The 72,089-nt window shown below is 36.1% G+C and overlaps 3 protein-coding genes across 6 annotated transcripts in view; 1 reads left to right on the top strand and 2 right to left on the bottom strand.

Moving 5' to 3' along the window:
* LOC129880659 (voltage-dependent chloride channel 1, chloroplastic-like) overlaps positions 1-3,583 on the bottom strand; it is a 3,628-nt gene extending 45 nt beyond the window's left edge. Inside the window, exons 1-5 of one of the 3 annotated variants that reach the window (XM_055954788.1) lie at positions 3,145-3,582; positions 2,763-2,931; positions 1,184-1,351; positions 710-916; positions 1-308 (exon numbers count right to left, since the gene is read on the bottom strand). The exon at positions 1-308 is cut by the window's left edge and continues 45 nt beyond it. In XM_055954788.1, coding sequence (XP_055810763.1) covers positions 132-308; positions 710-916; positions 1,184-1,351; positions 2,763-2,931; positions 3,145-3,464 — 1,041 coding nt within the window. In that variant the 5' untranslated portion in view covers positions 3,465-3,582 and the 3' untranslated portion in view covers positions 1-131. Of the gene's footprint in view, positions 309-709; positions 917-1,183; positions 1,352-2,762 lie in introns of all 3 variants that reach the window. The other 2 variants (XM_055954787.1, XM_055954786.1) reach the window with 2 other exon arrangements.
* Positions 3,584-23,794: 20,211 nt separating this feature from the next.
* On the top strand, positions 23,795-45,881 carry LOC129880660 (uncharacterized). Of its 2 annotated transcripts, none has more exons than XM_055954790.1 (3): positions 23,795-24,058; positions 44,469-44,523; positions 45,247-45,881. In XM_055954790.1, the coding sequence occupies exons 1-3, from the start codon at positions 23,900-23,902 to the stop codon at positions 45,600-45,602; spliced, it is 570 nt and encodes a 189-aa protein (XP_055810765.1). In that variant the 5' UTR covers positions 23,795-23,899; the 3' UTR covers positions 45,603-45,881. The 2 variants fall into 2 exon arrangements, with proteins under 2 accessions (XP_055810765.1, XP_055810766.1); XM_055954791.1 differs by lacking the exon at positions 23,795-24,058 and adding an exon at positions 40,248-40,422.
* Positions 45,882-48,962: 3,081 nt separating this feature from the next.
* LOC129872567 (LIM domain-containing protein PLIM2c) lies at positions 48,963-51,042 on the bottom strand. The gene is made up of 5 exons (XM_055947527.1): positions 50,908-51,042; positions 50,070-50,172; positions 49,960-49,985; positions 49,500-49,589; positions 48,963-49,277 (listed from the first exon to the last, which is right to left on the bottom strand). The coding sequence occupies exons 1-5, from the start codon at positions 51,040-51,042 to the stop codon at positions 48,963-48,965; spliced, it is 669 nt and encodes a 222-aa protein (XP_055803502.1).
* Between the last annotated feature and the right edge of the window lie 21,047 nt (positions 51,043-72,089).

The raw sequence follows: 72,089 nt of genomic DNA on the forward strand, positions 1-72,089 counted from the left end.
TGTATAGAAATAGAAATAAGTCTGTCCCTTGTCAACATTCATATATGGGACATTCCTTCTTTATGTACAGTTGCTGAAGTCATGATAGAGAAGACTTCAGTCTTTAGTTTAAGGCGTATTTCCTAATCATCCTATGAGGTTGGCCAACCATTTGGAGAGTGTTCACTAAAACGTCTCTTTCTTTTGCTGTTTAATATTTCTTGAATCTGCTTTTCGTTTGCCATTGCTTCTTGGATGTTGTCGTGAACACGTTGACATAGCTCATCAAGTGCAAGCATTGGAAATGGCTCCTCAATAAGGACACCAACCTGCAAAAATGAACATCCTCTTTTGGTCAAATATGAATTACGGGACTGATATTATTAGTCATCCTCGACACTCCTCATCATCAACAACAACAAAATACACATTGCAATCCAACAAGTGGGATTTGGGAAGGTTAGAGAGTATGCAAACCTTGTCCCTAACTTGGGAGGTAGAGAGACTCTTTTCGATAGACCATCCGCTCAAGGAAAAGCATATCAAAGCAAATCGAAAAAGAAATAATGGAAGTAAAGAAATCACGGAAAAATACTACAAGAATCATGAAAATAAATTGATCTCTACTGCATGAAAATAAATAAAACATGAAGTGTTTGTTCTTCTGGAGTTCTGGTTAGAGTATAGACGGAAAGCTTGGCAAAATGAGGAGAAGAAAATGAAATCTGACCTCTTCAATGCAGAATAAGGAAGCAGCACTTATGAAAGTAGCTGGAACCACAATCCAGTGGCAATCATCCCAAAGTATTATAGGAAGAGTTAGATGCCAAAGCACCAAGAACCTTGATGTCAACCGAGTATATGAAAGGGGAATAGGTATGCCCAAGAGTTGTTCACATATACCAATACCTTCATGGAAACAAGAAATCTTTGATTCCTGCACTTTTTTAAAATCATAAGTCATCGGAAACTATTCATACGGTTTAAATCTTAAGAGAAATATAGAAACCACAGAATATCTTTCTTCCACAATCCATCAAGAAAAGAAATTTTGACGACAACAAAGATTTCTATGGTTTGTTACTTCCATTAATCTTCTAATACGCCAAAAGGAAAAAAGTTTGAAACAGAAATAAAAGATGCAGCCACTGGGAGACTTTTCTACTTCATTTAAAAGTAGTACAACTTTTTGAAGAATAATTACCAGCTGACTCAGTATCGCCCCCTCCAAGTTTAACGACTGAAGGCTCTGAGAAATGAATCCAATGATGCAACGAGGTCGATGCTTGGAACTGAGAATTACTGCTAGATCATCAGCCTCAACTAAGTTTTTGAGATCACTTGCTATATCCGAGTCATATACTATGTGGCACTGCACAGAAGTACTGCAATCTTAGTGGTAATTACTATGCAAGAGGCAAGGAGCTTTATCCCTTTGCTTATCATAGAAAATGTAGTTTGCTTTTAAGTAAATCGTGCATGCACAATACAACTTATTATTGAATCAATATGCAATGAGATCAAAGTACCATATGTTCCATGTTTAAAATATAAAATAAGGATTCAAAGCTTCTATGATTTTAAAGTCATTTCAGTTGAACCTCAACAACAATACTGTAATAGCAGGCCTATTGATGCAGTTTTGAGAAACTTCCTTCTAATTTATGATCGAAAAATGGACAGAAAAGGTTAGATCGTTTATCTAAGCTTCAACAAGATAAAATATACATGGCCATTGCACCCAAGGGTGTGGCATAGTGGTCAATGAAGTGAGTTGAGAACCATGAGGTCTCGGGTTCAAATCTCAATAGAGACAAAAACACTAGGTGATTTCTTCCCATATGTCCTAGCCTTGATAGATAGAGTTACCTGATACCTGTTGCTGGAGGGAGGGAGTAGGTATCCCGTGGAATTAGTCAAGGTGCGCGCAAGCTGGCCTGACACCACGTTTATAAAATATATATATAAATATATATATATATACACACACACACACACATGACCATTGAAATTTTGAAAATAACTCAAAAGTGACTGACTGTATTCATTATTTATAGCTACATTTCGTGTGTGAATTTCCAGAGACATTCTAGAAATTTACTGCATTTTCAGCCTCAACTACCTGATCATTGCATTAGCAAGTAGATAGCAGATTATTCCTTACTTTCCCTTGTAAATAGTGATTTATTGAAATTTTGTCATCTTGTCCTTTTCCTCCGATGTCATTACAGAACTAGTTGCAGATATAGCATATCAATAACTATGACTTATGATTTTCTCTCCTACATGGAGTACAGGCAGGGGCGGATGCAGCTTGTTGCTACCGGGTTTATATGAACAAATACTTCTAGTGCAAAATATAAATTTATGCGTAAAAATTCACTCAAATTGCAATAAATAGTATACATGAACCCATAACTTTAAAAATATAATGGGTTCAATACTAAAAGCTTGAACCCGTAGATCTTAAATCCTAAATCCGCCTCTGAGTGCAGGTACCAATTGTAACCCCATAGCAAGAATGATTGAGTATAATCTAAGACAGTGGCGAAGCTAAAATTTTTACTAAAGAGGTTCAAAATATGAGAAGTAAACACACAAAGTAGCCAAAGGGAATTCATTATCTTCTATTTATACATAAAAAGATAACTTAAATCATGTATAAATAGTGTAATTTTCTCCCCTTAGCCCTACCTGGCTCCGCCCCTGAGGAAAGGCCACAAATAAAGATGTATGGTATACATACAAAGACTATAGTGAGCCAAAATGATTTAACTATATACCTTCAAGGCAATTGGAAATGCCATGATATAATGCAAAAGTGCCTCTTTGAGCATATCATCCCTCTTATCAACACAAGCAATGACCTGCCTAGCAAAATCATTAGTTCCAGCAATCACTTTAGTCCAAGCCTTTTTCCCTGCTTCGAACCTCGAGTACGATGCTTCTGTCCTAAACACCAATAGAAGTGCCAGAGCTGGAGCTGTTAACTGATATGGCTGTGGACTGGCTCTCAAGATAGGGAAAAACTCAGGCAACCAATGCAATGAAACTGCTGAATTATAAGTAGCAATCACAAAAGCAAATGAAGTAAAAACTATAACAGGAGGAATCAAAGACAAAACAACCCGCGAATTGAAGCTCGAAAACAAGTGTCTAACATGCCTTAAAGAACTTCTATGCTGCACCCAAGTTTCATGTTTGTATAAAGATCTCTTTTTTCTCATACCCCCTTCTTGAATTTTGTCAGCCCAATCCGGTACTACGCGTAGAATCTTGATAAGGGTAGAAATTAGATTTGAATTCTGTGGGGTTCTTGAAGGTTGGGAGGAACAGTGGACTCTAAAAGTGAGCTTCCTGTAGCTGACTAATTTGGGAGGGAATGGTTGTTTGTGTGATTTTGAAGGATTCTTGAGGGTAAAATGGGAAGAAAAAGATGCATTGGTTGGAGATTGAATGGTGAAGAGGCTTCTCGGATTTGACATTGATGAGAGTTAGGGTTAGGGTTTGGAGGAAGGTGACAACATGGGAGATGTTTGAAGCAAGTGAAGTGAAGAACACAGTGGACACTAAGATTAGGTGGTTGGTAACGGTTAATTTGTGAATCTCCTTTTTTCACTTAGGAATAAAATAAATAAAAAAGGAAATGCTAGTGTCACAATAAGGTGACTCATGATTAGTACTCAACTTAAGACCATATTCTAAATAATGCTCATCTACTTTCATGTTTACTTTGTTTAAAAAAATTGACCACTTTTCCTTTTCAATAATATTTTAATTTTAATTTTTCACGTGTCATATTTAAAGTTATAAGATTAAAGAATATTTTGGTACATTTGATACAACTTTAATTTAGAACCACAACTTTAATAAATATTTGAAAGTGGTCGAACTATTAACAACATGGTTTAAGAACTCACTGTACAAATATCTCAAAGCGTCAAAGTATTAGTAATATGGTTTTAGAACTCACTTTGTTCTTAGTTAGTAACTGTGTGTTCAGTAAGAAAGGAAAATATTTTCTAGAAAAATAAGTGAGTTTTTGACTTATTTTCTTGTGTTCAGTACGTAAGAAAAAAAATGTTATCTCAAAAAAATTGTACTCCACATAATCTAGACAAACTCCCTCCATTTATAAAAAGAACGATCTACTTTCACTGATACTCTATTTAAAAAAGAATGACCATTTTTCTTTTTGAGCAATACTTTGATTTTATTTTTCTACGTGACATATTTAAAGCCACAAAATTAAATGACATTTTGGTACATTTGAAAAAATTTAATTTAGGACCACAGAATTAAAAAGTTTTTTTTTATTTTTTTAAACTTCATGTCAAGTCAAACTAGGTTATTCTTTTTAAAACGGAAGAAGTATAAATTAGAGAAAATTTCATAAACCGCTATAATTTAGTTGCTAATTATCAAATGACATTTAGAAATTACCATTCGTAACAAATCTTGGGTTTATGCTGTTTCTTTTGCTTAAACTAGGTGGCTATTTTTGTTATATATTGTTCTTATAAAAATTCTGAGAGATGCAACCTTAACTAGTTTGCTACTATTTAAGCTAATGTTGAACACTCATAAGTAGTTGTTGACCGCATGGATCGAAACGATGAAGCATTGCCATGATATTTTTTTTTTCCATCGTGTCTATTATATTTAGTAATAAACTTGTAGTTCTATCTTGAATAATTAGTTATTTGAATGTGAAGAGAATTCTATATTGTTGAGTATCGAAATGAAACAGGTGCAAATACAGCAATATGGATATCACAGATTCATATAATTGACTCCAACTTGTACACAAAGAATGTTAAGAAGAAACCTTGTAGATTGTACAAGTCGGAATCAGTTATATGAATCTGCGATATCCATGTTGCTTCATTTGCACCTGTTTCATATCGATACACAATATTATAGGATTCTCTTCACATTCAAATATCTAATTATTAAAGATGGAACTACAAATCAGATACTAAATACAACAGACATGGTGGAGAAAGAAAAAAAATCATGACAATGCTTCATCGTTTCGATCCATGCAGTTAGCAACTACTTGTGAGTGTTCAACATTAGCTTCAATAGTACAAAACAAGTTTGCATCTCTCAATTTTTTTTGTAAGAACAGTGTATAGCACTACAACAATAGCCATCTTGTTCAAGCAAAACCAACAATCTAGATGCCAGAGAATCATTTTTTCTCAATGTAAATGCACGACAAGACAAGATTTGAAGAAAATAGTGATAGGTGAGTGATATTGTTGTTTTGAATGAAACAAAAATGATATTTAAAGGCAATTTCTAAAACTGAGTTACCATTTAGGAAATTAACTCTAGAAAGAAAAGTGAGGGATAAAAAGGGCAATTCTCAACTAGATCATCTTTGTCACGATCCAAAATCATATAAGTTATGATGACATCTACCCCACGAAATGATAGGCGAAGCCAAGTTTGTTGTTTTTTTTTTTGACAATTTTCGTTATTAAATGATAGAAGGTAAATATTTGAAAGTGGTCAACGTATTAGCAACATGATTTTCAAACTCACCGTATAAATATCTCAAAGCGTCAAAGTATTAGCCACATGGTTTTAGAACTCACTTTTCCTTTATTTTGTTCTTACTTAGTATCTAAGGGTGTGTTCGGTAGTGAGGAAAATATTTTTTAGAAAAAATAAGTGAGTTTTTTATTTATTTTCTTATGTTCGGTATGTAAGAAAAAAAATACTATTCTAATTTTTTATATATATAATCTTGACAAATAATACGAAAGGTGGGTGGAGTGGTGGGGATGGGGGCTATGAGGGTAGGGTGAAGATGATGTGTGTTGGAGGTTGAAAATGACACAATCAATATAGCATGACACTTATAGAACTTGTTTTCCTTACTTCTATTAGAAAAGTTATTTTCCTCATTTTTAATAAACTTATCTTTCTAGATAAATGGTTTTAAAAAAATTGATCAATTGGGTCTCCATGTCGAACACAAACTAAGTGTTATTTTAGATACTAGTATAGGATTCAAAGATCTTCAAATTAGATACCAGTATTTGCTTTATATAAGTTAAAAATGTACATAAAGCAAAACTGAATTTTATTTTCTCTAAGACTAGAATAGTTACTGGTTCTAGGGGCTGAGTATTTTTTCTTGTTTGAAATATTTGACTCTATTGCATGATTGGTGATTTTTCCTTTGTTTCATTTTAATTCGATCGTTATTTAAAACTAACTTTCAATATTAGACTATATGTATGAATAATTATTTGGTTTGATTTAGAAAAACGACTTAAAAAGTTTAAAATTCACATTTGAGAATTATACTAATTATTTAGTTTAAGTCCTAACCCGGATAAAAGCATTCTAAGTTAAAATCTATTTGAACTTAGGGTGTGTTTGGTATTAAGGAAAATGTTTTTCGGAAAATATTTTCCTATTTTCTCATGTTTGATTGGCTTAAATATTTTGGAAAATGTTTTTCAAATCAATTTTTTTCCCCTCAAATTTAAGGAAATGACTTTCCTCCAAAAATTAAGGAAATGATTTTCCAAAACTCTCCTCCAACCTCAAATTATAATTTTTTTCCTTATCCCACCCGTACCCCGACCCTACCCACCCAACCCCTACCCCCATCCCCCAAAAATATTCAAAAAAACTCTAATTTTTTTTTTTAAAAAAAAAAATTGTCCATCCTACCCCCATCCACCCCCGGGACATCCCTCCACCCCCATCCCACACTCAAATTTTTTTTACAAAAAATACATTAAAATTTTTTAATTTTTTTTATCCCCAGAATACCACACATCCACCCCACCCCTAATTTTTTATTTTTATTTTCAAAAACAAATAGTGTAATTAGATATTTTTATTATAAGTGGATGATATATGGGTATATATGATTTTTCATGTTTTATCAATGTTGTCCATATTTGTATGAGCTTAAATAGGTTGAACCTTATATTTACCCATTTAAAAAAATATAAGTTATCCACTCAAGGTATACACCATATGTAAGTCTCTTTTCTTTTTTTGATTCTTCTACATTAGTCTCCTCGCAATATGGATGACTTCTATGGTTGATCATCCGGTATGAATCCAAACTGATTCTTGGAAATAGACATATTGCTTCTCATCCCCGTCTCTACCACTCTTTTCCAAATTTTCGTAGTATGGCTTAACAACTTAATACCCATGTAGTTGTTGCAATTTTGATTACCATCCTTGTTCTTGTACAATGGAATTGTTGTACTCCACCATCATTCCTTAGTTATCGTAGCCGTCTTAAAATTGACATTGAACAAGCTAGTCAACCACTCCAAATCTATTCTATCAGTGCTCTTCCAAAACTCTATTGGAATTTTATTTAATCATGTCATTTTTTTCTTACTCATCTTACTAATAGTACGCTTCACCTCCTCAAACTTAATACACCTACCATACTTAAAATCTCGATGTTTCTCTGAGTGATCTAACTCACCTAACACCATATCTCTGTCCCCCTCTTCGTTTAATAGTTTACGGAAGTACGCTTGCTATCTTTGCTTAATAAGGGTCTCTTACACCAATACCTTACCTTCTTCATATTTGATGCACTTCACTTGATCCAAGTCTTGGGCCTTCCTCTCTCTTGACGGCTCGGTGGGTTGGGTCATGACAATTTGATATTAGAGCATAGGTTACCAGTCTCTCAATACAAAAAAAAGTGTGGAATAGACTCATGTGGATTGGTGTGTTGACGTCCACATCTAATCTTCATGAAGCTATGAAATATTTTAAGAAGTAGTTCCATTCTTTCTCTCTTAGTCAAGCGGTCTGTCGCTCATGGTATGAAATAAGACTAATTGATATCTCTGGATTTCAATTGGTATCGCAATGAAGTAGACTGGATGTCGTTGTCACGGATGAAGGGACACAAGTAAAGGAAATTGGAACCAAGAAGGTTCCAATTGGTATCTTGCCTTAGAGGCGGTGAGAATGCATAGATGATCAACTAATGGTCATCCATGAAGCGGACTTAATTAGTAGTTTTGAACTTGCTTGAGTGTGTAATTGAATTTGTGATTATATACATAGTAATTCCTGATTTAATGTGTGAAATACCCTTGCTTGCGTGTTAAAATTATGTGATATATGTTTGCTGGTAATTTTGTGAGCCAGGTGTCAGGAAAGAGTCATAACTGGATTATGTGCATTAGTCTTTTGTAAGACACAAGGTGATTAAAGAATGGGTTCTGATATGTTAAATGAAACACTCATATCAAGGAATGCAGTCTGTAAATGGTGCATGGACTTACCATTGATAAAATTGGTAAGGGAAAAGAACAAATTTGGATTGTAGAGAAATTCTGATTTCGGGGAAGTCGAAATTTGGATAGGAATCATGTGAGGAAAAGAACTATTGTGGCTCTTCGCATAAAGATAGCTATGAAGACTCCCTTAATATATTCGTAATTGAGTAGAAACAAGGTGCTGCTAACTTGTGTTATCTAATTTAATAATGACAGTTGCGAGAAACAAATTGATAAGAACTCAATGTTACTAGTTGTTTTAAACTGTGCTTTTATTATCTTGATGACCTTAGTTTAATGTGGATGTTGGATGGATCCTTGTGGGGGGGCATGCTTGTTAAACTAAGGTAGATGAGGACAAGAGATTTCCTAATGTGTAGTGTTGGGTTTGACTCTGAGACATACCACACAATTTCTCGTTAAAAGGGAGTCAAATGGGCTAAGTTTCGACTCTGAGATTCCTAAGGGAGATATGGGTCAGGAAAATATACCTATAAAAATTTATTGAGATTACTGTCTCGGCAATTTCCGCACCAGCGAGAATATCCCACCAGAGCGGGATCACGCAAGATAGAAACTCCAAAGGAATTCCCCTGTTTTCCCCTGCTTTTGCAATGAACTCATAAGCCCAAATGACTAACTCTAAGGTCAATATAGTGCTCAACAGAGACTGAATAGCCATAAAATGATGGTAATATATAAACATGTGCAGTGATGTGAGGAATTAAAAAGCATGCGGGTGATTAAAAAAATAAAAAAAACGGTAAAGAAAGTAGTAAATTATTTGTTACATACCCAAACAGGGTAAACCAACTGATAACAATGACTAATGGGAAGGATGGGGAGTGTCTTCGTCCGAGCCAACTTCTTTGAAAAGTACTCTCCTGCCCAGGCCTCGTTTAGGAAGTTAAATTCGTGAAAGCCTTTGGGCTGCTGGGTGGGAAGCTCCGTCTGGGGAGAGACGCAAGAGAAGATAACCTTAATCATCTTCCACATCCTCATGATGAGGCGGTCTCTCTCTATTCTCCCTTTTATCTCCCACCACAACTGATGATGGAGTATCTCCACTTCCATAGCAGTAGCTGGTGGCATTAGAGTAGGAGTCTGGGCAAAGTGTCCTCCTAGTCACCTCTGAACTGCAGCTAAATCATCCTCCAAGCGAGGGTCGACTGGTGGTTGTGACTGAGTGGGACAGGCAACATCCTCGTCCTCGTCCTTTTCCTCAACCTCAACCTCGTCCTCTACTGCTACTGCCTGGATGCTCTCAGGCCCGTCTTTCTTTCGTTTCTTTAGCCTCAGGAAAGAGGTCTGGCTAATCAGTAAGGGGTGAAAAGGAGGGTCCATAGGGAGTACCTCGTCAGAATCCAAAAGCGAAACTCCAGCTATTTTGCATATGGCAGAAATCAGACCCGGTAGGAAGAACTCTTTTTTGTTGCCCCGGTAGAATATCTTCCACTTTGACACAATCTGGGCACCACATTCAGTCCTACCCCTGAATGGCGCAAACCACCACTAGAGCTTGTGGAAAAGTCACATCTGTGTGGTTGCTGGGAGGGTGGATCCTCCTGGCTACCAAGTATAACCACCTCTTAGCATCATCAGACCAGTCAACGCTAGAAATTCCCTCTATGCTGGGATAATAGACCCTGTTCTGGCGCTTTGGAGACACTAGAGTATCCCGTAGCCACTCCAGATCCATCTTCCTTAATTTGGCCTCGTAGTCAGTATTAGAGGTGTTAGGGACATCTATTACAACATCTATGAAGTGGGGACTTAATGAGATGTCCACCCCTCTAATATAGATGGTGGGGTTAGGGTCGTCCAAGTGTACCGTAAGGATTATAACATAGAACTCCCTTACCCAACCAGTGCGTCCGGAGGGAGGGGATTCAGTCAAAGGCCCCCAACCAAACTCCTCCAGCCTAGCATGAAAAGTGGGTAGCTTGTCCACCACCCCCAACATATAAAGCCTCTCTCGGGTAGGAACTTATTGTTTCTGAAGTCGAGATGCATCTCCCGAATAGCGGCATCGGGGAATCGAACGAAGGGAAGTTGGCATCGTCGTTATGAGCCATAGTGCTTTATTTACAAGTTTCACAAAATTTCAGTTAGAACTCAATATTATAAGTCTAAAAACAGAGGTCGGGGGAAAGGACCTCAAATGCGAGGCCACTGCCTAGCGAAATCCCGCTAGAGCATCCCAACCAGAGCGAGATTCATTTAGGAAGAACACCAGGCACGTTCATGGCGCCTCCCTACCCCCAAATCACTTATTTCTTCAAAATTTTTACAGATTAGTGCTCCTAAGTGTCCTAACAACCTTATTTACAAAAGAAATTGGTTCAAAAATTCCAAATAGATAACATAATCAAGGTGGTTTGAACTTTCAATGCAAGCAATGTATTTCCAAAAAAGGTTGAAAACTACCCTATCGGCCTTTGATTTTATTGATTCTTAGCATGTTATCATTAGAATGTAAATAGTAGCATTAATTTAAAGTTATGGATAAGATTCTTACCATAGAGTAGACGATCAAAGTGAAGAGTTTGAGAGAGTTTTTGCATAGTTTGAGTAAGGGAATATGAAGAATGGGGAGAAACCATTCTTCTCCCCACTCTTTGTTGATCGTGTCGTCCCGCTAGAGCAGCAGGATCCCTACTCCAATGGTGCTGCTCCACCGAAAAGAATCCCGCTAGAGCGGGATGAGGCGAGATAGTGAGGTTTGAATGTGGGTCAATTTCTCTTTAAGTAATCCTTGTCAGACGTGTATTAAATGTATTTCCATTCGCACTGTAATTCAGATTACGTGAATTTTTCCTTAGAATATGGACAGTGGTCGTTCCTTCAAGTGCCCTAACTGGTTTGTGTCTTTTCTTATGTGTCGTTTGGGGATGAACGAACGAAGGGTAAATTAGTATTTATTGTAATGATCCAAATCATTGTTAGTTAAGATTAGAAGAAAATACAAGAAATTTACTCAAGTGGGTTCCATCATCCCATCAAAGCGGGATGGTCCCGCCTTAGCGGCGCCGCATGAGCGGGAATGTGGCCGCCAGAGTGGGATAACTTCAGACAGAACTTAAGTCACAATTTTCTTATTTTTCTCACTTCTTCTAAGGATAGGTTAGAGTTAAGGGTTATTGCAAAAACCCTCCCAAAAACTGCTCTTGACTTGGAAAGAAGAGGGGAAAGAATCTCAGCATTGGAAGGCTTTCAACCGGTGGAATTCAGTCTGGCCTTGACCGTAGAACATTTAGAACCAAGGATTTCATCCGCATTATCTCTCCATTATTGTTTGGCGCCCATGTAAGGTAGGTTTCTTTCTTTATGAGTAGTAAATCTATACCCTTTGTGTTGTATAAAAGAGAATTTAGTGAGAACTCATATAACTAAGCTGTGGGTCATGGGTCACGGGCAGAAATTTATGTTGTATTAGTGTTTAATTTGAATATGACCTAGGTAAAAAGGCGTTGTAATGATTGGGGAAGTTTATTTATTTGTGATATTATTGCATATAGACGATTAAGTTGTAATGGTCATAGTAGTGTGTACAGAAATATAAAATAAGTAGATATTGGAGATAAACCTTAAGGGTTTGGTAGTGTAGGCGATGGTTTGTTTCCCGAAAATGCTTTATGTACTTGTTGAGTTACTTATGATATGCATAGATGGGTATGAATAGGGGGGAAAATGATATACTTTATGCAAATGATCACTTGCTGGCTTGTTTTGTAATGACACCATTCTTGTGCTACAATTTGGTTTATTGTTGATAGTTTGTGATTGGTTTGCATAATTGGATCGGGTGTCATGTTCTGACACATAATTTGATTCGGTGTCACGTTCTGATACATATTTGGATCGGGTATCATATTTTGACATATTTTTTAATCGGGTGTCACATTCTGACACATATATGACTAGATTGATCCCCCTGAGAGGGACGAGTATGTGTGTGTGGATGGTCCCATGAGAGGACCTGATGATATTGTATTTTTATGTGATAATAAGGTTAGTGGTAAATGAGCCATGAAATAAGGACCTATAAAGGAACCTCTGAGTTAAGGTGTATTAGTTATAAAGAACAGTGAGGATGTATAAGCTTATTCATGGGTAAGAGGATAGGTCGTATTTGTCCTTGATGTGACATATGTGTTATATGAAGTATTCTATATTTATAGGCTTAGAGGTGGAGGTTGCTTGTTGACAGAGAGTGTTATCATTGAAGTTTCTACGAGTAACTGTGGTAGTAGTAGTGGTTATCTAGAACTGAGTTTAGTTAGCAAGTGTAGTTATAGAATGGCGAGGCCCCTATGTTGTGAGACAATTGGATCAAGATCAGTGGTGGCTGGGTGAAATCATTAAGTGGCTAAGGTTATTGGGTTGTGACTATTAGAGTTAATGAACAGTAGTATGGTGGGCCTAAAACCCACAGGTCTTAAGTTTGTAATTAGAGCAGGTAGTGGAACTCTGGAGAGTAGAGTAGTGAAGACCTTAAGGGTGAAAGTAAGGAGTGCACATGTTTGGTTGGGGTGGATAGGTTTATAAAGTTTAATTATTATGCTCTATCTTATTTTCTATTGATCTATTATGCGGTGGGTATCAGATTGATAAGCATATCAGTATATGTTGTTTGTACTGATATTACTCTTGCTATGCCACTTTGCATAGTCTGGTTGCAGGATCAGTTATGTCTCTTAGGTGAAGACGAAGGCGATCCTCCGGCAGCTTCTATTTTTCCTTCTTTATGGTGGAAGTTGTGTCATTGTTCTTTTATTATGCTACAATTCTTAGAAGCTCTTGTACCTGTTTTAGACTAGTATCCATGAGATTTTTTGTGTTATTTTTGTACACGTATATTTCTACAGATTTCTATAAATTTCTGGCTTAATTACTCAAGTTTTGATATAAATTTCATATTGCTTTTCATGCAAGGGGTTAAGGATTCTCCACTTAGGTCTTAAAGTGGGTGCCCACACGGCTCAATGGGTTGGATTGTGACAGTAGACATACTGCACAATTTATTTTTGATTTTATATCAATGATTGCAAAATATTATGGTCTTGAACATAAAATTCGATGTATTTTTTTTATAATGCATCTAACACCGCTGCTATTAATTCTTTGAAAATTGAGCTTTCTCCTACTTTAGCGAATATTTTTCATATTAGATGTGCTTGTTATAAATATAATTTAATTGTAAAAGATGGTCTTTATTTTTCGGAGACAATAATCAAAAAAGTTAGGCATGTAGTTAGTTTTATTCAAGGAAATAATAGAAAAGTTAGACTTAAAGAATTTAAAAGAAAATATGAGGAAAATTATCTTAGACCATGATTAATGTCTGAAGAAATTGAGACTAGGTAGAATTCTACTTATGATTTTTTTAAAGACTTGCAATATTTATATAGCCCCTATAACTACAACTTTTAATCAATATGCATATAAATTTCCCAAAGTCATATTGCAAAAATCTGATTGGATTAAAATTAATTATGTTGTTATTTTTTTAGAAAAATTTTATGCGACTACTGTTAAATTTTTCAGTACTTATTATCCTACTGTTTAAAATATTTTAGCTTATATAGCCGATCTTTCTTTATTACTTATGGAATATAAACTTAAAGAAGATTACAAAGAAGTTGTAATTGAAATAATTGAAAAAAATTTAAAATATTTTTTTTCTATTTCTCCTATTTATTTTATTGCTACTATATTAAATTCGTGTATGAAATTTGCTACTATGTCTGAATTTGTTCGCATTATATATAGTTTTTTAGAAATTAAAAATGAAGAAAAATCTAGTATGTTTAAGACAATGAGTGATATAAATGATCATATTCAAGCATTATATAATCATTATGTCACTTTACTTAATAATGTTATCTCTACTCATATTGTTCTTCTATCTCGTCCTTCTGATGAATCATCATCTTTTAAAAGACAGACACAAGGTATGTCTGCCCATTGCGTTACTAATTTATCTGTTTGGAATAGAATACAACTTACATCACAAATGAGCATAAATCGAGACAAGCTTACTTATTATTTGAGGCAGACCCCAGAGTCCTATCAAAATAATATTAGCACACTGGAATGGTAGAAGAACAACTAAAAATAATATCTAGTAGTATTAACCATGGTTAGGAATGTGCTAAATGTTCTAATATCAACTGTTGCATCTGAGAGCGCATTTAGTCAAGAAAAGCAGCAGATCGGAGATAATCAATACTCATTGAAAAGCAATGCCATGAATGTTTTAGTTTACCTCAGAGATTGGATTAGATCAGAGCGAATAAATAAAGGAAGACCACAAGATACGAAAGAAGAAGAAGAACTTAAAAAAATAATGTCAATTGGAGATACTTCGGCACAAGCTAGTCCAAATTACAGATTAGTTGATTTTGAAAATTATGAGCCAAATCTTGTTAATGTTAATATAAATGAATTAGAGATACTAATTCGAAATATGTAGAAATTATAATTTATTATATACAACTAATTGTAAGTTTGTAACTTTGTATGTTTTGAATTTTATCAATCTATTAATAAAGTCAAAGACTCATTGAATCTTTGTATTTCTTAATTTTTTCCCATAAATTTTGTATGATTCAATTAAATAATTTTATTTACTTTACATAATCATATATTGAAAATTAAATTTGTAGTCACCATAAAATTTCAATACTTGAAAAAATATCATTATGATAGATAATATATTGTAAGTATATTTGATATACATTATAAGTATGTATAATATAATATAAGTATATCATTATAATAGAATTGTGAGTATATTTGGTATACATTGTAAGTATATATAATATAATGTAAGTACTTCATTATAATATATAGTATATTGTGAGTATATTTGACATACATAATAGATAGTATATTGTGAGTATATTTGATATACATTGTACGTATATATAATTTAGTGTAAGTATATCATTATAATAGATAGTATATTGTGAGTATATTATTGTAAGTATATATATAATATAATGTAAATATATTATTATATATTTTAAGTATATAAATTGTTATAATTACTTCTAAATTAAACAGATAACGATATTAAATAGATAACGATATACTATATTGATAATTGACTCAAACTTTCGAATACATAAACATTGATAAGAAAATTAAAAAAATAATCAGTCAGCCCAATGGATTGAAACCCAGCCCGAACTGATAAACTCGATTACTATACCTTTAATGGGTCGTGAACTAAATCGTCCAACATTTTAATATTATTAAACTCAAACCAAACCAATAAAAAGAAGACCAACCCAATCCGATAGGCTTAACCTTTAATGGACTGATCTAATCCGAACCACCCCACTCAACAACTTTAATAGGTAGAACCAACGAGGGACTCGTGAAGTCCATGTAAGATACAATGCAATGATGATGAATAGTTATTCTAGTACACATCTGTTACCACCTCTAACCTATATAGAGAAGTTTTTTGGTGGGTAATAGTGAAAGTCAACAATGACTGCAAATTGGGAAATGAAGTACTTGTTCCCATTCGATTTTGACATTATTTTCCATTTATGTCCTTTCCCCTAAAAGAATTTTTGAATCAAGAATTAATATGTATAATATAATTATCTTTCGCTTGAGATTGATCTAAGATGATGTAAAGTATTATTGTGCAATGATCACAACAAATAACTTTTTGCAATTACGAAATTTTGAAGCATAACTATATCGAATATTAGAACATAATGATGAGTTTAGACTATGAATTGATATAATATAAAGAGTGAAATGGTCTTAAGCTCATTTGAAATTGTCCTCAAATTAGAAAAACTAATATTTCTACGGATTAATTCCATGTTTTGGTGTTAACAACTTTCTTTTGATATTATAAAATTGTGACTATTTTAATTAGAACAAAACAAATTTTAAAATAAAAGAGAAAAAGAAAATTGAATTATCCAAAAAAAAATTCATTTATAATAAGTTGTAAATTTATGATAAGTTGAATTATCTAGTCACAAATTTGATAAAATAAGGATTACACAAAATTTATTTAATTGTTTGTTTCAATTTATTTGGAAGTGTTTGGTTGAGAATTTTAAAGAATGAAAAGATTTTTTGAAGTTTGTGGTCCAAAATAAGTTAGTGTTAGGTCATAAATTTCTAAATATTTTTGAAAAATCAATTTTGAATGAATTTATTGGTGGAGTTTCAACATGTGTTTGACCTTAGTTTTTGAGAAACATATTTCACTCTCTTTTTTTTATTTTAAAAAATAATACATGATTTATACCCATAAGTTCTAAAAACTATTACTTATAAGCTTGACACAAAATTATCATTTTTTTTATAATGAACTAGATAATACATGAGTCAAAAATTATAACATGATATTTTAATAAAATTATTAATAATATAATTACCAGCGATTACAATTAGTTACGAAGATCTATCGATGCAAAAAGAAAATAATAACAACATCAGTAACTAACTATAATTTAATATAATATTCTCGTATTTTATTATCAATCTCTTTAATAAGAATGCGTTTAATGCTAAATTGAGTAGATAGAATTATAGTTTAAGTCATAATTGCTACTGTTTTTAAAGAAAATTTATTTTTTAATAAAATATAAAAAATTGAGGTCCTTTTAAAGTTATTAAAAACCCCAAAACTAGATTTTGGCCCCAAATCCATTTTTTCTAGATTTTGGAATCTTGAAATTTTTGCCAATTTTTTTCTTTGTCAAAACTTGACAAATTAAATGGCCAAATAAAATTTTCCAAATTTTCTCCACAAAACTACTTGCAATATCTATGGGCAAATATATCCTAAGTCATACATATTTTCACAATGTTTTCAAAAAAATACATATTTTCACAATTAAAATTTTTCTCATTAAGAACATACTAATAAATTTAAAGTTAAACTATTTTCAAATATAGAAAGATATTTATTTTAAGGGAAATTGATTAAAAATATATATTCATAGATAAATTTTAATTTGGCCTTAATCGACAACTGAACAATACAACTGTGTCAGTTGAACATTCTAATATTACAAATTAGTCATTTAAATACCTTCAAAATTTATATATCACATAAATATCGAATGATTAAAAATAAATTAAGATGTCTGAATAAATTAAAATGTTATTATCAATTAACATAAACTAAAGATGTCCAAGTATAAATGTTGAGGGAGAGAGTAGTGACATTTGCTCAAGAAGAAAAGACCAACACTGCCCAGCGCCAAATTTCACTGTATTTGGGGTTCTTCCATCAGTAGAGAGTAGAAGGGAAAAGGAAATCCATGGAAGCCCCCAAAACTGCGGCACCCCAAAGTCAAAATCTTCCTCCTTTTCAGCCACCCATGAACAGAAAGAGGCCACTTGACATTTCCAAGTCCCAAAACTCCCCTTACAACAAGATGAGACTCATTGTTAAAGATCTTCGACCCCATGTTATCGAGGTTTTATTTGAAATAACCTCCTAACGATAAAGACGTTTTATGCCTTTCCATATCTTAACCATAACGCTTAACGTATTAATATAGGTATGAGGCAGCATATACATTTTGTATGTGGATAAACACTAAAGGTATGTAAAGCTAACCTTTCTTTTTTTGGCATGATCCATATGAAACAAACGGACGACGCATGCTTAAATTCCAAAGAAACTCTTATTCTTAGATACATTCGGATGGCTAACGTTCTTTGATTCCAGAAATTATATTGTTATGTCTTGTCTCATGAGTATGATTTCAGCCATTCTAGTTGGTATAATTTATATTTTGATACAATACATATTTCGGTATAATTCATGTTTGGCATAATGCCTAACGACAATCCAAGAGTACTTGAAATGACTACCATCCTAGTTTTCAAATAATGGGTTATTTTAATCATTCCATTAAGTCCCATAATATATTTTGAAATAAGACTATTTTGACATAGACTATCATGACATTATAAAGATTTGTACTATTATTATTATTCAAGTTCTTTTATATGATTTGTTATCGAAATTATGCTATCGAGTCTGTATAAATATTTTGTATTTTAAATTGCATTTAGTTTCTCACTACTCTACTCGTACATACTGTAACCACTCTTTCACTGAGCCTGAGCCAGGATATGTTATCAAACGTACTTCTCTGCATTTTTCGCTGTGCCCCGACGTGAGGGGGCAGGTATGACATGTACATGGGTTGTGGTGTATGTTATGCCACGGAGTTATGCTGTGCCATGTACACATATGCTTATGATATGATTTGATATGATTTGATATGACCATCTGATATGATATGATCTGTTACGGAGATATTCCCTACTCTGGTGTTATGATGTGCTGTGGCGCCAATGACGGGAGGGCGATCACATTTTGTTCACCGAGTCCCATGACATGGGGCCGGATATGGCATATGTCTTTGCATATATGATTTGTGATTATGATAAGCATTTTAAAATTCTGAACATTTATTTTGTTTTCTGCACCTACTATTCAGATTATGATTTTACTTATTACAGTTCATGCTTTACATATTCGGTATATTTTTCGTACTGACCCCCTTTTTTCGGGGGCTGCGTTACATGCCCGCAGGTACCGAAGTTCGATTTGCTGATCCACCTGTTTAGGATATTTGTTGTGTTATTGACAGTGCTCCCTTGTTCGGAGCTTGTATTTTGGTACTGACTTTATCTCTGTATATTTGGATATTTTGTTTAGGGGTACGACGGGGCCCTGTCCTATCATATGACTATGCTATCATCTGTAGAGGTCTGTAGACAGAGTTATGTTGTGGGTTTCGTATATATGGTTTGAGTTTTGTGTGTTTGTGACGGCCTATCAGCCCTCGTACCTATATCTACTTTTATGATTTGTTTAACAATTTCTTATAATCACTACCTATGTTTATTTGGTTAAAATGGCTAATTTGGGATAAGGATACATTTGGGTGCTCAATTAGGGCACCAGTCGCGGCCTACGGAGTTGGATCGTGACAATTGGGGTGTGACTATTAGAGTTAATGAACAGTAGTATGGTGGGCCTAAAACCCAGAGGTCTTAAGTTTGTAATTGGAGTAGGTAGTGGAACTCTGGAGAGTAGAATGGTGAATATCTTAAGGGTGAGAGTAAGGAGTGTATTTATTTGGTTGGGGTGGATAGGTTTATAAAGTTTAATTATTATGGTTTCTCTTATTTTATGTTCATATATTATGCGGTGGATATCAAATTGATTGATGATGTCTACCAGTACATGTTGTTTGTACTGATACTACTCTTGCTATGCCACTTAGCATAATCTGGTTGCGGGATCAGTTATGTTTCTTAGGTGAAGACGAAGGCGATCCTCCGGCAGCTTCTATTTTTCCTTCTTTATGGTGGAAGATGTGTCATTGTTCTTTTATTATGTTACCATTCTTAGAAGCTCTTGTACTTGTTTTAGATTAGTATTCATGGGATTTTTTGTGTTATTTTTGTACACGTATATTTCTACAGATTTCTATAAACTTCTGGCTTAATTACTCAAGTTTTGATATAAATTCCATATTGCTTTTCATGCAAGGGGTTAAGGGTTCTCCTCTTAGGTCTTACAATGGGCGCCCGCACGGCTCAATGGGTTGGATCATGAGAGTAGACATACTGCATAATTTATTTTTGATTCTATATCAATGATTGCAAAATATTATGGTCTTGAACATAAAGTTTTATGTATTTTTTTTGATAATGCATCTAACACCGCTGCTATTAGTTCTTTGAAAACTAAGTTTTCTCCTACTTTAGCGAATATTTTTTATATTAGACGTGCTTTCATAAATATAATTTAATTATAAAAGATGGTCTTTATTTTTTTAGCCAATAATTGAAAATTTTAGGCATGTAGTTGATCAGTTATGTCTCATCCTTCTAACGAACCGTCATCTTTTAAAAGACAGGCACAAGGTATGTCTACCCATTGCGTTACTAATTTATCTGTTTGGAATAAAATACAACTTACATCACAAATGAGCGTAAATCGAGACAAACTTAATTATTATTTGAGACAGACCCCAGAGTCCTATCAAAATAATATTAGCACACTGGAATGGTAGAAGAACAACTAAAAATAATATCTAGTACTATTAAATATGGTTAGGAATGTGCTAAATGTTCTAATATCAATTGTTGCATCTGATAGCACATTTAGTCAAGAAAAATAGCAAATCGGAGATAATCAATACTCATTGAAAAGCAATGTCATGAATGTTTTAGTTTACCTTAGAGATTGGATTAGATCAGAGCGAATAAATAAAGGAAGACCACAAGATATGAAAGAAGTAGAAGAACTTAAAAAAATAATGTCAATTGGAGATATTTCGGCACAAACTAGTCCAAATTACGGATTAGTTGATTTTGAAAATTATGAGCCAAATCTTATTAATGTAACTTTGTATGTTTTGAATTTTATCAATCTATTAATAAAGTCAAAGACTCATTGAATCTTTGCATTTCTTAATTTTTTTTCCATAAATTTTGTATGATTCAATTAAATAATTTTATTTACTTTACATAATCATATATTGAAAATTAAATTTGTAGTCACCATAAAATTTCAATACTTGAAAAAATATCATTATGATAGATAATATATTGTGAGTATATTTGATATACATTATAAGTATATATAATATAATATAAGTATATCATTATAATAGAATCATGAGTATATTTGGTATACATTGTAAGTATATATAATATAATGTAAGTATTTCATTATAATAGATAGTATATTGTGAGTATATTTGACATACATAATAGATAGTATATTGTGAGTATATTTGATATACACTGTACGTATATATAATTTAATGTAAGTATATCATTATAATAGATAGTATATTGTGAGTATATTATTGTAAGTATATATGTAATATAATGTAAATATATTATTATATATTTTAAGTATATAAATTGTTATAATTACTTCTAAATTAAACAGATAACGATATTAAATAGATAACAATACACTATATTGATAATTGACTCAAACTTTCGAATATATAAACGTTGGTAAAAAAATAATCAGTCAGCCCAATGGATTGAAACCCGACCCAAACTGATAGACTCGATCACTATACCTTTAATTGGTCGTGGACTCAATCGTCCGATATTTTATTATTATTGAGCTCGAACCAAACCAATAAAGAGAAGACCAACCCAGTCCAATTTGACACACCGATAGACTTAACCTTTAATGGACTGATCTAATCCGACCCAACCCATTTAACAACTTTAATAGGTAGAACCAACGAGTGACTCATGAAGATTGAAGTCCATGTAAGATACAATGCAATGATGATGAATAGTTATTCTAGTACATAACTGTTACCACCTCTAACTTGCAGGGAGGTCCATATAGAGAAGTTTTTTGCTGGGTAATAGTGTAAGTCAACAATGACTGCAAATTGGGAAATGAAGTACTTGTTCCCATTCGATTTTGACATTATTTTCCATTGAATGATCATTTATGTCCTTTCCCCTAAAAGAATTTTTGAATCAAGAATTAATATGTATAATATAATTATCTTTCGATTGAGATTGATCTAAGATGATGTAAAGTATTATTGCGGAATGATCACATCAAATAATTTTTTGCAATTACGAAATTTTGAAGCATAACTATATCGAATATTAGAACATAATGATGAGTTTAGACTATGAATTGATATAATATAAAGAGTGAAATGGTCTTAAGCTCATTTGAAATTGTCCTCAAATTAGAAAAACTAATATTTCTACGGATTAATTCCATGTTTTGGTGTTAACAACTTTCTTTTGATATTATAAAATTGTGACTATTTTAATTAGAACAAAACAAATTTTAAAATAAAAGACAAAAAGAAAATTGAATTATCCAAAAAAAAATTCATTTATAATAAGTGTAAATTTATGATAAGTTGAATTATCTAGTCACAAATTTGATAAAATAAGGATTACACAAAATTTATTTAATTGTTTGTTTCAATTTATGTGGAAGTGTTTGATTGAGAATTTTAAAGAATGAAAAGATTTTTTGAAGTTTGTGGTCCAAAATAAGTTAGTGTTAGGTCATAAATTTCTAAATATTTTTGAAAAATCAATTTTGAATGAATTTATGGGTGGAGTTTCAACATGTGTTTGACCTTAGTTTTTGAGAAACATATTTCACTCTCTTTTTTTTTTATTTTAAAAAATAATACATGATTTATACCCATAAGTTCTAAAAACTATTACTTATAAGCTTGACACAAAATTATCATTTTTTTTATAATGAACTAGATAATACATGAGTCAAAAATTATAACATGATATTTTAATAAAATTATTAATAATATAATTACCAGCGATTACAATTAGTTACGAAGATCTATCAATGCAAAAAGAAAATCATAACAACATCAGTAACTAACTATAACTTAATATAATATTCTCGTATTCTATTATCAATCTCTTTAATAAGAATGCGTTTAATGCTGAATTGAGTAGATAGAATTATAATTTAAGTCATAATTAATACTATTTTTAAAGAAAATTTATTTTTTAATAAAATATAAAAAATTGAGGTCCTTTTAAAGTTTTTTAAAACCTCAAAACTAGATTTTGGCCCCAAATCCATTTTTTCTAGATTTTGGAATCTTGAAATTTTTGCCAATTTTTTTCTCTGTCAAAACTTGACAAATTAAATGGCCAAATAAAATTTTCCAAATTTTCTCCACAAAACTACTTGCAATGGGCAAATATATCCTAAGTCATACATATTTTCACAATTAAAATTTTTCTCATTAAGAACATACTAATAAATTTAAAGTTAAACTATTTTCAAATATAGAAAGATATTTATTTTAAGGGAAATTGATTAAAAATATATATTACATAGATAAATTTTAATTTGGCTTTAATCGACAATTGAACAATACAACTTTATAACGCAAATTTAGACACACTTCAATTTAGAGAATGCATGTTTAGACACCTCAGTTCGTTTTTACTGTATTAGTTGAATACTCTAATTTTACAAATTAGTCATTTAAATACCTTCAAAATTTATATGTTACATAAATATCGAATGATTAAAAATAAATTAAGATGTCTGAATAAATTAAAATGTTATTATCAATTAACATAAACTAAAGATGTCCAAGTATAAATGGAGAGGGAGAGAGTAGTGACATTAGGAGCCCGTTTGGATTGGCAAACCAACTTAAAGTCCCTTTTTAGTTTTTGGACGTATTTGCCTAATGCTGACTTTAAGCCATAAAGTTCTTAAAGTCAGTCAAAAATAAAAAGTTAGGATTCCTAACTTTTTTTTCCTAAAGTGCTTAAAGTCATTTTCTTTAACCATAGAAATTACTTTTATATCCCTTATATTTTAACTAAATTCTCAAACTACCTTTTTTTATTCTTTTAACCCTAAAATTCACATCATATCCCTTATACTTTTATCCAAACACTCAAATATTTATTTATAAAAATAACTTTCGCCACTTCAAAATTTAAAAAATTTAAAAAGCACTTCTTTGACGCCTCTAGCTCAAGAAGAAAAGAACAACACTGCCCAGCGCCAAGTTTCACTGTATTTGGGGTTCTTCCATCAGTAGAGAGTAGAAGGGAAAAGGAAATCCATGGAAGCCCCCAAAACTGCGCCACCCCAAAGTCAAAATCTTCCTCCTTTTCAGCCACCCATGAACAGAAAGAGGCCACTTGACATTTCCAAGTCCCAAAATTCCCCTTACAACAAGATGAGACTCATTGTTAAAGATCTTCGACCCCATGTTATCGAGGTACACTAGTAAAAATTTTCTCTAAAAGAATGTACAAATTGACTTGCTTTTGACTGTTCTTGTTATTATTGCTTGTGGGTGTCCTTCAATTTGTGGCTTTCCCAATAAAATTGACTTGCTTTTGACTGTTCTTGATATTATTGCTTGTGGGTGTCCTTCAATTTGTGGCTTTCCCAATAAAATTGACTTGCTTTTGACTGTTCTTGATATTATTGCTTGTGGGTGTCCTTCAATTTGTGGGTTTTCAAATAAAATTGACTTTGTTTGGACTGCTCTTGTTATTATTGCTTGAGGGTGTTGCTCGGTTCTGGTTCTGCTGATTAGATTCCATTTATAAAGATCCACAGTTCTTGTTCAATGCTGGAGTACAATTTTCTATTTTGATTTCTTTTCTCCATTTTAAAGTAGTTTTCTAGCTACTTTGAAGGCAAAGATTTGACATTTATCATACTAGGGGTTTTGGTTTTGGGTTTTCTAAACATTTTAAGTGCAGATGATCCAAGTATTCACTAGATGTTGAAAGAAACTATTGTAGCAGCATTAGTAGTTTTGGTTTATGTAATACCATTTACTAGCATTAGATATACTCCCTATACAAGTTGGAAAGTTGGGGTTGGGAATAGGTTTCTTGCGGTGGCGGAATCAGGAATTTTACGAAGGGTGTGCAAAATTTAAAGAAGCAACTAACAAAAAATTTTCAGCTTATGTTCAAATTTATCTTGCTCAACCCAACTACTTTACCATGAATAATGTCAATAATCGCCTTTAGTTATAAGAGATACACAATGAATTATATAAATTGAAATAATGATTTTCTAATGGATGAATCAAGATTTTTGCTAAATACATCCAAACATTCATGAAAAAATAACACTAATTTATCGGTTTATTTCAATTTAAAGCTGTTTTTAATCTATTGATTTTACTACTACTTATTTTAATGGATGTATGTTAAATTTCTTGTGTTTTGCTAGAAAATATGTGAAAATCCTAGTCTAAAGTTTTAAATCATAGTTCTCTGGATTTACCTATATGAAATTAGGGAAGAAATTAACCCCTTATTAACTTTTTTTGTTCCAAAACTCCTAACCTACTCACGAGGGAGTGGAAAATACAATGTTATATGTGTAATTGCATATAACATTTCTTCTAATTCTTTTGATAGAAACTTGCTTCAAATATTATTTTATATTTAATCAAATAAATACCCAAATTAAAGTTTCTATTAAATCAGAGATTTGCTCAGATGTTAAACACTTTCCACCTCCACCTTTACCTCCTCCTCCAACTTAAAAATTGTGAGTTCGAATCACCATGGAGGCAAAAAGATGGAAGTTCCCAGGGAGGGTTAAAACAATAAATTATTAAGTAGTACTTCCTTCATCCACTTTTGCTTGTCCAGTTTACAATCAAGAGATAATTTATGATTACGTAATTTCTAATTTAATCTTATTGTTTACTGTAGTCATTTTCGAAAGAATTGAATTCATTATATATGCTTCCAGAGGTGCTTAAGTGGTCATTATCCGGGTGAAGGGATGGGGTAGGTAAGGGATTGTGGAACTTTGGTTTTATTTAGCGAGGAACCCTTTCACTCGGTGTTGAGCTGTCGTGTGTTCATACGCCGCTGCAAAATGGGGTGTTCGAAAGGAAACACCGACATATAGTTATAGTTGAAATGACTTTGATTTTGATGATAAATAATGGAGTACCAAAGCATGTACAGGTTGAAGCATTCACTACTGCAGTGTATTTAGTCAACAGATTGCCATTTTCTGTTATCAAAATGCAATCTCCCTTTTCTTCTCTTTATGGTTGTGATACTTTTAAGGGGGAGATCACTACCCTTCCAGAGACATTTGATTGAGTTACTTTAAAAAAATCTTTTGAGCACAATTCCGATAGTACAGTTCAACGTGCGATGAATATATTTCAACCAAGGCTTTAAATCATACGACATTATCAGATGGACGTCGAACAATGTTACATGGTATGACTGGGTGGAAAGAAGCAGAAATATGATGAGGAGGGTTACGCTCAGTGAGAAGGTGTTAGAATGGATTTGTTTCATTCTCAGAGAAGCATCATTGGACCAAAAAACCTTGGTGAGAAGGTGGAGATTCAAAGATCAAGTAGCAGAATATTTTGGTACGAGGAATCATAACTCCCACGGGAGATACGTGAGTATTCTCTCACTGAAGGGAGAGGACAGAATAGTTATTATTGTACCTAAATCAGACATTAATGTTGGGTGGAAAAGTGTGACATTTAAGATCCCAAGTTTCATTAAATGCTCACCACAAAAGGAGAAGAAGACACAAAGTAGGACACATGACTCTAAGATGCCTTATGCAAAAGTAGTTACGATCAACAAATGGCAAAGTAATAATTCTGAAATACTAACAACCAAAAGTAAAGAGAAGGAAATCAACTGTGAAGCCAAAATCAACGATCAAGGAATACTGGGAAGATGCATCTTTGGATCTTTCGACAAGGAAAAAGCTGAAAATCCCACCCTATCAGAGGTTAGACGTTGGTCCTCATCGGTGTGGAAAAGGCTTTTGGGATCAATATCTATGAGATGCTGGACAATTGTTTCCTCTTCGAATTCCCAAATAGATACATGGCAGAACAGGTTCTCCAGGGAGAATGGCTGTGGAAGAGAAGCATACTTAAGCTAGAGGGGTGTAACCCTACTGCAGGCTGTGTACCTATCACTTACAAACCCAAATCTACATGGATTAGGACTATGGGTATTCCAATGCATCTCTGGACGGAAGAGATTTTTCATGAAATCAGAGAACTCTGTGGAGGGTGGCTGGCAAAGGAGGAGGAAACAGAGCTAAGGAACCACCTCAAATAGGCCAAGATTGAGACATAAGGGGATGATCGGAGCATGTCGACGGAAGTCACCATCACCAGAGATGGAGTTAAATTCATAATTCCGATATGGGTAGAAAGAAAAACTCGATTCTAGTTGTCGCCGGAGAAGTTGAGGTGACTCGAAGGAAGAACCAGCGGATAATAGAGCCTTCAACCTCTATATCCATGAGTCCAAAACATGATGGAGACGGAACAGGGGAGCCACACGTAGGGATAGCTAGAGATTTTTGAAAATTAACTGAAAGAGCACGCGAAGGGTATGTGCACAATTTTAAAAATAACTTGGGCCTGAAACCATTTGGGCCGGACCAGGCAAATATTATTGCTAACAATTTTAACCAGCAGCCCATGGATGAATTCTTCCAGGAGGTCATAGTGGATGAAAACACGGTGACCTATTCTTTAAATTATCACATGCAGAGAAGACATGAAACACATGAAGTTGCACTGTTCGCCATTGAAGAACAATTAGAACTTGAAGGAGATGAAGGGGAAAACGAAACTGCACAACTTGTGCAGAGCAAACAATGAAGTAACTGAAGACAGAACAGGGGGAAATTCTCATAGGTGGTATCGAAGCAAGACAGGAAATTTTGGGGATGGAAAATTCTGGGGAATTATGGGATGTAAAGGAGATTGAACCTCTTTGTACACAACAACAAGAAGCTCTTATTGAAACGGAGAGGAAGGCCACAGCCTGGGTTCATCAAAACTTACTTAAACTCCATAAGATGTTTGGAGTGGATTTCCAGGGACTGGAAGAGGAAGCACTTGAACTCCCAAGGTAGGTGGATGCAAGCAGACAAGTAAGAAAAATGGAGCAGTCAATAGAAGTGAAGAGAACAAAACATAAAGGAGCACAAGATTTAAAGAATCTGATATCTTTTGATGTTAAATTCAAAAGCAATGGAGACAGAGGGAGGGGAAAGGGGAGCTCATAGAATATCCCATGAAGATCAAATTAATCTCATGGAATGTTAGGGGGTTGAAGGAACAAGGGAAGATAAGTGTGGTACAAAATATGATCAAGGACCGGAAAGCATAGTCTGTCTCCAGGACACGAAATTAGAAGGTAATGTACAAGAATTAATTAAACAAATTTGGGCAGGGAGATGAATTAAATATGCATGTCTGGAGGCCAGTGGAACCAGAGGAGGAATCTTAATGCTATGGGATTCTAGAATCTGGGAAGGGAAACTTTACAAGTTGGAGCCTATACTCTTTCTTGCAAGTTCAAGGCTCAGTTAAGCAATTTTGAATGCCATATTACTGGTGTGTATGCTCCCAATAGTAAAGTGGAGAGGAGGTTAGTATGATAGGAGTTGGCTGATGTAAGGGGATTGATGGATGGACCATGGGCCATCTGTGGTGTCTTCAATGTTTGTAGATTTCCCTCTGAAAAAAGGGAATGCAGCAGGAGAAATTCAGCAATGAGAAAGTTCTCAGATTGCATTGAGGACATGGACCTCATTGATCTAAAACTAAGTGGTGGAAGATATACCTGGTACAAAGGTGATAACCATATCACTGCATCTAGAATAGATAGTATCCTGGTCTCCACTGAATGGAATAATATTGTCCGTAATCTAAAGCAGACTACTCTGCAAAGAGTGACTTCTAATCATGTTCCTATAGCTTTATTTTGTGGACACTGGAGCAATCTAAATCCTATTTCAAGTTTGAAAATTGGTGGCTAAACCAAGAAGGTTTTGTTTAAAGAATCAAAGACTGGTGGAATGCTTTTGAATTCTATGGGAAGCCTTATTACATCTTCGCATGTAAACTCAAAGCTCTCAAAGGAAAATTGAAAGAATGGAGCAGAAATGAACAAGAAAATCTGAAATGGCAAAAGAATAACTTTCTCAATTAGATGGCTGAGCTTGATTCACATCTAAATAGTAGAGCCTTAACAGAGGAGGAAATAGCCAAGAAAGCAACACTGTTCATGGAGTATGAAGGGTGTTTAAAGAATAAGGAAGTGGCCTGGAGATAGAGATCAAAAGCTTTATGGCTCAAGGAAGGGGTTAGGAATACGAAGTTCTTCCTTCAATCTGCTAATGCCCATAAGAGATATAACCACATTAATCAGTTGGAAGTGCAGGGAGAGACATTATCTGAGCCTAGTAGAATTAAGGAAGAAATCATCTCCTTGTACAAGAAATTATATGCAGAACCTAGAGAATGGAGGCCTTCTGAGAATATTAGCAATCATCCTACCATTGCAGAGGATGAGAATGAAGTATTGCAGGCTGATTTTGAGGAGCAAGAAGTTTTTGAATGTCTGAAGATGTGTGCTATAGACAAAGCCCCTGGCCCTGATGGTTATACGATGGGGTTTTATCTAAAATATTGGGACATCATGAAACAAGACATTATGGGGGCATTCCACAATTTCCACTTGACTGGGATGTTTGAAAAAAGCTATAATGCAACTTACATAGCACTGATTCCTAAGAAGACAGGAGCAAAGGAACTCAAAAGACTTCATACCCATCATTTTAATTGGAAGCTTCTACAAGCTGATTTCCAAGGTACTAACAGAAAGGTTGAAGAGAGTTGTGGATAAGTTGGTAGACAAGCAGCAGATGGCTTTTATCAAAGGTAGAAAAATAATGGATGCAGTGCTCATAGCTAATGAAGCAATTGATTCCAGAGTGTCCCAAAATAAACTTGGTATATTATGCAAACTTGATATTGAGAAAGCATATTACCATGTGAATTGGGAATTGATTTTAAGTATGCTGAGACAAATGGGTTTTGGTGTGAGATGGATCAGTTGGATCAAATATTGTATCTCAACTGTGAAATTTTCAATACTCTGGGTCACCTGAAGGTTTCTTTAATGCACATAGAGGGATCAAGCAAGGGGATCCCCTATCCCCTTCTCTGTTCAGCATAGCTATGGAAGGACTCGAAAACATGCTGAATATAGCTAAGACAACAGGAAGAATTCAGGGATTTGAAGTAAGTAAGGTTGCTGGAAACAGTGTAGAGATTACTCATTTGCAGTATGCTGATGATACACTAATTTTTTATGGGGCTGAGGAGGAGCAAATATTAATATTAAGACTTATACTGGTGTACTTTGAAGCCATTTCTGGGCTCCATATAAATTGGAACAAAAGCCATTTGTATCCAATTATTTGGGTTCCAGATATGGATCATCTCTCACAGATTCTGGGAGGAGTGGTAGGCACTTTGCCATCAGTATATTTGGGCATGCCTTTGGTGGCTAAGTCTGGGTCCATAGACATTTGGAACCCAATTCTAGAGAAGTGTGAAAAGAAATTAGCGAGATGGAGATCACAATATCTATCCTTGGGAGGTAGACTAACTTTGATTAACTCGGTCCTAGATGCTCTCCCTACATATATGTTGTCTATCTTTCATATACCCCAGTCAGTTGTTCAGAGGTTGGATAGAATCAGAAGAAACTTTTTGTGGCGGGCAATAAGGAAAGATTTTCACCTTGTCAAATGGAAGAACATTATCAGAGGCAAGGAACAAGGTGGACTAGGTATCAAGAATCTCAAAAACCAAAGCAAAGCTCTTAAGGTCAATTGGCTATGGAGGTATCATTAGGAGGATCAAGCTCTCTGGTACAGGGTAATCAAGAGCTAGTATGGGGAAATGAACAAATGGGTAACTAAAGTGGTTAATACCCTCTGTGGTATTAGTCTCTGGAAATCTATTAGAGTATTTTGGCATTTTCTCAGTAATCAATTAACTGTCAAGGTTCAAAATGGCAGAAAAACAAATTTTTGGGTTGATAAATGGATGGGTTATCTTTGCTTTGGCTCAGCATCAACAGAAAACTGTTGCTGAAATGCGGTCACATCAAGGATGGAATCTGGTCCTTAGAAGAAACTTGAATGACTGGGAGATTCCCAGAATGATTGAACTTTTCAATTTACTAGAGAGTTTTCAAGGAACACAAACAGGTGAGGATTATTTATGGTGGCATGGGCACAACAAAGGTAAATACAAGGTGAAGGAAGGATATAAACAGACAAGTCTTAGTGCTAATCAAGGCTTCAAATGGCCTTGGAAGCAAATCTGGAGAGTCAAAGTGCCTCACAAACTGGCATGCTTTACCCGGCTGCTAGCCATTGAAGCAGTTTTGACATTAGACAATGTGGCCAAGAGAGGTCTCTCTCTATGCAACAAATGCTCCCTATGTGGTAAGGATACAGAGACTGTGAGACACCTCATTCTACATTACAATTTCACAGCCCAACTTTGGTAGATTTTCCTTAATCTCAGAGGCATTTCCTGGAGTATGCCTGGTAAGATTGATGAGACTCTTTTCAGTTGGGAGGAGGTTGGGGCTGCAAACAGAGAAAGATGGAGGATGATCCGTGCTTGTATATGGTGGACTATATGGAGAGAGAGAAATGATAGATGTTTTGAAAATATGAACCACCCGCCGGAAGTTGAGCTTAAATGTATTTTGTTGTTTTGTTTTTGGTGTACAAATGTCTACTCCAAAGAGACTGAGTCAATCATAGATGTAGTAGGATCCATCTAGATTTTGATTCAGTTTTGGGGAAGATTATACTTCCTCTTATTTGTAAATATGGTTTTTCAGTACTACCTAAGTACTGACTTAAATACAAATGTTACCAATGTAAAAAAAACATCATTTTTCTGCTCTTCAAACTCGGAGATTGAAGATCTCTCTATGTAGTGACAAAGGCAAGATCTCTATATGTTGATAGATACCCGAGAGAAACAAGGACAGTAAAACCAGGGCTGTTACCCATTTCAAAACCACCAATCCATTGCAATTGCTTTGCCTTTTCCAACATGCTACTGAGACCCTCCATGGCCAGAATGAAGAGAAAAGAATATAAGGGGTCACTTTGCCTTATCCCTCTCAAAGGGGAAAAGAATCCCACAAGGCTACTGCTGACCAGAACAAAATATTTAACTGTGGAAAAGCTATATTTAATCTATTTGATCCATTTTTTTTTACCAAAAACCATTTGCCTTAGGATTGAAGTGAGATATTGCTAGTTGAGCTTGTCAAAAGCCTTTTCTATACTTTTTTGCCAGTTGATTTTGCCACTTATTTGCCTTTAATCCAATACTTCATTTGCTATAAGGGCTGCATCAGTGATTTGCGTGCCTCTTATAAAAGCATTCTAATAACTTGAGACCTATCTCCCTATCACTCTTTTCAATCTTTCAGTTAGCACCTTCGCCACCACCTTGTAGACACCACCAATAAGACTAATAGGTCTAAAGTCTTTAAGTTCTATATCACATTTCCTTTTCGGGATAAGGGCAATAAAAGAAGCATTGAGTATTTAATCATGTGACAATTGTATTGAAAATGATGAAAGGTACCCACAAGGTCCTATTTAATAGTGTCCCAACATTTATGATAGAAGGCCATCGTGAAGCCATATGGTTCGGGGCTCTTGTCAGGGGTACAAGAGTTGAGAGCACTCAACACTTCTTCTTCTTCAAAAGAATGTTCAAGAGCTACCCTATCACCTTAGTTCAGACAACCCAAGCCTTTAAAGGTTACGGAAGGCCTCCAAGCTTCAACCTATCAATACAATTTTATTTCCTATAAGAATTAGTTGCCCTTTGGAAGTATTTAGTATTTCTGTCCCCTTTTTTGAACCATAGGCACCTTGATTTCTGTATCCAAGATGTTTCCTCAGCCTTAGCTAACAGTTGGATCTCCATTTTTAATTGCAACAATTTGTTCTTTTAGGCTTGAATCTATACCCTCCCTTCGGTGGCCTCTTCAAGAACTAAAATCTCTTCCAAAGCTTTGTTAATTCTGGTAGAAACTTTGCCGAAAACCTCCCTGTTCCATGTAACCAAATCCATCTTCAAAGATTTCAACTTTTGAGAGTGCATGAAATCCGGAGAACCATTAACCACGTAGACTTGCAACCACTGTTTTACCAAGTTGGTAAATCCTTCCTTCTAAAGCCACATATTCTCAAATTTAAAATAAGAAGGTTTATTTGACCATTCACCACTCTCTAAAGAGGTGGATTTATAATATGAAATAACCTTGGGGAGAGCCAATTGAGCATCATTCCTCTCCAAAGAAATCAAGAATTTATCAATTCTAGAGGCTTGTAGTGAGTTTTTGATAAATCAACTAAGCCCATGTCTTGGATGAATTTAGAGAAGCTTTTCATGGCCTAGATCTTCTCACACAATTGAATCTTTCACTTTCAAATTAACTGACATTAAAATCTCTTTTGATGACTCAACTTTCATTCCAAAGACCCCTTACACCAGCTAATTCATTCTAGAAACCATCCCTTTCCCAATTAGTGTGTGGCCCATAGACACAAGTAAAGCAAAATCTGAAATCAATTTGAACACCTTCCATCATAGCCGACATAGTCTGTTGCCCCTTGCGTGCATTAATACAATTTTTTTCACAGAACACTTATAATACAATTGTAATACATATTACCAAGAATAATTTATAAAACACATATAATACAAGTTTTATTCATAGATAATACATTTATCACACACTTTAATACACTTACAATACATTGTATCAATTTTTTACCAAACAAGCACAATATATTTTAAAAACATTTATAATACGTTTATATTGCATGCATAATTCACTTTTAATACATAGCAAATTTACCATTATATTGCTATGTATTGCTATAGATGGTAATAAATACAAAGTGTCGCTAAAATCAATAATTATTTATTAAAAAGTACTTACCCAAGTAATTTTTCCTTCTTAAAACATCATTTGAATTCTTACCCTACTCTGATTTTAAATAAAGGTTTTCATAACACCTTTCAAATAATTTCTTATTTTTTTTCTAAAATTAAGTTGGGACTCTAATTTCATAATAAATAAGCCAAATTATGAAAATTTTTTGTTGTAATATTTGACAAAGACCCTGAAATGGATGGAAGTACTGAAAACTCTATAGTGAAATGGGAAAAGATGTGAGTTTCTCTATATTTGGAAAGACAAGCCTCTGTTTCTTTAAGGATGGAGTCTTAAAAAGTATTTGTGTTACATCTTGAGAGAGAATGTTAGAGACCCCTTGAAAGATGAACTACGAGACTCAACTGATGATAGCTTCACTACAGTTACAATTTTTTTATCCAAAGATGAGAAGCGAAAGCGTACAAAAACTATAAGACAAACCGAAAGATATATACTTCCCTTATATTCAGTGTGATGAAGTATCATGCACACAAAAAGCATAGTGACATGCATGATTTTTCTGTACTTGATACTTCATCACAACTAATATAAGGGAAGTGTATATATCTTTCAATTCGTATTGTAGTTGATATACGGTTTCGCTCCTTATTTTTGGATAAAAAATTTCAACTTTAGTGAAGTTACTGCAGTTGAGCCGCGTAGTTCATCTTCCGGGGGTCTCTAACATTTCCATTGGTCCTCCAATTTTTTTGAGAAGAACAAAGGAGTCGAGATTTTCTCTCAATATGTGACATAAATACTTCCTAAGACTTCTTTGTTTGTGAAAAGATTGAGGCTCGTCTTCTCAAATGCATAGATGAAATAGTTCCTCCATAACCAAAATATACCAAAGAAAGGCGTTAAGTATAGAGGTTTTCCTCCGGTGTCTTTGTCTCTTGATAATCTAGGTAGAGAAGTTCCCATCTTTCCCCATTTCACTATAGAATTTTCAGCACTTCCATTCATTCCGAGGTCCGTATCAAATGTTATAATAAAATCTTTTTATAATTTGGCCTATTTATTTCAAAAATGGAATCACATATTAATTTTAGGAAAATTAAGAGATCATTTCCAAGGCGGTTTGATAGCCCCTAACCTTCTGCCCTAATACATGTCCTCCACACCTTCCTATCTAAGGCCATGTCCTCGATAATCTGAAGTTATGACATATCCTGTCTTGTCACCTCTTTCCAATTATTTTTCGATCTACCCCTGCCTCTTCGTGTGCCCTCTATAACTAACCTCTCGCACCTCCTCATAGGTGCATCCACTCGTCTCCTCTTCACATGTCCAAACCATCTCATTCTCACTTCTCTCATCTTGTCCACCACGGAGGTCACTATCTCTTATTTTGAATATCCTTATTTCTAATCTTATCATTCCTAGTATGACTACATATCCACCTTAGCATCCTCATCTATGCAACATGCATCTACTGAACATGAGAGTTCTTGACTGGCCAACACTCTGCCTCACACAATTATATCGGTCGAATCATCATTCTATAGAACTTACCTTTGAGTTTTGATGGTATTTTTTTTATCATACAAGACTCTAGAGGTAAGCCTCCACTTAATCCACACCATACTAATAAGATATGTGATATCCTCATCGATGTCTCCACTCCCCTAGATTATAGATCCAAGGTACTTGAATCTGTCTCTTTTGGAGATATTTTGTGTGTCAAGCCTCACTTCCACACCTTCCTTATGCATCGCCACACTGAATTTACACTCCACATACTCTGTCTTAGTCCTGCTCAACTTGAACCCTTTAGTCTCCAAAATTTGTCTCCATACTTCTAGCTTAGCATTATCTCCATTGCGCGTCTCATCAATCAACACTATATTATCCACAAATAACATACACCAAGGTACTTCATCTTGAATGTTTCACGTCAATTCATCCACCACTAAGGCAAATAAGAATAGACTAAGAATTGATCTCTGATGTAAACCCATCTCTATCGGGAAGTGCTTCGAGTCTCTTCTCACTGTTCTAACTCATATTTGAAATCCTTTGTACATGTCCTTTATCAACCTAATATATGCTACCCATGCACCTCTTGCAGTTAGGAATCACCAGAAGACGTCCTTCAAAACTTTGTCGTGGGCCTTCTCAAGATCAATGAACATTATATTTAAGTCTCTTTTCTTTTTTTCGACACTTCTCCATTAGTCTCCTCATAAGATGGATAACTTCTGTGATTGATCATCCTGACATGAATTCGAATTGATTCTTGGAAATAGACATACTCCTTCTCATCCCCATCTTTACTAATCTTTGCCAAACTTTCATAGTATGGCTTAGCAACTTAATACCCATGTAGTTGTTACAATTTTGAATATCACCCTTATTCTTGTACGATAGAACTATTTTATTCCACCTTCATTTCTTGGGTATCTTAGCCGTCTTAAAAATGACATTGAACAAGCTAGTCAACCACTCCAAACTTGTTTTTATCTATGCTCTTCCAAAACTCCATCGGAATCTCATGTGATCCTGTTGCTTTTCTCTTGCTCATCTTACTAATAGCACGCTTCACCTCCTCAACCTTAATATGCCTATAATACCCAAAATCTCGATGTCTCACCGAGTGCTCTAACTCACCCAATACCATGTCCCTCTTTTTGTTTAATAGTTTGCGGAAGTACGCTTGCCATCTTTGCTTAATGAAGGTCTCTTCCACCAATATACATTCTTCATATTTGATGAACTTCACTTGATCCAAGTCTTGGGCCTTCCTCTCTCTTGCCACTTTGCATTCGCAACCTTCTTTGCTTCCACTTTGCCTTGATTTTCTTTTTACCGCCACCAATCCCTTCGGCGTCCACCAAAGTTATCCTTCGATTCCCCTGGCACCTCTCTAGAAGCTTCCTTAATGCAACTAGTTGTCTTATCCACATACTTTCTCCACCACTCCTCCACGCTCCTAACACCTTCAACTTCTCCCCAATCACACGAGATAGGGCAGGTGTCAAACTACCCCATTTAGTCTTAGTCCGGACATATGCATTTCTCTTCCTCCTCCCTCACTTAATCTCCAAGTTCATCACCAAACGTCTATGCTGAGTAGTAAGATTCTCTCTCGGGATTTATCTTGCAATTTTACAAAGGACTCTTATCACCTTTCCTCAAGAGCAAGTAATCTATCTGAGTTTTAGCCACAACACTACGGAAAATAATCAAGTGATCATATTTCTTCATAAAGCATGAATTAGCTATCACCAACTCAAAAGCTCTAGAAAAATCCAAGAGTGATGATCCACCGTTGTTTTTAACCCCAAATCCACTGTTGCCATTCACATCGTCAAAACCACTAGAAATGACACCAATGTGGCCATTGAAATCTCCGCTAATGAAAACCTTCTCAGTGAAGGATAAATAGGAGGAGGATATTGTTCTTACAGAATGCTCAAGTTATATTAGGCTACTTAAGGCCACTTGAGATGATTACAATCATCAATTACATCTCTATTTAGACTACTTGAAATATCAATCCAAGAGTCTTGCACAAATAACTAGATACATGTATCACTAACTCCTAAAAGACTTCTTGAAAAACTAAGAGATAATATTGAAAGACTAAAAGTCAAGGACAATATCTTTGTGAATGCATTAATTTCAACACTCAGTGATCGGAATACCTCCTAAAACCGCATCCAATTCCTTCCAAAAAAACTTCTTTACCTCCTTGTCTAAGCCTGAATGCGGAGCATATGCACTAATGACGTTCAAGGTTAGCCCTCCAACGACTAGCTTGATTGCCAACAACCTATCGTTAACCCTCAAAACATCTACTACTTGCTCCCTTATATCTATCTACTAGGATGCCTACACCATTCTTGTTCCCCCGAACTTCTTGAGTACCAAAGTTTGAACTCATCCACGTCCCGTACCATAGAAGCTACCCATTTGATCTTCTGAATGTAGGCTATATGAATCACATCTTCACTAATTCAGTGGACTTTTCAAACAAAGTCCCTATGATCCAAGATCCTATTCTCAGCCTGGCAGCCCCCTTAACCCCATAGCCACCCCTACCCCTCGCCCCTGACCCCAACCGAGGACAAGACCCTAGTCGATCGTCTCTTACCAGGGCCACTACAACTTAGAACTCAAAGCATAAGTATGAAACTACAGGTAAATACACTAGAGTCTGCTAAGGCATAAGAAAAATGTACAAGGAGGCAGTAATATCAAAAATGAAAAGCACAAAGAAATCGTGACTATACAGCATGAAAGATTCTGAAATCACAGGTTTTCAACAATAAAAATTCAACTAAAATTGAGAAAATATACAGAAAGGTGAAGATAAGATGAATGAATAATGAATAAAATCGCTAATATGTTCTATAAAGATCAGTATCAAGTGCAAGAGAAGGAGCAAGATCGGAACAGACCTGGTAGCGCTGCAAGATTTAAAATAAGCAAGAAACCTGAATTTCTATGTCATTGGAGGTCACCAAAAATGCTGGATGTTATCAAAAATAGTTGAAGTTGAGTCGCCGAAATTTGCTAAAAGTCGCCAAAAATTGATAGATCTAGTTCAGATCTGGACAGATCTGGTTCAGTGGTATATGCATTCGCTGGAAAAAGAAAGAAGAAGAAAAAATCTAATTCACTGAAGACTTCATCGGAGAAGATAAACGACCAAGTGAGTAGATGTTATAGTCTAACTGAAAGAAGTAATTTTCTTCGAATTAAAATAAAACCCACAAAAAATGACCAATCTTGCAATTATTTTAAGGATCTATATAAGTAAAAATAAAAATGTTACTATCCATGAACAAGAGATACAGACAGTCCAGTCCAGTCCAGCCCGTGACAATAGTTTAATTCGTGATTTCTTCAAAATCACAAGGAAAGAAAAGGAAGAACATGTCTTACTAATGAATGAAGTGTTAATCTAAAGTGGGAAAATAATCAATATTATCAACATGTTAATGTAAGCTAATTATAACAACTCTATTATTATTGCTTAGGTTAAGAACACAAAAATGGAATTAAGATGCGTAACTATTAAGCTGTCTTGTTTAGAAGTGCGTTTTAGATGTATGAAACAACAAGCTACATCTTTCTCTCATTGCTCCTCCTACGACTAGCAATCGAATGTGCAATTGCTTTATGATTAAGGAGATGAGAAGGGACCTAGCTATACACTTATAGCCATCAAGCATGACCTAATGGGCCTCCCGGTAATAGTCTTATTAGGTCTTCTTTAACGGGGTCTACACTACTGTCGATCCACACCAATACATGAAGTGATTCAGGCCCAAAAAACAATTCAATATATAGATGGTCCAGTTATGTCTACCAACTATATTTATTTAGTGTGTTTCATAATCGTAATAATTAAGTTAATGTTAATCCACATTTAGTTATATTTCTAACAATTAAGGTATGCATCAAATCATGAATACACATTAATTAAACAAAAGAAATTAATATAAAAGAAAAAGTGAGAAAAAATCACAAACAACTCATGCTTTGTGCTTATATAAAGCCAAAGTTAAGTTAGGACAACTTCAAAATTAATCAGACCACACCAAATTAGCAGACAAAATTCAAACAACGAAAAAAAAAATACAATCTATTACTAAAATGCAGAATTTTAGTCACATAAAGCTTAACACGTAAATTAAAAAAATGAAAGATTAAATAAAAGAAAAGAAAATTATCTTTTGCAGAGTAGCTGACCCTGGCCAAAGAACCATCTAGGTTAACATGTAAAACCCTTATCTGTAACATATCAATCCTCGAGAAACCTTAGATTGTGGTCCACGATATCTTGTAACACCAACATAGCAACAAAATATATGTGATGCCTGAATTGGACCTATCTCCTCAGCCTGTTATGCCTCATCCTCAACATCTATCTATGGCTAGGGGGACACTGCCCTAGTACGACCTTGAGCAAGTGCAACAACTCTTGCTCTACTTCTGCCTTGATCTTGTACAGGGGTGGGCCTTACAACAGGAACATGTGCCTCATATCCAACCACAACTATATGAATCCTCACCATTTGTGAAAAAATGCGAAATAAAATTTAGAAACTCAAGGAATAACCAATTACGTACAATAAGGAATCAAAGATTATAATTTTTCTAAAATGACATGTAGCTTCTTGAAGACAGATACAAATATCATCGTATTGATACACAAGATTCTATTAGACACTTGTCCTTGTATTGTGAGACTAGTGAACCTAGATGCTTTGATGTCAAATTATCACGATCCTAAATTCAAATGTCATGATGGCACCTATCCTACCCCCTGTAGGTAAGCCAACCTTCCACCCTAGCAAGAATTTTTGAATCAAGTGGCATAACCCAACTCGATTTGGCCTTCTTTCTTAATGGATTGCTATTAATTTCTTGTTTTAGAAATTGGCTCTCATCCTGGCCCTTCAAAAGTATCTCAGCCTGTATCGTGAATCAATGAGCTCTTCTTTAATAGATTAAGTTGGACCCAACCAATTAATATGTAACATAATTATCTTTCACTAGAGATTTGCTCAAGAAGAAAAGACCAACACTGCCCAGAGCCAAGATTCACTGTATTTGGGTTCCTTCCATCAGTAGAGTAGAAGAAAAAAGGAAATCCATGGAAGCCCCTAAAACTGCGCCACCCCAAAGTCAAAATCTTCCTCCTTCTCAGCCACCCATTAACAGAAAGAGGCCACTTGACGTCTCCAAGTCCCAAAGCTCCCCTTACAACAAGATGAGACTCATTGTTAAAGATCTCCGACTCTATGTTATTGAGGTACACTAGTAAAATTTTTCTCTAAAAGAATGTAAAATTTGACTTACTTTTGACTGTTCTTGTTATTATTGCTTGTGGGTGTCCTTCAATTTGTGGGTTTTCCAATAAAATTGGCTTGCATTTGACTGTTCTTGTTATTATTGCTTGTGGGTGTTGCTCAGTTCTGGTCCTGCTGATTAGATTCCATTTATAAAGGTACAGAGCTCTTGTTCAGTGCTGGAGTACAATTTTCTAATTTGATTTCTTTACTCCATTTTAAAGTAGTTTTCTAGCTCCTATGAAGGCAAAGATTTGACATTTATCATACTAGGGGTTTTGGTTTTTGGGTTCTCTAAACAATTTTAGTGCAGATTATCCATGTATTCACTAGATGTTGAAAGAAACTATTGTAGCAGCATTAGTAGTTTTGATTTATGTAATACCATTTACTAGTATTGGATATACTCCTTATACAAGTTGGAGAGTTGGGGTTGGGAATATGTTTCTTGCAGTGGCGGAACCAGGAAATTTTCGAAGGGTGTGCAAAATTTGGATATTTTTCTACAACATCATTTTTCTACCCTTCAAACTCGGAGATTGAAGAAGATCACTCTATGTAGCGACGAAGGCAAGATCTATATGTTGATAGATACCTGAGAGAAACAAGGACAGTAAGACCAGGTCTGTTAGCCATTTCAAAACCACCAATCCATTGCAATTGCTTTGCCTTTTCCAACATGCTACTGAGACCCTCCATGGCCAGAATGAAGAGAAAAGAAGATAGGCAGGGGAAAATAATCCCACAAGGCTTCTGTTGACCAGAACAAAATATTTAACTGTGGAAAAGCTATATTTAATTGATCCATTTTTTTTACTAAAGACCCATTTGCCTTAGGATTGAAGTGAGATATTGCCAGTTGAGCTTGTCAAAAGCCTTCTCTATACTTTTTTGCCAGTTGATATTGGCACTTTTTTGCCTTTAATCCAATACTTCATTTGCTATAAGGGCTGCATCAGTGATTTGTGTGCCTCTTATAAAAGCATTCTGATAATCTGAGACCAATCTCCCTCTCACTTTTTTCAATCTTTCAGTTGGCACCTTTGCCACCACCTTCTAGACACTACCAATAAGACTGATAGGTCTAAAGTCTTTAAGTTCTATATCACATTTCTTTTTAGGGATAAGGGCAATAAAAGAGGCATTGAATGATTTAATCATGTGGCAATTGTTGTGAAAATGATGAAAGGTACCCATAAGTTCCTATTTAATAGTGTCCCAACATTTATGATAGAAGGCCATTGTGAAGCCATCTAGTCCGGGGCTTTTGTCAGGGGCACAAGAGTTGAGAGCACTAACACTTCCTCTTCTTCAAAAGGATGTTCAAGAGCTACCCTATCACCTTAGTTCAGACAACCCAAGCCTTTAAAGGTTACTGTAGACCTCCAAGCTTCAACCATCAATACAGTTGTATTTCCTATGAGAGTTAGCAAACACTTTGGAAGTATTGGTATTTCTGTTCCCTTATTTGAACCATAGGCACCTTGATTTCTGTCTCCAAGATGTTTCCTCAGCCCTAGCTAACTGTTGGATCTCCATTGCATCAATTTGTTCTTTTAGGCTTGAGTCTATACCTTCCCTTCGGTGTCCTCTTCAAGAACTAAAATCTCTTCCAAAGCTTTGTTAGTTCTGGTAGAAACTTTGCCGAAAATCTCCCTGTTCCATGTAACCAAATCCCTCTTAAAAGATTTCTACTTTTGAGAGTGCATGAAATCCGGAGAACCATTAACCACGTAGATTTGCCACCACTGTTTTACCAAGTTAGTAAATCCTTCCTGCTGGAGCCACATATTCTCAAATTTAAAATAAGAAGGTTTGTTTGACCAGTCACCACTCTCTAAAGCGATGGGTTTATAATACGAAATAACCTTGGGGAGAGCCAATTGAGTATCATTCCACTCCAAAGAAATCAAGAATCTATCAATTCTAGAGGCTTGTAGTGAGTTTTTCCCCCTGGTCTAGGTATAGAAGGCCCTCTGCAATGATAAATCAACTAAGCCCATGTCCTGAATGAATTTAGAGAAGCATTTCATGGCCTAGATATTCTAGCACAATTGAATCTTTCACTTTTAAATCAACTGACATTAAAATCTCTTCCGATGACCCAACTTTCATTCCAAAGGCCCCTTACACCGGCTAATTCATTCCAGAAATCATCCCTTTCCCAGTTAGTGTGTGGCCCATAGAAACAAGTAAAGCAGAATCTGAAATCAGTTTGAACACCTTCCCTCGTAGCCGACATAGTGTGTTGCCCCTGGTGTGCATCGATACAACTCCATTGTCTTTTATCCCATAATATAATTATGCCCCATCTATTGCCTCTGGCTTTCAGTTCAACCCATTCAATCAATCTTGAACCCCATAACTGTCTAGCTATCTTCACAGAACACCCTTCGATCTTAGTTTCCTGTAATCATAGAATGTCAGGCTTCCACTTATGGATAAGAGAATTGATGGTGCTCCTCTTGCTCGTATCATTAAGCCCCCTTACATTCCAGCTAATGATCTTCGCTTTCATTCAGAAAAGGCTTTGAGTTGCCTGCCCCTGCTGGATCCTTCACCTCCGTCATATGTAATAGTGCAAACCAATTTCTTTCCCTCTGTTTCTCCCTTTTTTCGGTTTCTTAGCCTCTACTTCTCCCCTTTTTCTGTTGCATTTGAGATTGCCTTTTCTCCTCCATACGCAAAATCATATCGAGGATTTCATGTTTAGATTCTCTGCCATGCTATCTCTCAAGGTGTAATTGTCTCGACCCAAAATCTCTTAGGCTAAGTAATTGATACCTAATTGCCCCGAATTGAGTATACCCATTATCTAATCAATTTAAGCATGAAAAATAATAACTGAAGGAACTTAAAGCAGCGGAATAATATAAGTCTAAACATAGCTTTTTGAAGCCTAAGCGTCTACAACCCGAAACGATGCTAAGTCTGAACTAATACATACAACACTATCATGGTAACATCCATAGAGTAATCATGAGACATGCCTGCATCATAATAACTTTCTAGAATAATTGAAAATACATTAGTAAAGACGCCATAGGGAGTATATGGTCGGTTCACCACTGTCTGATTGGCTCAACCTTGTTGTCCTCTAGGCGGCGCTCCTGATTTAGTGGATATTTATGCATTTAAGTAGAAAGCTTAGACCCAATGGGGAAAGTCCAAGGAAAAGTGGAAGCCAAGAATTGCTTAAAAACCCAGTCGGTTTTTTGTTAGCCAGGTCCAAGCTTAAACCTGAACTTGATTTGCCAGTTGGTTTTTTTGTTAGTGGAAAGAGTTGACTGGCCATATATTCTGGTCTATAAATCCAGTCAAAACCATTTCTCCAAAAATGGTTTCATTTTGATAACTTGTCAAACTTAACTCTGTGACCCATTAAGTAAATAACTCTATCATTGATGACTGGCAGAGAGAATAACTATCTGTACTCAGGACTAATTCTACCTCATAGCCAATACACATGTGACAAATGCACCGAGGATCACCTTTCTCTTGAGCTGAGAACTGTAAATGGTTTCAAATTCCTAATTTGATGTGAGATATTTAACCAGAATAAGGGGAATGTCAAGTTTAATTTGTTACGTATTTATTTTCTCATATCCTTGAGTATTTATTTTCTCATATCCTTTCAAGGTAGAGCTAAGGTCTGTGTACACACTATCCTCCTCAGACTCTACTTGTGGGATTACATCGGGTTTGTGGTTGTATTTATTTTCTCATTTATTATTTTTGTTAATGTTTTGAAGTTCTCAAGATTCATTTTCCTGTTAAGGAAAAAGAGGAAAAAGTTCTCTAGATTCATTTAAAATTATGAGACCTCATGCAATGTAAATGATAATCAAACATCTGGTGGTCTTATCCATTAGCACCAAATGACACTGGAAAGAATGGTGTACAGGGCAATCCATGGCCAAAATCTCTGTGTTCTCTTTGCCTCCATGAATGCTAATTCCTTCGAAGAATTGGATGCTATAGGGTCTTACTTTTATTTGTCATCTTGAAGGTTCTCCGTACTCCTGACTTCCGCAATTGCAAGGCTGCTACTGAAATTCGTCAACGTAAGTTTCCTATCAAATTTATTCTTTACAATCTTTTCATTTAAAAAGTTGTCATGAAATAAATACATCACCAAGCTATTAGCAATCTTAAGCCACACTAGTCATGAGATTATGTACATGCTAGCACGTTCTCTTGTTCCTGTTTTGCTGATACCAATATGATGCATCATGTGAAGTCAGTAAGAAATACACAGCTGTTTGAGGCATTGTCTTCTAGGTTACAATCGCGTGGTAAAAAAGTAGTTTTAATATAACCTAGTTGGTTGCAGGTGGTTAAACATCTACCTTACAAGCCATTTCTTTTGCCCTGTACAATAATTTACGTAACAGAAGCTTTCAGCTATTCATATAGGAAATGCTTGGATTTTTGTGTTTGCAAGATACATTGATCCGGTAATCTATATAGGAACTTGTATTCAGTGATCCACTTTCGCTGGCCCTTGGATGTATCATACTTGAACAATGTTTAAATTTCATTAGCATGATCCGCACAAGACACACTCGTACTACTTTGCATGGTCAGGATTTCTCGCTCAGACGAGTCATCTTTTAGCTATAGCAATCCAATTGCCCACGGATACGGTTATCTGTTGTTAATATTGGAACCATGCATTTGTTGCCTCTCTTAATTTTTTGTTGTCAAACTATGATCAAGATTTTGAACATGACAATCAGCAGGCTATATCAGACGTGTTTCCTTATTATGTGCATGTAAATGTGCAGAGTTGAATCTCCTGATAGATCTTTACAAGGAGGTGATGGAAGAAACAATAAACCCAGAGGCGGCTAAGGATGGACCTGGAGCTCAGAATTCTTCGGTGGATATCAAGGATGGAGAAAAGCCTAGTGAGCAACAGAAAGACATGAAACCTCCTCCAGAAATTGGGGCATCAGCTATGCCTGAAGAGGATTCATCTGAGAAACAGCAAGCTGAAGATGATGGGGTCCAAGGGACGGGTACATATGTCGTTGGTGGTTCAGCATTTGGCTGGAACTTTATAACGTACACCAGCGGGAAGGCTATCTATTATGGACGAAGCAAAGAGTCCTTCCGATCTTCATATGTTAAATCTGAATGAAGTTCCCAAAGTTCATTTCTACTCTCTATTTTAGGGATTAGAATTGCTTGATGTGTGTACTATAGTAGATTCAGATATTTGGTTAGTTCTACAACTTCTTTTCCACCCTCTTCCTCCATCTTGTATGTATCGACTATCGAGTATAACTGCTGGATCGTCTAAAGCTCTTGAAATTTCAACCAGGATCCACCTATGTACTACTCATTTCTCACAACTCTCACTTGAGAGACGAATCTCTTTATCTGAGCATGGCATGGCGTGTTGCAACTTACATATCTATAGACTATAGCAATCTCTTCAAGGTGTATTCTATTACAAGTATCGTGTTGTAATCAGGAAATTCAAAATAATAAATACATGAAGAATCTTAAGAGATTCAAAGTCTATTATATATAGACTAAAAATAATATTGATCTTTTATCATTCTTTCTAAATGATGACTTGTCTCTACAGTTGTAGTAGTGGTACCTCATGGATATTTTTATATATAAATGGAAGCATAGAAATAAATTCTAAAGCCATTGTCAAAAGACTGTTGAATAACACTATCCAACTTCATAGCAATCTCCCATGATGGAAACAGAGATTTTTTTGAATGTCATGCAATCTTGTGGCTTATGGACACTGTTGAGTTTCTCTTTGACGGTTTTGTCCTTTTATTTTACCTTAAATCATGCATGTCTTCATTGATAAGATTCCTTGTTTGAGTTTTCTCCCTAAGTATTCTTAGGGGATGTTCAATAGAAAAATAACTCGACGTTAGGATGATAAAAAAGTTTTAACACCTTTCATTCTTATTACTTTTTCAATAGGAAAACGAAAAAAGAGACTTGTGCTGCTAGAAGCAACTTGAATATTGCATTCTAGATAGTGAAAGTCTAGTAATCGAAAGTAACATTAGCTTACGTTCTGACCTGAGTGACGTGGGACATTTGGAATCCCGTGTAAATCAGCAAGGACGATGTTCAATAGAAAAATAACTCGACGTTAGGATGATAAAAAAGTTTTAACACCTTTCATTCTTATTACTTTTTCAATAGGAAAACGAAAAAAGAGACTTGTGCTGCTAGAAGCAACTTGAATATTGCATTCTAGATAGTGAAAGTCTAGTAATCGAAAGTATCATTAGCTTACGTTCTGACCTGAGTGACGTGGGACATTTGGAATCCCGTGTAAATCAGCAAGGACGATATCAAGTCATTCAGTCCCATGTGGCTAATCAATAACTCAAATTGCTGTCAAATTGTATCAAGTTAATCGATGCTACATAAATTAGAATGGAGGGAGTAAATGATTATCAGGGATGCATCAAAGCAATATGCTGCATTAGGGGTGTTCATGGTTCGGTTTGGATCAGTTATTGGTTAAAACCAAAAATCAAACCAATTTAATCGGTTTTCAAATTTCTAAAACTAAACCAAAAAAGTAACCGTCGGTTTGGTTCAATTTTTTTTTCTATTTGAAAATAATAAATTTGTTGAAGTCATCCGCATCCCGATAGACACAAACACCTAGTACATGAACAATCCACAGGAAAGCTACTATGATTTCAATTAAGAAATACTAGAGTTATTATTACACGAAAAAGTGATTTAGTTAAGCAATACTAAAGTCATTATACACCAAAGATCAAAAGATCAAATCTCTATAGCAAAAAAATAACCTCAAGCTCAACAATTGAGGAACCACCTGGGGAGGGGTACAAGAAACTTATATACCAAAATTTAAGTATTGGACTTGAGAAAATGGTAAAGTTAAGGACTTAAGTTAATTAAAATGTAAATTTATGAATAATATATAAATAATTATAAAAATTATATATATAATTTCTCGGTTCGATTTGGTTATTTTTGCGATTTATTTTTAGTAAAACCAAAACCAAACCAAATAGTATCGATTTTCAAAATTTAAAATCAAACCTAACCAAATCAAACCAAATATCAATTTTTTTAATCGATTTAATTCGGATTGCGATTAAATTTGATTTTTTAACCATAACCATGAACAACCCTATGTCATAGTAAGTCCACATTTTTTCAAAATAATGAGCTATTAGCTTACAAAAACAGTGTGTATGTTATAATCAAAACAAGAACAACTACTGGATTTACCCATCCATTTACTATAATAATGTATCATGATAAGAATCACAACAGTCTTGTTAATACTCTTTAAGCGTTGCATAAATGGTTTTGAAGGGCGACCCTTATGGCCTTTGGTAGGGATGACAATGAGGCGGGTAGGGCGGGGAGGATTAAGTCTTCCCTACTAAGATTTTGTCCTGATCTGACCCATTTAACTGTCTGCCCCATTTAGCTCCTATTTACATATCTTCATGGGACAATTTCAAATATATATGATAAATTAATTAGTTTACAACAAACATAGTCATGTTTTATTTACATAAAAAATAGCCAAAAATCATAAGAAATATACAGTGACTAGTGACTGTACCACATAACTTGCCAAAAGTCATAGAAAATATACATTGATTATACAATATAGATTAATTATACGTGAGTTATACACTAAATATACATTATAATACATTCAAAAACTGAATATAACTTGACTATACATGAAATATACAGTGACTATATATACCTATACAACAAGTGACCATTTTTTTTTTGTCGAATGACCGTGTGGTGTAATTATCCTTATCTTGATTTTTGTTGTCAAACTTTAATATTTCTTTCCATTTAATCATTTTACCATCATCTTCAATTTATTTTATTTTTTTTAGTAATTTTCTAATTTATAAGTCATAGGAGAATTTTTTTTGTATTTTTCTGAGAATATTTTTATTTTGTTTTTTAATATCAGATATTTTAGCACTACCTATATTTATAAGATCTCCTATTTGAAAGCTAGGGTTTCCAGTGATGTTGACTCAGATTCAACTGTATAATGTTTCCACAATTACGAACACCAAAATGAATTACCCATTTGATGAATCTATTTTTTTCCCAAAAATCCATCGCCCTCTTTAGATTTTCAAAACAAATTAATTTGACTTTAAGTCCTGCCTTGTTGACTGTGGTGATCATGCAGCGGCATTATACCGACTAAAAAGAAAAATAATGTATCGTATAAATTAGAATAGAGAAAAACACAAGTCCATAAATCAGTGAGCCTTTTAATCCATTTGTTCAACGAAAGTGAATATTATCTAACAAATCATTGTATAATCAAAATAGTTAACCTCTCAAACATGTTTACAAACTACACACCAAGTCTAAAGGACAAGACTTTTGATCATCACATGAATACTTGGATATTAAATGCAAAAACCTTTTCAAAATTTTCAGAAACACAAAACAATTAATCAATATAATTAGGTGACATAATTAGGGGTGATCAAGATTGCTCATCATCATCATCATGAGGTTCCTTCTCATCTGCCTTGTCGTCGTCATCATCATTAGCAGGCTTTTCATCATCGTCATTATTATTATTGTTATCATCATCATCAACAGGTGCCACAACACACTTCTTGTTAGTAGTAGCCTTGAGGACATGTTGGTAATTTCCTTTCTCCATGAAAAGTTGAGCAAAATGGTGCTTGCAATAAAGGACTCCATCAAGTGCAGCATATGTTGCATGAGTTAAGGCGCACCCTCCATGAGCACACTTGAAGCATGATTTGTGGAATTCTTCTCCCTCCAATATTACCTATATATCAATCATTGTAGCGGTGAAATCATGATTTTCACTAAGAGTGTTTAAAAAATAAATAAATAAACGCATGAATATTCAATAACTACTATATATATATATATATAATTTAAACCATGAATATTAATTTTCTACGTAAGGAGTTCAGTTGACCTTACCTGGCTTCGACAAAAATCATTAACTTGTTGATATGTTCTGTTTAGTACGATAAAAGTATACCTTTTCAAGAGGGTAAACAGTTTTGTTGCAAGCAGCACATTTGTCTTGGGTTCCAGAGAACATGGCAGAGACTTTGCTTGGAGCCTTTGTCTACACAAAATATTAAGGCCTTTAACCATTTTATCTTATTCAATTTATGTGACACACTTTTCTTTTTAATTCGTCAAAAAATATATCGTATTTCTATAATTAAAAAAAAATTAACTTTTAAATTCTGCTTTTACCCTTAATGAAATGATTTACGGTCAGATAAGTGTCTAAGATTTATTTTAGACCACAAATTTCAAAATAAAATTTTGTGTCAAGTCAAACGGTGACACATAAATTAGAACGGATTAGAGGGAGTATTTCTTAGTTCCAAACAGTTTAAGATTGATCATATATCTATATGATCAATTCTCACCATTTTTTTTAATTATTTAATAAAATTATCTATATGTGCGTGTGTTCAACAACGTACCAGAGAATTATCCTTCTCAGGCTTGGCTGCATAAATTATAAAAATAAGGTTAAAACTAATAGCAATTATATTAATAATAAACTAGTATGATAAAAGGCAGCATGTCTTACAAGAAGTCTGAAAGTTTTTGCTAAAATTTCCAGATTCCTTGAAAAGTTGTTCAAAATGTGGCTTGCAGTAGAGGACTCCATCCATAGAGGAGTAGTTGCTCATCTACATGCCAAAAACATCGCAATGAGTCCAGGCGAAGTTATGATTTCAACTTTATGATTTTGAATTTTACTATGACGATTTTAAGTGATAAGAATTGAGTTCTAAATTTAATATTTGTATGTATTTAATAAATTTATTAACACAAGTATAATGTTTGAGCAAAATCTATTAGGTTTGACCGAACTCGCATGTAGGCTACTAGCTCTACCTTGACAGTGACATAATAATGATGTGGCCGAATCATCATTCGCCAAGTGGACAAAATGGTTTTGCAAAATCGGATGTGGTGTGCAATTAACCCATAATGACATGGATGAGCCTTTTCTCAAACGAAAATGACATATATAAACATTTTCCCAAAATTCGATAATATATTTGAAACTTTTTCTTTTTTCTAATTATGTTTTTTTATTGGAGCAAAGCTCATGTAAGAACAAAAGCAAATTAAAGGACAAGAAAGCTAGAGATGAAAAAGAGCAAAAGAAAAGGAGTAGAAGAAGAGAAAAGTAATCATAATGGTAACTAAGAGAAAAGTAATCATAATGGTAACTTATTACTCTCTCCATTTCAATTTATCTGTCATAGTTTTTCTTTTTCGACAATTTCTTAATTTCTACTTTTCACAAAATGTATTTATGAGTTATGACCATATGATACAAAGATTTTCTTTACATAACTTCACGTAAAGTCAAAATCGGATAAACAGATTAAAATTACTGAGTAATTAAGACATACCACAAGAGTGCCTTTGCAGTGGCTACATTTGAAGCAAGACTTATGAAAAATAGCTCCATCAGCAGATAACAAATCAACAAAGTAAACTGTCTTATCACAAGCTTTGCATTTATCCAATGTCCCTGTAAATGCCATTCTTAAAAATTCTATTCTTAATTTCTTATAACTCAAATCTCAATAACAAAACTTTTTGTCAATGAGAAATGGCTGAGGAAAAAAACTTCAAGGATCTTATTTTTACTTCTTATATCTAACAAAAACCTTCTTGGTCATTGAGATTAAACAAACAAGCAGACAAACTATTCACTAACTTTTTTCCATTGGAAAATAATTAATTGAATTCTACTAGTACACATAAAAACACGACACGTGTTTGGGAGATCCACTTCATAGGAGGTGTAATTGATGGAACTTATTTGCCTCTAAAAAAATGTGGATATAATTCTCTACAATTGGAGTGAAATGAGGCCCTTTTTTGACTCTTCACCATAAAAAAATTGTATTATTTTTTCTCCTTCTAGGTAGTTAAGTAACTTAATACCATAGCTACAATATCTCTTCAATTATTTTGTTTCCTTCTACTATTTCCCCATATTACTCTTTTAAGGAATAATACATAAATGTGATATTTAATAGAATTTTAGTTGATATTTATACTCTTTAATTATTGGTGTGCATAACTAGACACTTAAATTTATACAAAATTGAATAAGTAACACATGCGTCTTATATGGAAATTCGCATCTTACGTGACGTCATACGTGTATTATGCCATGTAGGATAAGTGTATCTACTTGTTTAACTTTATCCAATTTTAAATATCTACTTGTGAACACCCAAAATTAGAGAAGATAAATATCAGTCGAAGCCAAGCTAAATGGCACATTTATGCACACTAGGATTGATTATAAAAGTTTCCATTTTGGGGTTATAAATTGGTTAGACGATAAATCAAGCACATGAAAGGATATTGTCTTATAAGATCAACAATTTCTTGAAGTCAATGCAAATCTATCTAATCATAAATGGTAAATTACCTAGGTATGTTATATCAAGAATATATTTACTATTTATCATAATATAATTTTTAAAACTAAATATAACAATTTTTTGGAATTAAAATAGTACAACACTCCAAAGGACCCATCTTCTTCTCTATTTGCACTCATGGTTTCTCCTTCTCTTCTTTTTCAAAATTTTCATCCAAATAACTAGCTTTAAATATTCATATTTTCAAATCGATTTTAGCCCATGTTTCATAATTTTCACCTAAAAACGACGAGGAGAAGAATTCAAAGACCCAAAGTTTGTAGGAAATTGCGTTGCGCTAGCAGAGATTCAAATCTCTAAAGTTACAGCAGCAAGAGTGCATCATTGATGACCATTAAAATGCTTCAAGCTTCGAATTTATTATTTGGGTTTTACGAATTTGTGATTAGTTTGAGTTGATTGTTCTTAAAAATAATTGAAAAATAACGTTTGTAGTTTATATCTCAATTTTAAGGGGGTTGATTAAATTTAGAATTGATTTTTAGGAGAAATATTAGAGTAAAGCTCGAAGAAGATGAAGTTTTTTGGAATTATCTCGCAATTGTATTATGAAGTTTTTTGGAATTGAATTAGATTTGTTTCATAATTGTATTTAAACGGTATTAAAATCATGAATGATACATTTATAATACATATTGTAGTCATATCCCCTTCTTAGTGACACCAACCAAATAATTTAGGTAACAATACATTTTTAACACATATTGCAAACTTAACTTCGTTTCTTAATGATACAAATCAAAATAATTTATAAGACACATACAATACATATTTTATTCACGAACAATACATATTGCAAACGTCACTCCCCTTTTAGTGATACCAATCAAAATAATTAAGATAACACACTTATAATATATTTATAATAAAGGTACAATACATTTAAATACATCTTACAAACATCACTCATTCTCTTAGTCATGTAAATCAAAATAATCTATAAGACCCATAGAATACATGTTTTATTCATTAACAATATTTCATAATATATATTGCATACATAACTCTTTTTTTATTGATACCTACTAGAATAATGTAACGACCTTCTTCCGTCGTTATGGGTAGGCCAATAAGGAAGGAATTCGGGCCAGAAAAGCTTGGGTAGTAATTTTGAAAAAATTGAGCCTAGGTCAGACTTGGACGAATTCTGAGTTAGAAGAAGTCTAGGATAATCCGTAGTTGTATGGGGGATTGAATCATTAAATTGATTGGGTTAGCTGATAGCCAAGACGATACAGAGCCTGTACGACTTTAAGAAATTGCATTCAGACGAGTAAAACTCTCGAAATTGGACTTGGCGTAAAAGGTATAATTTAAGGTGTCATGATATGAGGGTATGTTGTGATATGGGAGACTTAGAGACTCTTTACTAGCTCTCTGTCTCCACATATCCCTCCAGAGCGGGAATAATTCCTCTAGAGTGAGAATGGTCCGGCTGCGGCGGGATAGTCGCGAGTTAATAAGGGGTAAAAACCCCAGATACGATATTCTGCATAAAAATATTTCTTAAGAAGTTAGGAAGCAACCTAGAGCAAATTCTTGCTAATTTCCATCATCTTTTGTGCAAAAGGTAAGTAAATCACTCCCTTAATTCGTGTTTCGATTTCAAGAACCTAGAATTATGGTTGGTAATCATTGGAAGAAGGGTTTTGTCCAGAAACTAATAGTGGAAAATAGCCCTAGATAGGGGTTAGGATCATGGGTTTGGCTATATGGGGGATTGTGTTACAATTCATGTGAATTAGGCCATTGTATTGATCCTTTGTATATATATGTGACTTATTTTAGACCAAGAACAAGCTGAGAGACTCCGAAAAGGGAAAGCTCAAGACTTGTAAGAACATTGAAGTTGGTTTCGAGGTAGGTGATGGTTTGTCTTTCCGTATGTGATTCATTCACTTGCTTAATTACTCCATTATATGCATATGTGTATATGAATAGGGAAGAACGAAATGATCTATGTAAAATGACCTTACTTACTAGCCATGACTTGTTATGAACCTGTTCTTGGTAGATATGAGAGTTGCTAATTCATTGTGACTGTGGTTGACTTGTATGCTTGGATAGGATGTCACATTCCGACACACATTGGGATCGGGTGTCACGTTCCGATATATTTTTAGATTGGGTGTCACGTTTTGACACTAACCTTGGATCGGGTGTCATGTTTTGACACATAAATATATGTTTGTAGGTCCCGTGAGAGGACCCTTATGTGAAATTACGTGATAAATGAGACTATTGGATTGTGATCATGTTGAGTATTAGTTATGAGATTTCAATGGTTATGCGGGTGCTTTACTTCCTGCTCTTTGTCCATTCGGAGAATAAGGTTTGAAAAAGATTGACCGCTTTCGGTAACCCAGGGCTCCATCGCGTATGCTCGAGGTAGAAGTATTTTAGAAAGATGTGAATGGGAAAAAATTCTGACATGCTATCGTTATGTACATGGTACAACAAGAAGAGAATTAGCAGAAATCATTGGCCGGTTGGGAAAGCTTTATTATACGGATATTCTTCTCTACATTGCTTTTTTTCATCTGCTTCATTATGATAAGGAATGGGACATGTCGTTGCCTGAGACATACACAACACACAACTGGTACAACTATTCTATGCTAGCATAGCATGCTTCTACTTATGTTGTGTTGCAAATTTCGAATCAGAATGGGTTGAATAGACTGAGTGCGACCCATTAGAGAAAGATTCAATCTCAACATTTGATGTTCCCAATCCAACGAGTTGCATTCGGTATTTTTGTTTGGTTCCAACAGTTTGATGAAGAATAAATCCGAGTAAGCGACTTTCATTTCTAGTCTCCTATTTGATCTACAGAATAAGGCTTAGGATCTCTCTCTTTTATGGCAGAGATCTCTCCATACCAAGAAAGAGAATCACAATGGGCCAATGGCGAATGGGCACAGAGAAAAAGAAGTGTGGAGGAGAAACAGTCGAATATGCGCGCACTTATTATGTTGTATTTACTTGTTCATGTGGATACTTGCTACAACCTGCTATATCCTGTAACCAGTTTAATGTTACTCCCTCCATTTCAGTTTACAAGCTTTTTCCTTGTGGGGTTTCTTGCATTTACTTATAGCCATATTTGGGTCTGTAGCTGTGGATAAGGCTTTATACTTCTTCAGCTGTGTGATTCTAAGGCTTATTCTTCATCACACCCACTACTACATATCTATTGTTTCATTAGAGAAACATTTTGTAGGTATTTCTCTTTTCTCTTCTTTTTTTCTCCTCTTTACAGGGTTTTCTTATTGGTGCCTTGAAGGTGTTCGAAGAAATTCCTCAATGAAATACTGCTTTATTAAATGCAATCATTTTTGGGTTCTTGGCCCAAGGATTTGTTCAACCCAAGATCTGCTACCCACACAACCCAAAGGTCGTTGTGAACATCACCTCGAAAACCAGGTTCATTTCAACTGGAGTTGGTACCTTTGGTTCCCATATCTTCCCATATTTTTTCCTTACTCATACAATTGTAGTTACATTTTTCTTACTTTAAACCTTTGAATAATTTATTAATTCATACACGTTTTCGTGGCTTTGGATAGTGATGGTAGACTAGGGTCATGTTCTCGCTCAGGGATGGGGATAGGGACGAGGGTTAGGAGGGGTAAGTGGGTTAAAAGAGCATCTAAAGTGAGAGTAGGTTATTGGAACATTGACGAGAAAATCCATAGAGCTAGTTAAGATTCTAAAGAAGAGGAAGATTAATATAGCTTGTGTACAAGAGACCAAATGGGTAGGTTCTAAAGCTAAGGAGGTAGATGGGTATAAGCTTTGGTTCTCTGGTAGATCGAAGAATAGGAATGAGGTAGGCATTTTAGTAGACAGTAACTTAAAGGATCAGGTGGTGAAGGTTAGAAAAGTCACTGATAGGATGATGTCGATTAAGGTGGTCATTGTAGGGACCACGTTGAACATTATTAGTGCCTATGCGCCGCAAGCAGGCTTAAATGAGGAGGATAAGAGGCATTTTTGGGAGGATTTGGATGATTTAGTGGGAGGCATACCATCTACTGAGAAGCTTTTAGTGGAAGGGGATTTCAATGGGCACATCGGGTCTATTTCGAGAGGGTATGATGATGTGCATGGAGGCTTCGACTTTGGGGTCAGAAATAGAGGAGGAGTCTTACTGTTGGATTTTGCAAGAGTTTTTGGGTTGGTGATAGCTAATTCGAGTTTCCCAAAAAAAGAGGACCACTTAGTAACCTTTCGAAGTGTGGTGGCTAAGACCCAGATAGATTTTTACTCCTTAGAAAGGATGATAAAGGTCTGTGCAAAGACTGTAAGGTCATTCCGATCGACAACCTTACGACCCGATATAAGCTCTTAGTCATGGATTTAGGGATCAAGATGACAAGGAAGAAGAGGGTCGGGGATGACCGACCTAGAATCAGATGGGGGAGTTTGAACACGACTAGCGCCCTAGAGATGGGAGAGAAATTGAAGGATATGGGGGTCTGGGATAGTAGTGGGGATGCGAACACTATGTGGGATAGGATAGATAGTTGTATTAGGGTTGTAGCACGGGAAGTGTTGGGAGTCTCGATAGGTAGCCGTGGACGGCATCGAGGGGACTGGTGGTGGAATGGAGAAGTGCAAGGGAATGTGGAAGCAAAGAAGATAGCGTATGCGAAGCTGATAGAAAGCAAGGATAAGGTGGAAAAATGGACGAATAGGGAACTTTATAAGATAGCGAGGAAGGAGGCAAAGTCGGCGGTTTTGACAGAAAAAACGACATCTTTTGAATGACTTTATGTTGAACTAGAAGAGAAAGACGGGGATAGGAAATTATTCAAGCTAGCTAGGGTACGGGAGCAAAGGGCACGAGATGTAAATCAAGTGAAGTGCATTAAGGACGAGCATGGAAGAGTATTGGTAGAAGAGACCCTTATTAAACAGAGATGGCAGTCATACTTCCATAAACTCTTGAACGAAGAAGAAGACAGAGAGATTGTGTTAGAAGATTTGGAACATACAGGGAGGATTCACGATGGTGAGTGTTGTAGGAGTATTTCTGTCGAAGAGGTTAAGGGTGCTGTGCGTAGGATGAGCTGGGAAAGAGCGACCAGACCTGACGAGATTCCTGATGAGTTTTGGAAGAGCACGAGCCCGGTAGGTTTGGAGTGGCTGACTAGGTTATTTAATGTCATTTTTAGAACAACAACGATGCCCGAAAAATGGAGGTCGAGCATAATAATCCCTCTAAACAAAAACAAGGGGGATATCCAGAGTTGCAACAACTATAGAGGTATCAAGCTTCTAAGCCATACTATGAAAGTGTGGGAAAGAGTGGTGGAGATGAGGGTTAGGAGAGGCATGTCTATTTCATAGAACCAGTTTGGATTTATGTCGGGACGCTCAACTACTGAAGCCATCCATCTTATGAGGAGACTGGTGGAGCAGTATAGGGAGAGAAAGAGGGACTTGTGTATGGTATTCATTGATTTAGAAAAGGCTTATGATAAAGTTCCACGAGAAATACTATAGAGATGTTTGGAGGCTAAAGGTGTACCGATGGCGTACATTAGAGTGATCAGGATATGTATGAGGGTGCTAAAACTAGGGTAAGGACAGTAGGAGGGGACTCAGAGCACTTCCTAGTTGTGATGGGGTTACATCAAGGATCAGCCCTTAGTCCATTTTTATTTGCCTTGGTGATGTATGGATTGATGCGACAAATTCAAGGTGAGGTGCCATGTTGTATGCTTTTGTGGATGACATAGTACTGATCGATGAGACTTGTAGTGGAGTTAACACTAAACTGGAGGATTGGAGACACACCCTAGAGTCTAAAGGGTTTAATCTGAGTAGGACCAAGACGGATTACTTAGAGTACAAGTTCAGTAAGACACCTCAGGAGGTTGGCACGGAAGTAGGCTTGGTGGCCAGGCCATCCAAAAGAAAAGTAGTTTCAAGTACCTTGGGTCTATCATGTAAGGCAGCGGGGAGATTGATGATGATGTCTTACATCATATTGGGGCACGGTGGATAAAATAGAGGATTGCTTCCATGGTGCTCTATGACAAGAAGGTGCCACCACAACTTAAGGGCAAGTTCTACAAAGTGGTTGTCAGATCGACTATGTTATATGGGGTAGAGTGTTGGCCAATTAAGGTCTTCCACATTCAAAAGATAAAAGTAGCTGAGATAAGAATGTTGAGATGGATGTGTGGGCATACCAAGAGCGATAAGATTAGAAATGAAGCTATTCAGAACAAGGTAGGAATGGCCTCGGTGGAAGATAAGATGCGGTAAATACAACTTAGATAGTTTGGACATGTAAAAAGGAGAGACACAGATGCCCCAGTGAGGAGGTGTGAGAGGTTGGCCATGGATGGTTTCAGAAGAGGTAGGGGTAGGCCAAAGAAATATTGGGGAGAGGTGATTAGATAAGACATGGCACAGTTATAGCTTATCGAGGACATGACCCTAGATAAGAGTGTGTGGAGGACCCACATTAGGGTAGAAGGCTAGTACATAGTCTCATTATTCTACACTATTAGTAGGCGCATTAGCGCACTATAATTTCCTTTGTGGGGACTCAGATTAGGATAAAAGGCTAGGTGATTCATCCTTTGTACCATAGTAGTTTTAGTTCTTCTCATTGTTTATTGCCATTTGATTTCTGCATTGTATTGCTGTTTATAGTTGTGGCACCGTTGTACTTTGACTATCTTATTTATTTATAGTAGTTAATGCCTCTTTCTTCCCATACCATTCTACCATGACTTTCTCATTTTTTTGCTATTCTTTGTTTTCATCTTGTTTTTGATATGCTTGTCCTTATCTGACTTTTTATCTTGTTTTCCTCTCTTAAAGCCGAGGGTCTTTCGAAAACAGTCGCCCTACCTTTCAAGGTGGGGGTTAGGTCTGCGTACACTCTATTCTCCCCAGACCCCACCTTGTGGGATTATACTAGGTTTGTTGTTGTTGTATTTACTTGTTCATGTCTCACTTACTGTCTACCCTCGTGATCCTATAAGTACACCATTGTTTTTTTGTACTGATACTGCACTTGCTCTATTTTTGTTGAGTACAAGGCATCTTCTGGCGGCTGTTGAGAGACCTCACTTTGAAGATTGTTGAGATACCGGAGTTCAAAGGGTCAACCAGATTCTTACGGGCTTTCACGAGCTCTTCTATGTTTTGGCCTTTCTTTCAGGACCTACTTTCAGACACTGGTTTAATTTATGACTTTTGGGGCTGTATCTCCTCTTCTAAACTTGATGTTTTGCTAGAGTTTTGGTATATTCAACTTTCAATTCCTATGAGTTATATTTCGCATATTTGAGGTTGATAATTGAATATTTCTGAGTTTATGGGAACTCAGTCGTTTCTTTATTTTAAACTTACTTCCGCATCTTTAAATGTCTTATATCTTGCGATTGCTGTTAGTTTGAGCTGTTATAATAGTTTTTCCACTGGAGGCTGTTAGTCATGGTGGATGGGGGTCGTGATAAATAATTTATAATATAATATAATACAAGCACAATACATATTTAAAACATATTGTAAATATCATTCCTTTTTTAACACAATCTTCAAAAATCCATATCTTCAAATATTCATATATTCAAATCTTCATATTAGGGGTGAGCATTTGGTTCATGCGTTCAATTTTATCATTTTTTTTTGATTCTTAGGTGTTCGATTTTGAAAAAGTACACACCGAATATCAGACAAAAATAATTTGGTTCAGTTTGATTTTTTTCTACATTGGTTCGATTTGATATTTTTAAAACAAGTTTGATGCAAATGAGAAATAAAAGAGAACAAAATTAATAATTTGAATTTTGAACTAGTACACTGGGCACTATGCATTGGCCAGCCATGCCAACTCCAACGTGCAAGCAGCTTATAACACCCCCCAAAATTTTTTCTTAAGATTCGGACCTTTCTTGTATACGTGTAGGGTCGAACTCGATTATTGTAAAGTATATGCATGAGTTAAGATGAGTCCCTGATAAATTGAAAAGTGTTAGAGGTGATGTGGGGTCACAAAGGACCCCTAGGACCAAGCTAAGTCCAAAAGATTCGTCGTGGCTAAGTTTAGAATGAGTTCGTATAAAGGGTCGACTTCTAATGACCCTACCTTTTGAAATATGATGATCTGGGTGGCCCACGACCTACTAAATTAGAGGTCGTTGAGTCTTCTTTCCAACGCCACCAAGAATATAATTTTTGGAGTTCGGAGTCAAAGGATATGACGATTCTAAGACAGACGAGTACTGCAGGAATTTCAGGCCTGGGTTGTAGCTGCAGGAAATCTAGGCTTGGCGCCGCAGTGGCGTGACACGCCACTATCGCGCCAGGAACAAGCCTCAGTTATTTGGTCCCTGGCGCGGTGTGCCACTGCGAGATGTGCAGGGTTTTCAAGCCTATTTTCCTGAACCCAGAAAACTTGGGCTTGGCGCTGTAGGGGCGTGACGCGCCACTATCGCGCCACAAAACAACCTTAGTAGTTTGGTCCCTGGCGCGACGCGCCACTATTGGGCTGCAGGGTTTTTAAGCCTAAATTCGACTTGGCGCCGCAGTGGCGCTACGCGCCACTATCGCGCCAAGAGCATTTTAGCATATTTTTTAGAATTTTGGAGAAAAGGTAATTTGGGAATTGTCCCAAATTATGTATGTATCAAGCCTTGAACGTTTGGATCATTTTTCAGCCTCTCCCTCTCTCTCTAAAAAGCCCTAGAAGCCCCTCTCTTCTTCTCCAAATCCTTCTTCAACAAGATTTGCTTCCAAGAGCTTCAAGACTTCAAGTTGCCATTGAAGACCCAATAAGAAGGTTTCTTCAAGAATCTATTCTAAGGTATGTAAGGATACAAAAGCATGGGTTGAGTCCACCCATGTGACCTATACTTTCTTTGAGGTTAAATGTCCATACAAATGGAGTTTCTTGATAGGTTTTTGTTCAAATAAGTCTTGCCTTCTATTTGTTTGATTCTTATTATGTTTATGTTATTGAGCTAAGAAATCCCTAAAATCTTCATGTTAGAATGAGTTGATGGAGATGGGTTGTTAATATGCTTTGTTGATTTTCTTAATCATGTGATTATGTTGGATATGTCAATTTTCTTAAATGTGTTACTCCTCTAGAATTGTGGCTTTAAAATTTTTAGAGTTGTGATGAGTTCTAAGGAGGTGATAAATGAGGAGAGGAATGGTTTATCATGTTGTGAGATGTTATAAATGCACATCTAATTTAGACTTGAATGAGTTGAATTGAGGCTAGAGTTGATGAGTTGGCAAGCTCCTAAATGAAACTAGCCGTGAGGGCTTGTTTGAGATGATTGGATGGAGTTTTATAAGCATGGAGTCATAGAAGGAGTATCAAGCACCAAAGTGGGTGAGAGTATAGTCCATACTTGAACCCCAGAAACTATGCCGCCAACGTAGGTAGGGATAGAACCGTTAAAGTCGGATGCTTCCCGTGGGATAGAACCGTTAAAGTCGGATATTTCCTAGTTTATTGTCCTGAAATAATAGGACTTTACTAATCGATGGAATCCATGATTAGAGAGGCGTTCATGCCCTGGCAAGGTATAGATGGATGTGGCAACAACGTCTAATTATTCTATTATCACTGGCTCATAAGTGATGGTTATCGGATAAGAAAAACTCCTATTTAGGTCTTGATAGTACTCCGAGTCAGTTGAGTTTAGTGGCATGTGATTTGGTCCCGTCTAAACCATTTCTTGTTAGACTTAGAACACTTGAGTGAGTTGTTACTTATTTATGAGTTGAGATTTCTGAGTTGGTTGATCCTTTTCTGATGTTGTTTTATTCGGCCATTTTATATACTCGTACATTCCATGTACTGACGCCATTTGGCCTGTATCATTTCATGATGCAGAGACAGGTACCCGAGATCATTAACCGGCACACCGTTGAAGATCTACACACCTCCAGCTACTTGTTGAGCCCTCTTAGTTTCCGGAGGATGCCAGACTTTCTTTATAATTTTGTTTGCTTTCTTTATTCTTGCTTGTTGGTAGCCATGGGCTTGTCATTGACACCTCCTAGATTGTGATAGAGGCTTCATAAACTAGAGTGTGGGAAGGTTGGACTGTTATATTGAATAACTTTTATTATACTTGTTTTGATGAGTTGATAGTGTTTGGCCTTCGGCCTTTATAATATGAATAGTGTGCTTATGATTGAGTCCTCCACTGAGTGAATGTGATTGAATAAAAGTGTGACTGGACTAGGTGGTTCGCTTGAAGTCCAGAAATGGCTTTCGAGTACCGGTCGCGCCTAGGGTACCCTTCCGGGGTGTGACAAACATGGTATCAGAGCACAGAGTTCAAGAGTCCTAGGGAGTCTATAAAGCCGTGTCTAGTAGAGTCTTACTTATGGGTATGTTGTTCACCACACTTATAATCAGGAGGCTATAAGATATTAAAAATTGTTTCACTTCTTTTATACTCCGAATTCGTGCAATAGAGTTAAACTCTATAAACTTCCTTTCTAATTTGTGCGTTTATACGTTATAGATAATGCCTTCTAAATGTACTGCTAGCTACAGGAAAGCTGATAACACAGGGATATCATAGTCATAGGTACGCCCATCGAGGGCTAGAGGCCGACCGACGAGGTATGCGGAGGCACCTCAAATTCCTACTACTCCACCTGCACCAACTTCAGAAGCAAACTTTAGAGGAGCGATTGCCATGCTCACTCAATTAGTGGCTGCCCGAAATGGTACCCAGAGTTCGCCAATCTTAGCTTTAGTTCCCACGAGCCGTCTGCTGCTACCAGAATTAGTGACTTTCTGAGAATGAATCCACCAGCATTCACGGGTTCTAAGGTTGATGAAGACCCCCAAAATTTTATTAATGAGATATGGAAAATCCTAAAAGCTATGCATGCTATGGAGATTGAGGGGGTTGAGTTGGTGTCCTACCAGTTCAAGAATGTGGCAAACATCTGGTATAACCAATGGGAACAAGGTAGAGGTGAGGATGATGAACCTGCTTGTGGGATGAATTTGAGGGAGTCTTTCTTGACCACTTCTTTCCCCGAGAATTGAGGGAAGCAAAAGTGGAGGAGTTTGTAAATCTGAAACAAAAAGGCATGACTGTTAAGGAGTACAGCCTGAAGTTCATCTAGTTATCCAGGTATGCTCCAGAAATGATCCCAGATGTGAGATCAAAGATGAGAAAGTTTGTCTTTGGATTGGGAAAATATGTGAAGAAGGAGTGCAAAGCAGCATTGTTAATCTCCGATATAGATATTTCAAGATTGATGGTGTATGCTCAACATGTGGAGGATGAGAAGAGGAAAGACAGGGAGAAGCATCTGAGCAAGAAGGCAAAATCAGCGGGACATGAGAATGAACAGAGGCAGAACAAGAGCAACAAGTCCTTCTTTCAGAATGACTCATCGACTGCAAGTGCACCTATGCCGCAGCCCAAGTATGATCGATAGAGACAGAGTCATCAGAATGTCAGACCCCAGGGTTCTCAATCCTAGGCTAGCGAGGGTCAAGGTTCGAGAGGGAAGCCACCGTGCGGCAAGTGCGGTAGACTCCACTTAGGAGAGTGCAGAGCGGGAAGGGTTGGTTGTTATAAATGGGCCAAATGGACCATTTTCATAGGGAGTGTCCAATAGGGGGAGATAAAGCCCAATATTCTACCACTGCGCCACTGGCTAGAGGTAATCAGAGGGGCACTGCTTCAGGTACGGGCGGAGGTACAAACTGCCTATATGCCATGGGTAGTCGCTAAGATCAGGAGAACTCTCCAAATGTCGTGACGGGTATGATTCGAGTCTCTTCTCTTGACTGTTATGTTTTGATGGATCCGGGTGCCTCACTATCTTTTGTGACTCCTTACGTGGCAAGTAAATTTTATAAAATTCCTGAATGTCTTCATGAGCCTTTCTACGTAACTACTCCTGTCGGTGATTCTATCGTAGCTGAGAAAGTCTATAGAGATTGCACTGTATCAATTCATCACAGAGATACCTTGGATGACTTGGTTGAGTTATACATGGTTGATTTTGATGTAATCTTTGGCATGGACTGGCTTTATGTCTGTTATGCCTCTATTGATTGTAGGACTCAGATTGTCAAGTTGAAATTCCCGAATAAGGAGGTCATAGAGTGGAAGGGTAGTCCTGTCGTGCCTAATGGTAAGTTTATTTCATACCTTAGGGCCAGAAAGCTAATCTCAAAAGGGTGTATTTATCACCTTGTCCGAGTGAAAGATGACAACATTGAGTCTCCATTCCTTGAGTTGGTTCCGATTGTCAACGAGTTTCCTGATGTCTTTCCTGAAGATCTGCCTGGAGTCCCTCTTGATAGGGAGATCGACTTTGGGATTGATGTCCTTCCTGATACCCAGCCTATCTCTATCCCTCCATATAGGATGGATCCGGCTGAGTTGAAAGAGTTGAAAGAACAGTTGAAAGAATAGTTGAAAGACTTGTTAGATAAGGGATTCATTAGGCCGAGTGTCTCACCATGGGGTGCTCCGATCCTATTCGTACGAAAGAAAGATGGGTCCCTTAGAATGTGTATTAATTACAGGCAGCTGAACAAGGTCACTGTAAAGAACAAATACCCTTTTTCTAGAATAGATGATTTATTTGATCAACTTCAGGGTGCCATTTGTTTCTCAAAGATAGACCTAAGATCGGGCTACCATCAGTTGAAGGTGAGGGAGTGTGATATCCCAAAGATAGCATTTCGGACCCATTATGGCCACTTTGAATTTTTGGTCATGTTCTTTGGGTTGACTAATGCCCCCGCAGCTTTTATGGATCTTATGAACCGAGTATTTTAACCATATATTGATATGTTTGTGATTGTATTTATAGATGATATTTTGGTTTACTCTAAGAATGAGGAGGAGCACGCCCGTCATCTTAGAGTCGTCTTGCAAACTTTAAAAGACCAGGTATTGTATGCAAAGTTCTCAAAATATGAATTTTGGCTTACATCAGTGGCCTTTCTAGGCCACATTGTATCTGGAGATGGTATTCAAGTTGATGCTCAGAAGATTGAGGTAGTGAAAAATTGGCCCAGACCCACATCCCCTACAGAGATAAGGAGCTTCTTGGGTTTGTCTGGCTACTACCGAAGGTTTGTAGATGGATTCTCATCCATATCATCACTATTGACCAAGCTGACCCAAAAAAAGGCTAAGTTCTAATGGTCCGATGTTTATGAGGAGAGTTTCCAGAAATTGAAGACCAAGCTAACTACTGCTCCTGTTCTAACTTTGCCTGATGGAACAGAAGGTTTTGTAATCTGATGTGATACATCTAGAGTTGGTTTGGGCTGTGTGCTGATGCAGAAGGGAAAAGTGATAGCCTATGCTTCAAGACAGCTTAAGGTTCATGAGAGGAATTACCCAACTCATGACCTTGAACTAGCAGCTATGGTATTTGCCTTTAAAATTTGGCGCCACTACTTGTATGGAGTGCATGTTGATGTGTTCACCGACCATAGGAGTTTACAATACGTCTTCAGTCAGAAGGAACTCAACCTGAGGCAAAGGAGATGGCTCGATCTACTCAAGGACTATGATATGAGCATCCTCTACCATCCAGGTAAAGTTAATGTTTTTGCTGATGCTCTTAGCAGGTTGTCTATGGGTAGCACTGCCCACGTGGAGGAGGGAAGGAGAGAATTGGCGAAGGAGGTACATAAATTAGTCCGATTGGGAGATTGTCTTGAAGAAAACAATAAAGGTGGAGTTAATGTGCAGGATGGGGCTGCATCCTCACTCATGATAGAGGTAAAAGAAAAGCAAGACCAAGATCCCATCCTTGTCCAATTGAAGGAAGTTGTTCACAAGCAAGAGGTGATGGTTTTTATCAAAGGGGGAGATGGTGTGTTGAGGTACTAAAATAGATTGTGTGTGCCAGATGTCGATGATATTCGTGGAAGGATTATGGCCGAAGTGCATAGTTCTAGATACTCTATTCATCCCGGCTCTACACAAATGTATCATGACTTGAGGGAAATCTATTGGTGGAGCGGGATGAAGAGAGATATTGCAGAATTTGTTTCCAAGTGCCCGAATTGCCAACAGGTGAAAGTTGAGCATCAAAGGCCATATGGTTTAACTCAAAACATAGAAATTTCGGAATGGAAGTGGGAGATAGTCAACATGGACTTTATTACAGATTTTCCAAAGTCCCGGAAGCAACATGATTTGATTTGGGTAATTGTGGATAGGATGACAAAATCAGCTCACTTCTTTGCGGTTAAGACTACTGACACCGCAGAAGATTATGCAAAGTTATATATACAGGAGATCATCAGATTGCATGGGGTCCTCTTGTCTATCATCTCACATAGAGGAGCTCAATTCACTTCCCAATTTTGGAAATCCTTTCAAAAGGGACTGGGTTCGAGGGTGAACTTGAGTATGGCCTTTTATCCCAGATAGATGGCCAAACAGAGCGCACCATCTAGACATTGGAAGATATGTTGAGGGCATGCGTGCTTGACTTCAAAGGAAATTAGGATGATTACTTACCTCTCATAGAGTTTGCATATAATAATAGCTATTATGTAAGCATTCAGATGACTCCTTATAAAGCTTTGTATGGGAGGAGGTGTAGATCGCCAATTGGATGGTTTGAAGTTGGTGAAGTTGAGTTGATTGGGCCTGATTTTGTTCACCACGCCATGGAGAAGGTGAGATTTATTCAAGATAGGCTAAATACATCCTAAAGCCGCCAAAAATCTTACACCGATGTGAGGAGGAGAGACTTAGAGTTTGAGGTGGATGATTGGGTATATTTGAAGGTGTCACCCATGAAGGGTGTCATGAGGTTTGGAAGGAAGGGAAAACTTAGTCCTCGATATATTGGTCCTTACCAAATTTTGAGGCGAATTGGGAGTGTCGCCTATGAGTTGGAGTTACCCTCAGAGCTAGCCTCTATTCATCAGGTATTCCACATCTCGATGTTGAAGAAGTGTTTGGGCGATCCCTCGTTGGTATTCCCCATTGATAGTATTGGAGTTAAGGATAGCTTATCCTATGAAGATATTTCGATCCAAATTCTTGATCGCTAAATTCGCAAATTGAGGAACAAAGAGATCGCCTCAGTCAAAGTCCTATGGAGAAATTAGTTTGTTGAGGAAGCCACATAGGAAGCAGAGGAAGATATGAAATCTATATATCCCCATCTATTCGTGCCTACCGATGAGAATATTGAAGGTAATGCCCATTTCCTTGACTTGAATTCGTTTGTGCATTTTGAGTTTGGATAGTAAATTTGTTTTCCTTTATTTGAGAAATTGATTGGTTGATTGACTGAACTCCGATTGTGATTTCTTGGTTTACTCGTCATTCGAGGATGAATGATCCCAATGGAGAGATATTATAACACCCCTCAACATTTTTTCTTAAGATTCAGACCTTTTTTGTATACGTGTAGGGTCGAACTTGATTATTGTGAAGTATATGCACGAGTTAAGATGAGTTCCTGAGAAATTGAAAAGTGTTAGAGGTGATGTGGGGTCATAAAGGACCCCTAGGACCAAGCTAAGTCCAAAAGATTCGTCATGGCTTAGTTTAGGATGAGTTCGTATAAGGGATCGACTTCTAACGACCCTACCTTTTGAAATATAATGATTCGGGTAGCCCACGAGCTACTAAATTAGAGGTCATCGAGTCTTCTTTCCAACGCCACCAAGAATGTAATTTTTGGAGTCCAGAGTCAAAAGATATGATAATTCTAAGACGGATGGGTACTGTAGGAATTTCAGGCCTAGGTTGTAGCTGCAGGAAATCTAGGCTTGGCGCCGCAGTGGCGTGACACGCCACTATCGCGCCAGGAACAAGCCTCAGTAGTTTGGTCCCTAGCGCGGTGCGCCACTACAAGATGTGCAGGGTTTTCAAGCCTATTTTCCAGAATCCAGAAAACTTGGGCTTGGCGCTGTAAGGGCGCGACGCGCCACTATCGCGCCACAAAACAACCTCAGTAGTTTGGTCCCTGGCGCGATGCGCCACTATTGGGCTACAGGGTTTTTAAGCCTAAATTCGACTTGGCGCCGCAGTGGCGCGATGCGCTACTATCACGCCAAGAGCGTTTTAGCCAATTTTTCAGAATTTTGGAGAAAAGGTAATTTGGGAATTGTCCCAAATTATATATGTATCAAGCCTTGAATGTTTGGATCATTTTTCAGCCTCTCCCTCTCTCTCTAAAAAGCCCTAGAAGCCCCTCTCTTCTTCTCCAAATCCTTCTTCAATAAGATTTGCCTCCAAGAGCTTCAAGACTTCAAGTTGCCATTGAAGACCCAATAAGAAGGTTTCTTCAAGAATCTATTCTAAGGTATGTAAAGCTACACAAAGCATGGGTTGAGTCCACCCATGTGACCTATACTTTCTTTGAGGTTAAATGTCCATAAGAATGGAGTTTCTTGATAGGTTTATGTTCAAATAAGTCTTGCCTTCTATTTGTTTGATTCTTATTATGTTGATGTTATTGAGCTAAGAAATCCCTAAAATCTTCATGTTAGAATAAGTTGATGGAGATGGGTTGTTAATATGCTTTGTTGATTTCCTTAATCAAGTGGTTATGTTGGATATGTCAATTTTCTTAAATGTGTTACTCCACTTGAATTGTGGCTTTAAAATTTTTAGAGTTGTGATGAGTTCTAAGGAGGTGATAAATGAGGAGAGAAATGGTTTGTCATGTTGTGAGATGTTATAAATGCACATCTAATTTAGACTTGAATGAGTTAAATTGAGGATAGAGTTGATGAGTTGGCAAGTTCCTAAATGAAACTAGCCGTGAGGGCTTATTTGAGATGATTGGATGGAGTTTTATGAGCATGGAGTCATGGGAGGAGTATCGAGCACCAAAGTGGGTGAGAGTATAGTCCATACTTGAACCCCAGAAACTATGCCGCCAACGTAGGTAGGGATAGAACCGTTAAAGTCGGATGCTTCCCGTGGGATAGAACCGTTAAAGTCGGATATTTCCTAGTTTATTGTCCTGAAATAATAGGACTTTACTAATCGATGGAATCCATGATTAGAGAGGCGTTCATGCCCTGGCAAGGTATAGATGGATGTGGCAACAACGTCTAATTATTCTATTATCACTAGCTCATAAGTGATGGTTGTCGGATAAGAGAAACTCCCATTTAGGTCTTGATAGTACTCCGAGTCAGTTGAGTTGAGTGACATATGATTTGGTCCCGTCTAAACCATTTCTTGTTAGACTTAGGATACTTGAGTGAGTTGTTACTTATTTATGAGTTGAGATTTCCGAGTTGGTTGATCCTTTTATGATGTTGTTTTATTCGGCTATTTTACATTCTCGTACATTCCATGTACTGATGCCATTTGGCCTACATCGTTTCATGATGCAGAGAAAGGTACCCGAGATCATCAACCGGTGCACCGTTGAAGATCTACATATCTCTAGCTACTTGGTGAGCCCTCCTAGTTTCTGGAGGATGCCAAACTTTCTTTATCATTTTATTTGCTTTCTTTATTCTTGCTTGTTGGTATCCATGGGCTTGTCATTTATACCTCCTAAATTGTGATAGAGGCTTCATAGACCAGAGTGTGGGAAGGTTGGACTGTTATATTGAATAGCTTTTATTATACTTGTTTTGATGAGTTGATAGTGTTTTGCCTTCGGCCCTGAGTGAATGTGATTGAATAAAAGTGTGACTGGACCAGGTGGTTCGCTTGAAGGCCAGAAATGGCTTTCGAGTGCCAGTCGTGCCTAGGGTACCCTCCCGGGGCGTGACACAGCTGACCCTTCTGCTATTTAAAGTTTAAGTTTAAACTGCAACAAACATTCAATAATTAGCAACAAACTTATAAACATTTTTTTCAATAAATTATCAGCAATGAACCAACATTCAACAATCAGCAACTTCAGCCAACTACTTTTTTTCCCAACTTCTAACACAATTCATTAAGTTCGAAGTAGCTAAAGCATTAAACGCCAAGCATTTCATGCTTAAAATGGTTACTAAATTAAGTGTGCCCACAAATATATTTCATGCATAAGCCTAGCAGTAGCAGTAGAAATATCTAATTACCTGGCGCTATACCAGCCAACAATTAGCAAAATTTGTGATTAGTTTGGGTGATTCTGGAGGAATTTCATTGTTCTAGATACTCTATTCATTCTGGTGTTGCAAAGATGTATCATTATATGAGGCAAATATATTGGTGGTATAGGATGAAGAGAGATATCAAGGAGTTTGTGGCTAGGTGCTTGAACTGTCATTAGGTGAATTATGAGCACCAAAGGCCAGATGGTTTGACCTAGCGGTTACCCATTCTGGAGTGGAAGTGGAGGATTGTTATGAACTTTATGGTAGGATTTTCATGTACTTTTCAGAGTTTTGATACTATTTGGGTTATCGTGGATTGATTGACCAAGTCTACTCACTTTTTGCCAGTTCAAGGTTTCTATAGTTTAGAGAGGTTAGCTCAGATCTACATTCGGGAGGATGCCTGTTTGCATGGGGTACTGGTGTCTATAAGTTCAGATCGTGGTACTCATCTCACTTTATGTTTCTAGAGGTTTATTCAGAGATAGTTGGGTACCTGAGTTTATATAAGCATAATTGTTTATCCACATACTGATGGTTTGTAAGAAAGGACTATTCATGTTTTGAAAGACATGTTTTGAGCCTGTGTTATTGATTTTGGAGGCTAGTAGGACCAGTTCTTGGATTTAGCATAGTTTGCATATAATAATGGCTACCATTCAAGTATTCAAATGGCTACATTTATGGCATTGTATGTAGGAGGTATTGGTCTCCGATAGGTTGGTTTGATATTTTTGAAGTTAGGCCATGAGGCATCGACCTGTTGCGTGATTCTGTAGATAGTGTTCGCGTGATCCAGGAGCGAATTTATACTGCCAAGAGTAGGTAGAATGGCTATATAGATCATAGAGTTTAAACCTTAGAGTTCATGGTTGGCGACCGTGTGTTTCTACGATTGTCACCCATGAAGGGTGTGATAAGATACGGGAGAAAGGACAAGCTTAGCCCTAGGTTCATTGGAACTTTTGGGATTTTAAGGAGTGAGATGGCTTATGAGTTAGTCTTATGTCCAGTCCTTTTGGGTGTTCACTTCATTTTCCATGTTTCTATGTTGAGATGGTATATTCCTGATGAGTTTCACGTGCTTTAGTGGAATTCGGTTCAGCTTGACAAATCCTTATCTTTCAAGTAGGAGCTTGTGGCTATTCTAGAAGGCAGGTTAGGAAGTTGAGGTCTAGGAGATTCCATCGATGAATGTTCAGTGGATGAATCGTTCGATCGAGGAGGCTACTTAGAAGGCCGATCTTGACATATGGACCTAATATTCTCACCTTTTATAGCTTTTAGGTACTTCATTTTCCTTAACTTTTGATGATGAAAGTTCTTTTAGTAGTGGATGTTTAATTAGCCTTGTGGTCATTTATTTAATTTTGCGTGGTTTTTCTGTTATGCCCTTTCACATAGCTTCTGTGTAGTATTTGTGGTGTGTTGGGATATGTGACATGCTTCTCGAGGTGGTACGGATAGTTTTTAGTGAGGTTCCCCCTTTTTAGAAGCCTTTAAGTTGAAAGAGTTGACTTTGGTTAACATCTGGATAATCTGATATTGGAATAGAATTTTGCTAGCTCCATCAACTTTGGGAAGGACCATTTTAGGCTAGTAGCATGCTTGGTTTAAGTCTCGAGGCCTTTAGAGTGAGTTTAAGCCACTGGGCGGGATGATTTTGAAAGTTTGACAAATGTTTGACTTTGATCTACATTCTTGGTAAATATACTCGGATAAGAATTCATTAGTGTAGTTAGCTCCGGAATGCTGAGTTTGAGAAAGAATGTCCTTTGGTTTGGGTCTTAAGAAGATCAGGATGATTTTGTGGTGGTTTACATTTTGCTTCTTTTGGTTGTTATTGTGAGTGTTGACTAGGGTCAACATTTTTATCAAAACAAACTCTTTTAGTAAACTTGTCGATTTTGTTGAGTCTGAAATATCATTTATGATTGGGCAGCATTTTTTGTTTGCGTTTATTGGACCCCGAATAAATCTCGAGGGTCCATTTGGAGCTTCGAGCATTTTTGCTCTAATTGTTGTAGTAACACTTGATGGTGCGACCAATCTTGTGGAGCCTTGGCTC

The sequence above is a fragment of the Solanum dulcamara genome, chromosome 2 (assembly GCF_947179165.1).
Source record: "Solanum dulcamara chromosome 2, daSolDulc1.2, whole genome shotgun sequence".
Taxonomy (NCBI): domain Eukaryota; kingdom Viridiplantae; phylum Streptophyta; class Magnoliopsida; order Solanales; family Solanaceae; genus Solanum; species Solanum dulcamara.

Bases quoted from the DNA above. Each gene is read 5' to 3' on its own strand.
- LOC129872567 (XM_055947527.1), bottom strand. From the start codon at position 51,042: ATGGCATTTACAGGGACATTGGATAAATGCAAAGCTTGTGATAAGACA. The intron at 49,590-49,959 runs GTACGTTGTTGA...TATTTTGTGTAG, and splicing joins CTGAGAAGGATAATTCTCTG to ACAAAGGCTCCAAGCAAAGT. The intron at 49,278-49,499 runs GTATACTTTTAT...ATTGATATATAG, and splicing joins CTGTTTACCCTCTTGAAAAG to GTAATATTGGAGGGAGAAGA.
- LOC129880660 (XM_055954790.1), top strand. From the start codon at position 23,900: ATGGAAGCCCCCAAAACTGCGCCACCCCAAAGTCAAAATCTTCCTCCT. The intron at 24,059-44,468 runs GTACACTAGTAA...GTCATCTTGAAG, and splicing joins TTCGACCCCATGTTATCGAG to GTTCTCCGTACTCCTGACTT. The intron at 44,524-45,246 runs GTAAGTTTCCTA...GTAAATGTGCAG, and splicing joins TGCTACTGAAATTCGTCAAC to AGTTGAATCTCCTGATAGAT.